This window comes from Sarcophilus harrisii, chromosome 5 (genome assembly GCF_902635505.1).
Source record: "Sarcophilus harrisii chromosome 5, mSarHar1.11, whole genome shotgun sequence".
Classification (NCBI taxonomy): Eukaryota; Metazoa; Chordata; class Mammalia; order Dasyuromorphia; family Dasyuridae; genus Sarcophilus; species Sarcophilus harrisii.
In genome coordinates this window covers 205,828,091-205,900,179 of record NC_045430.1, presented here as the reverse complement: position 1 = coordinate 205,900,179, position 72,089 = coordinate 205,828,091, and the positions used below count along the sequence as shown (strand labels likewise).

Here is a 72,089-nt window from a genome sequence, read left to right as displayed (position 1 = left end):
ATGCTCAAGTACTTAAAAAGCAACCAAATTGTCCAGTGGTGAACACAGAACCAAATTAAAAGTCAGAAATCTTGGTGGTGGTCTTGGCTGTTCCATCAACCCTGAGAAGGTCACTTTCCCTGTTTGGGCTTCCGTCTCCCCATCGATGAAATGAAGGCGTTAAACTAGATGGTCTCTGTGGTTTCTTTTTTAGTCCCAGTATCCATTGATTCCATGAAATTCCTATCCTCACCCTTCAATAAACATTTCTCTCAGTCTTACCTAGGTATCTCATTTTTTTCTCTATTGACTAAATACATGGAAATTTTATTTGTTGAAACCATTATTTATTCTGTTATTTTCTTCAACCTTTTCCAGTCTGATTTCTCTCTTTTTTATTTTATTGAAATTTCCCAGGCTAGCATATATGAAACTAAGAATCTACCAAATACTCTTCCTAAGATAATTTTGATTGATTTTTTCTGATCTGTATCCTTTGAGACTTTTCATCTGTTTGGGACATTACAAATCACTTCTTGTGATCATATTCCTAACTCCAAGGTTTTAAAATTTATATGTGGGTTATATTTTTAAGAGGTGTGAATTGTTGATCCTATTTACTGATGCTTCCTCCCCCACAATTTGGTTTCAACAATTTTGCTAAGGATTCTTTTTCTTGCCTGACATTCTTTGTTGCCCTGTTGTTTATTCCTTTGTTTTTTCTTTTCAATCCATTGTTGTTGCTGCTGCTGTTGCTATTGTTGGGGGCTGTAAGCACCTTGCACAACTTTTCATAAGTCTTCCCCTCTTCCCCAGTATCTCCTTCAGCATCTAGTCCCACCCGTCCTTCCGGTAACCAGTCTTGGATGCCTGAAGCTAGCCATGGCAACAGTCAGATGTGTGGGGGGTGGGGAGTAGGGGGTGATGGGGCTGGCCTCCTAGGGGCAAGTTGGGATTTTGCTACTTGAAGACTTTCCCGTTGAAGTGAATCTATCCCCTCTGCATAGTGAGATACTCTAGACTCCCCAGTTAAAAGATAAGGCATTCCCCAGATGGAGCAGAAACTGTGCCCAGGTCACAGATGCTCCCGAGACATTGGTTCAAGCCCAAGACTTTGAGGGATTTTTCTCAGGCTTGAGACGATGTTAACTTCTTTAATTTCTTCGAAATTCCTTCTTTTCCTGATCTATTTTGTTAAAACTAACACATGGGTCAGAAATAATCCCTCCAGCCTTCAGCATCTGAAAAGCTCCCATGTCATCCGAGCTTAAGGGAATTAGGATCCTTGCTGCTTGTGCTCAACAGTCAAAGCTTTTTCTCTTTCTTCCATCTTGGAAAGATCAGATCTCTGATATCTGGATCCTTTCGTTACTCCACTCAAGGGCTTCCCAGGCACCACCAGTTAACTTATTGTCCTGTCACAATGCCCTGTAAGTGCAAGGCTAGGACACTGCCAGCAATGCTGATTATACAATTTATAAAAGTTATGTTTCTACTTGACAGATTGCACTTTTAAATCATTTCCTAGAAATTTCTTGTCATCTCTTTCTCTGTGTAGTGCTGTGATGTGTGTGTGTGTGTGTGTGTGTGTGTCTACTGTCTCTGTCTCTTCTCTGCTCTCTCTTGTCTGTCCTTCTTTCTCTCTTTACTCTCTCTCTCTCTCTCTCTGTACTTTACTCTGTCCTCACTGCAAGCATTATGCCCTCTCTTTCTGCTAGATCTCTCTGAGTGTCTATCCTGTATCCTCGCACTCATCTCCTGTCTCTGTCTCCTCTCTCTCCTTTTCCTCTCTCTCTGTCTCTCCTCTGTCTCTCCTTCTGTCTCTGTCTCTCTGTCTCTCTTTCTCTCTCCTTTTCCCCTCTCTCTGTCTCTCTCTCCTTTTTCTCTCTTTCTCTTTGTCTCTCCTTTCTGTCTCTCTCTCTTTCTTTTTTTGTCTCTCTTTCTGTCTGTCTCTCTCTACTCTCTGCTCTGTCTCTGCCTCTCTCTCTCCTCGTTCTCTCTCTCTGTCTGTCTCTGTCTGTCTCTTCCTCCCTCCCCCTTCTCTCTCCCTCCCCCTCTCTCTTTTTCTCTCTCTTTCTCTCCCTCCCTCCCCCCTCTCCTTTTTCTCTCCCTGTCTCTCTCTGTCTCTGTATCCTTTTCCTCTCTCTCTCTCTCTCTCTCTCTCTCTCTCTCTCTCTCTCTCTCTCTCTCCTTTTCTCTCTCTTTCTCTCTCTGTCTTTCTGTCTCTCTGTCTCTCCTCTGTCTCTCTCTGTGTATGTCTCTCTCTTTTCTCTCTCTCTCTCTCTCTCTCTTCTCTCTCTCTCTCTCTCTGTTCTCTCTCTCTCCTCTCTCTGTCTCTCTCTCTCTCTCTCTGTCTCTCTCTCTCTCTCTCTTCTCTCTCTCTCTTTCTCTCTCTGTCTCTCTCTCCTTTTTCTCTCTCTTTCTCTCTCTTTCTTTCTCTCTGTCTCCCTCTGTCTCTCTGTGTGTGTGTGTCTCTCTCTCCTTTCTCTCTCTCTCTCTCTCTCTCTCTCTCTCTCTCTCTCTCTCTCTCTCTCTTCTCTCTCTCTCTCTCTCTCTCTCTCTTACTCTGTCTCCAGCTCTTCCCACTTTTAAAGGCACACCACACACAAAAAATGCAGCCATGCATGCAGTGCTCAACAGCGGCCATTCAGCTGCACTTAGCTCATTCCCAAGGCTCTCGGCAGTGGTATGGAAACAGCCTTCCATGAATCCATTCAGGAAACCAAAGTCTCACCCTCTCCCTTCTAATGGTTTCTGAACCATGAAGTCCTTGTCACTGGCACATAAGACAATCCTTGTGTACAAGTGGGGAGCCGAGAAGCCAATGGGGCCCCTGTGGGGTTCCTCTAGTTAATGTCCCCGACGTCCCACCATTCACCAACTTCATCCCCAGCTCTGGCAGCAACTGGTCTAAGAACGAGTCCTTGGGAGCCCAAACCTGGTGGCAGAAATAAGTATCCACAACAAACAAGAAGAAAGTGCTGCTCTTTGTCCATAAAGATGTTCTGATGGCTCACTGCTCTGGACCACCACTTGTTTTTCCACTTGGGGGGATGGGTCTGCCCTTCTCCCTGAGAACCCCTTGTCCCAAGTGACCCATTTCTAGACTAGCTTGCCAGAGGCTGAAGGAATAAATCGGTCATGAAATTGGACAGACTCAGGTGGCCCTTGGAGTAAACACCCTCCTAAGTCTCCCCACTTAAGTACCGGACTCTAAAAGCTAAACCAAACTTCCCATGCAGGGAGGAGGGAGAGGACCAGCTCCGTGTCACTCGGGTTCGGGAGGGAGGGGCACAGATCAGGGCTCAGTCCTTACAGGGGTAGGGAGGACCACTGAAAAATTAATCTGGCCTAAAAGCAGAGGGGAGACCCAATCAGGAACCATTCCCCAAGAAGATGGGGCTCTAACAAATAAAAATAAATCTGGTTTGCTGAGCAACGCATGGGGAGGATAGATGAAGACAAGGAAGGAAGGGATGGATAAGGAAGAAGCACGGGACGAGGAATACTGTGAGGCTGTTTGGACAAGCGAGAGAAACACAGAATGACTCTAGGCCCGAACCTGAAGCTCCCCAGCAGACTTCATTCCATGCTGAGTGTTCTGGAAGGAGCAGAACCCCCCTGCGCACGAATAGCTTTGGGCCATTGTGGCAAATGCACTTTCTGGGTCACTCAGTTCCTCTCCTACTCTTATCTTGTCCCCTGTTCAGACCGGCGTATAACGCCACATTCATCCAGGGCTGTGAGCTGACTACTACCCCACTTACCCCCTTGCTGCCACATTTCTGCCCACCCAGGGCTCCCACTTGCCTGGGGTGCCTGAAGGCCAAGAAATCCATCCAGGTAAGCCAGGCTCTCTTAGCAAAATCCATCCATCTGCAAAGGAGAAGGGCCCCTGGGCCTAGAGGGTAGGTTTCAGTCTAGCTTTGAGACCTAGATTGTGTCGGCCCTCCCCAGAATTTCAGACGTTCCCTCTAGAAAAATGAAAGTGCTGGGTTAGCTCTTCTCTGAAGGGTGGAATGAGACATCAGCAAAACAGCTGCATCTGATAGTACTTCTGTGACTTGGACTACATCCCCTCACAGCTCCCCCCAATTTCTTCATCTTCAAGATGGGGCAGTTGGATTAGATGGACTTTAAGGTCCCTTCCAGCTCTTCATCTGTGATTCTAGATGTGTTCCTTCCAGCTTCAAAGTCAGGAATATTAGTCAACTGACCAGACTTTCTTTGAAACTCTTCTTGGTCCCAAAACCCAAGACTGAAAGTGGTTCAGAAGGATTTGCTATTTTATTTGCTCATCCCCATTTTGGTGATATTTCATTGGTGCAATGAGCTCGTAAAAATTCTAAATTCAGTTCTTTCAAATGCTCAGCCCTGTCCTAGGCTCTGGGTGGAATATCGTGTTTTCATGGATATTGTCTAAGGCATATCAACCCAAGAACGTTATGACTTGGAGTTTTAAATTGTGATGTTGCTATGAGGATTTTGCTTCTGTTTGTCCAAAGCTGGAGAGTCAGCACTGCCTTTTCAGTCAGTTTGTTAATGAATGTTAATTAAGTACCTACTGTGTGCCAGGCTCTGGCTGAATGCTGGGGTTAAAGAAAGGCAAAAGATTAGTATCACCTTTCTGAGAGCACACAGTCTAATTGGGAAGGAGGGAGGCGATTGGGAAGAATTACTTGCAAACAACTTTATACACACAAACTACCAACAGAATAAATTGGAAAGAATCAATAGAGGGAAGGTGCCAGTATTACAGGGATCCGGAAAGACTTCTTGTAAAAGGTAAGATTTTAGCTGTTGGATAAAAACAAGGAAGACAGGAAGCAGAGAAGAGTTTGAAGAAAACTTCACACAGGGGAACCAGTGAAAATGTCTGAGTGTACAATGGCTGAGTTCCTCTCCAATGTATATGTTCAGTCAGAGTGTAGTGACTGGGGGGAGTAAAAAAAAAGTCAAGACCACCACCCCTTGGAAAAATTTTTTCAACAAATTATACAGAACCATGTAGAAGTAATTAAGCCACTCTCATTGTCAATGTGAATTATTTTAATAATTATTTAATAATCTATTAGTATAGATTTAAAGTTATAGGGTACTCCAGAGGTCAGCTAGTCCAGAGATATCAAACTCAAATAGGAATGGATCCCAGCTGGTCAAATATTGATTTAGAAAACCACAAATTTAACATGCTCTATGTAGTATTAAATTTTTATTATTTTTGTTGAACATTTCCCAATTACATTTAAAATTTTTAGCTCAGGTTCTCTTGAATATGATACCTCTTGATTGATATTATACCCAAGTTTTTCAGATTAAGAAATTGAGGCCCCAGAAAAAGAACTCTGGGAGATGACTAAAAACCATTACATTGAATTCCCAATCCCTATATTTATGCCCACCTGCATTTTTTATTTCCTTCACAAGCTAATTGTACAATATTTCAGAGTCTGATTCTTTTTCTACAGCAAAATAACGTTTTGGTCAGGTATACTTATTGTGTATCTAATTTATATTTTAATATATTTAACATCTACTGGTCATTCTGCCATCTAGGGGAGGGGGTGGGGGGGTAAGAGGAAAAATTGGAACAAGAAGTTTGGCAATTGTTAATGCTGTAAAGTTACCCATGTATATATCCTGTAAATAAAAGGCTATTAAATAAAAAAAAAAAAAAAGAAATTGAGGCCCACATTAGTTAAATAGGTTACTCAAGATCCCACCAAAAACAAATAAACAATTATTTTAAAACTTCCTGAAGGAACGTGTGCTATTACTTGAAGGAAAGCAGTGTTTGAAGCCCAGGGCACTTCAGAGAAGGGCAGATGTAGGGAAGGCTGCACAGTGTAGGATTTTAGAGAAAAAGTAACACGAGAATCTTTGGGATCCAGGAATGCAGACTCTAGAAGTTGAAGGCTAAGGGTCTAAAGAGGGAAAGAAGATGACATTCACCTACTTTTCAGCATTGTCCACGGCTCTGGTGTCCTCATATCCCCTCTTTGCCATGGGTACTGATCTAAGATGAGAGAATCCGCATTAGTATAGAAGAATGTGAAATGAGAGACCCGAATTGGAATTCTCTGAGTTTTATTTAAGTGAATTCTTATTGATGTCGTTGATTTTTATGTCACCTGAATTCCTTCCTATTTCTTTGTTCCTCTTTCCCAGAAAATCATCCTATTTAAAAAATAATTTTGGAGCAATCTGTCTTAACACGATGCCGGCTTCCTTTTTAAAGGGATCCAAGGGAAGTTAAGAGCATCATTCCTTAAGTCAGAAAGTCAGGAAGGTCAAGTCCAGCCTTAGGCTAGCTGTTAGACCCTGAAAAAGTCACTTAACCCTGTTGTCTCAGTTTCCTCATTTTTAAAATGAGTAGAAAAACACCAAACCTGAAGTCAGGAGGACCCAAGTTCAAATTCAGCCTTAGACACTTAACACTTCCCAGCTTTATGACCCTGGGCAAGTCACTTAACCCCAAATGCATCACCAAAAAACAAAAACAAAAACAAAAACAAAAACAAACAAAAACAAAAAAACTACAGAGATCCCTTGGGGATCAAAAAACTATCTACGACTACTAGGAGGGCAAGAATAAGAAAATGAATGATGGACAAAAGAGAAAAAAAACACAAAAGCATCTGGTCACAAAGAGCAAGAAGGAAATGTGGGGTAAATACCTCATTTTAAAATCGGTCAGCAAATAGTACCTATATATTTTCTGGGGCAGAAAAAAATAAGGGAAACTCTACAAGTTTTTAGGATAGGGAGGGATGCCAAAAGCCAAAAATAGAAGTTGAGGCAGGGAAGGATGTGAAGCTGAGGGACAGAGTTGTTTGGTGGGAATAAACAGTAAAAAAAGTGAAAACTCTATGTTATGAGCCACATTAACTCCCCATAGTCCTTCTGGATGCAAATGGCTCTCTCCATCACAATTCCATTGGAATTGGTCAGGTATCACTTCTTAATGGAAGCCTCAAAAGCCACAGCCTTTCTAGGTCTCAAGACTTTTTGTAAAATGTAATTTGCTTTGCACACCTTAAAATCCTATGTTAATATTAATTAGAAGAATATATTACTATCACAATAAAATGAGTGTTTGGATAAATGACTTCCAAGTATCCTTCCAGTTTTAGATCTATGGCCCTATACTGTCTAGAATGTGACTGCTGACCTTGGAGAGAGTATTATCTAGCTTCTGCTGGGCAGAAACTAAGATGGTTGACTAGGCTTTAGTCCCAAAGAGTCAGATTTATGGGGTACCTGCAGTCTTATAGATGCTTAGTTAGCAATATAATTAAAAGAGGAAAGGCTGTTAAGAAGAGGACATAGACAATCAAGTGTTGGTACTCTTGTGTAAAATTGTGTGTATATATATATATATATACATATAAATTATGACATCTATTTTTTATTTTCAAAACATATACATGAACAATTTTTCAATACTGACCCTTGCAAAACCTTGTGTTCCAATTTCTCCCTCTTTCCTCTACCCACTCTCCCAGATTATATATTAATCCAATATAATGACATCTGTTTAAAAAAAGAATAACAGTTTTATATGTAGTCCTCTTTTTTGTGAGTTCTTTTGTATATGAAAATGTTTGTGTTTGTCAAATACACAATAATAAAAGAAAAGTTTTCAATTATTTAAAATAGAAAGCTACTCTACAATGGACTGTTGTCACCTATCTTCCCTAGTCTCAGCATGCTATTCTCAACAGTAATATTTAGTGCCTCAGTTCCTCTGTCTCCTTTGCTTCACACTGCTCATCTCCAGCCCAGAATGTAAGACCTAAGGGTTTCAAATTGGGAAGTTCCCTTCTGGCCCTGCTCCTGGTTTGGAGCAGCTTTCTTAATGTGATTATCAGACAGACTTGGGCTGTTCCCAAGAGCATGAGGATGGGGCCCTCAGTGCAGGCAGAAAGCAGGGCTTTCTGCTAACTCCTTCAGAGTTCTCACACAAGGCAAAGCCCGATTTCTGATGAAGAAAAATCATTCTAAACAGCTATCCAAAATACAAACGCCTATTTCTGCACCTCAGATGATGTGACAAAGCTGTGTGTTTGTGTTTGGGGATAACTGAAAAGAGAGCACAGACCTATTATTTCACTAATACAGAAATTTCTGAGTGAAGAACCAATACCAATCTGCACCTGCCCCATAGGCAGCTAGGTGGCCAGGTGGATAGAGAGAGTGCCAGATCCCAAGTCAGAAATGAGTTCAAATCCAGCTTCAGACACTTCATAGACAAGTAACTGTTTGCCTCAGTTTCCTAATCTGTAAAATGAGCTGGAGAAGGAAATGGCAAACCGCTCCAGTGTCTCTGCCAGGAAAACTTCCAATGGGCTCATGAAGAGTCAGACATGGCTGAAAAATGATTGAAACTGCCCTGAATTGTAAAGTCTTAGAGAGTACTTGGGGGAGCTGACTTGGATAGGGTCACATAACTAATAGATGATAGAAACAGAAAACAGGACCTGGATCTCATCAGCTACACCACCCCGTTGGCTCTCATGGAAGTTAAGGCTTTGGGTCTGTGTGTGGAGGGCGCTGGGGCTTCACACGGCTTTTTCACTGTGGAGCCCCTTTTTTCAGGAGCAGCTCATTACAGTAACAAGTAGGGCAGCCAGTGTCCCACCACTTCACTGGCTGAATCCATCCGTTGCCCTAAGTCTTCCTCCTTATTTCACTGTTAGCCTTTGTTCGGGCTGTCAAATAACAGTCAGCTGTGGTCTTAGTTTTCCTGATGTGTGAACACATCCACCGGGAATTCACAAAGACAACCAAGTAATTAATTTCGTATAGGTCACTAAACACCTTTTGCCCGATAACTCTGTCTTTCCTACTTGTGAATGATACTGACCCACCATAAATAAGGGTGGGTGATAAGTTGTTTTCCCAGTGGTGGGGATTGTTTTGTCCTGTTTCATCATATTCCCTCACTCAAATCCTCCACTGATCACAGTATGGACTTATGAGAAAGGCAGTGTGGTCCGGTGGGAAGAGCACTGGGTTTGGAGTCAGAGGAAATAGGTTTGAACCATGGCTCTATATCTCTCTGGGCTTCAACTGCCTTCTGTAACATGAAGGGGACTGATCTTAATGTTCTCTAAGCTCCTTTCTCTCTCTCAAAAAACACTCTCTCTCTCTCTCTCTCTCTCTCTCTCTCTCTCTCTCTCTCATATATATATATATATATATATATATATATATATATATATATACATATATATGTGTGTGTGTGTGTGTGTGTGTGTGTGTGTGTGTATGTATGTATTACTCTTACTATGTGCCAGGTACTGTGCTAAGTATTTTGTAATTATTATCTCACAGATCCAGGACACAACAGTCTCCTGATTCCCAAGGTAGTTCTCCCTCCTTCATTGGGGCAGTCTTTCCCTCTAGGTTGGTGTGGTCAGCAAAATCATTCTTCCTTCCAATCACTAGGAATTGAGGAGTTCTGTTCCTCAGGCTGAAGACAAAGGAATTAAAGTATAATCTCATTGCAAGTGTGCTACTGGTTTGTGCAAATGGTCTCCAATAAGAAACAATAAGCTATGTGGAACTCTGGGCCACCCAGGAAGACTACCTGGTGAATCTGAAGAGCCAGCTGGTAGGAGTTTGGAGTTTCTGGAGAAATTGTGAAGTTAGGAAAAAATAAGGAAATGTTTGGATTGTGTAACTGACACACAGGTGTGGGTTAAGCAAATGGAACAGAAGCTGATCTAGTTAAAGCAAGACTGGGCTCATGGGATTGCTCAGAAGGAAGCCAAATGAATTGAAGGGCAGAGGAGAACATATCCCCTCTCCTCCACCATCCTGGGTTCTGGTGGATGTGACTCTCTTCAACAATGAGGTGATTCAGGCCAGTTCCAATGATCTTGTGATGAAGAGAACTATCTACACCCAGAGAGAGGACTGTGGGAACTGAGTGTGGATCACAAAATGGTATTTTCACCTTTTCTATTGTTGTTTGCTTGCTTTTTATTGTCTTTCTCATTTTTTTTCCTTTTTGATCTGATTTTTCTTGTGCAGCAAGATAATTGTGGAAATATGCATGCCTATATTGAATTTAACATATATTTTTGCCATGTTTACCATATATATATATATATATATATATATATATATATATATATATATATGTATGTATGTATCAGGCAAAGTCTCTCTTGAGCCACGAACACATACTTATCCAAACTCTCAGTGGGGCCCCAACCCAAGCCTAATTTCTCCACTAGCCCTCCTACTTTTCTCAGCCCTGTACTTATCAAAATTTTCCTTTCCTTTTTCTATGTCCCATTATTTGTTACATCTGAACTGATGTGATAAACTAATATAGAGTATAGTATTATTTGGTCCCAGTATTTCCTGGGCACGTCATATGTATGTCAGCAATGTATTTAAAATATGTGCATTTTAACATGAAATAAGAAATATTTGAGAAATTCACAACTTGACCCCTTTTTGACTGGCTAAGAACTTCATCAAAGTGTTCCAAGGATGAATCTGCATTTTGAAGTGCAATACCACATTGACTTAAAATCTGGATAGCAAGGGTCCTTACCCTTTTTTGTGTCATGAACCCCCTTTGCAGGCTGGTGAAGATGATGGAGAGTTGTAAATAATACATAGGATTACCAAAGGATTTCAATTTTATTGAAATATTGTTTTTAAAATACAAGTTCATGAATCCAGATTAAGAACCCTGTTCTATCATGGAGTCAACCTTCTTCCTTGCTGCCCTATTTCAGATAGAACCATCCCCTTTGATACTGCAGGGAAGAGCTACCTAAGTGATATCATTAGACAAGGAATTAATTGCCTTAGATGCTCAAATGTACATCTCTGCCAAAACAACAGTGTACAGAAAAGATGTCTTTTCTCAGTTCAACCTGGGACCTCATTTAGGGGCTGCTCAAGAAGTCAAAAATCAGTGTTATTAGGGCTGCTGTTTTCTTGAACCCAAAAGCAATGGAGATGTTTATACTATTAGAAAATTAGGAAGTACTATCATATTGTAGTACTAGGAAAATGGACAAGGTCATTTAGCATGGCAGGTTAAGTACTGCCATACAGATATGGTCAAACATGTTTCCGCTAATAAAAAGCTGATTGTGGGCCCAAAGATGCCGTTTGCATAAGTGCCTGAGGCAGAATTTATATTATAGATTGACAGCAGTTCCTCAGGATGATCTTGTACTTCAAGGGCACACGCTACACAATGAGTCCTCTTGTCCCCTTTCCCCTCCATTTGTAAAAAGGAGATGCTAGCATAAAAAAAAAAAAAAAAAAAAAAGTGTCTATAAGAAAGAGTAGAATCAAGACATCTTTGGGGAAGTATTTGAATTCATTTACATACTATCATCAGTACTATTGAGTACTAATGCTAATTAGTGTGCTTAATAAATGTTTACTAACTACTATTATTGCAAAAATTGTCAAACTGCCTGATTTCACCATTCTTGTCCTTCAAACAATAACTCTCAGGAGCCAGGAATGGAAGAAATTCTCTTGGTTTCTTATGGGGGGGAAACCTATGGGGAAAACTGAAATTTGCTCCTTTACCCATTCAGAAACACAAGCATCTGTTATGAAACCTGGAGTGTTTTCCAATTTACCATTCTAGTTTTTGAACCATGGATACAGAATTAGATTCAATTATTATCAAGGCAGCTGTGATTTAAAAGAAAGATCATTGACTTTTTAAATTTTTAATTTAATTTTTTCATTAAAATAAAATCCAACTCTTCTCCCACTCATCTTTCACCCCCTTCTTTTCTCCCACCATTGGGGAAAAAAAAAGAAAATAAAACTGTTATAACAATATGCACAGTCAGACTAAACAAATTCCCACTTGGCTATGTCCAAAAAATAAAAAATGTGTCTAATCTGCACATTGATCTAATCATCACGTCTTTATCAGAAGATAGGTAGCATGTTTCATCGGGAGTCCTCTGAAATTGTGGTTGGCCATTGTGTGGATGAAATTTTTAAGTCTTTTTAAATGATTTATCCTTTCAGTGTTGTTACTGTGTAAATTGTTCTTCTGTTTCTGCTCACTTCACTCCTCATCTATTCATATAAGTCTTCCCATATTTCTAGGAAATGTCCCTCTATATCTTTTCTTAGAATAGAATAGTATTCCATCACTTCCATTTATCATAACTTGTTTAGACATTCTCCAATTGAAGAATACTCCCTCAGTTTCCAGTTTTTTGTAATCACAAAAAGAGCTGATGTAAATATTTTTGAACATATAGATTCTTTCTCTCTTTTTTGATGTCTTTAAAGTATAGATTTAATAGTGATGTTGATGAATCAAAGGATATGCAAGGTTTAGTAATTTGGAGGGGACAGTTGCAAGATGCTTTTCAGGATTGTTAGACTAATTAACAGTTCCACCCAAAACACATTAATGTACCTGTTTCCCCACAATACCTTTAGCTAAATATTTTCCATTTTGGTCAATTGTGTCAATCTGATGGATCTCAAAGATGTCTTAATTGGCACTTCTCCAATTATTAGTAATTTGGAGGGTTTTTTAAAAAATAGCCATTGATAATTTGAATTTCTTCCCCAGAAAACAACCTTTTTAATCTTCTTTGATAATTTATCAACTGGGGAATGACTCTCATTCTTTTAAATTTGACCCATCATCCTACTGAAACTGTCTTCTACAAAATTACCTAAGAATCTCCTAATTGCTAAATAGAGTGCTCATTTTTCAGTTCTCATCTCTCTTGAGCTCTCACAATTGACCACACTCTCTTCTTGGATATTCTTTCCTCTGCAGCTCCACACTAACTCTTTCTGGGTTTTCCTCCTACCTGTGTGACCATTCTCATCATTCATATCATTACTCCTAATGATGGGCCCTCACTGAGACTGTCCCAAACCCTCTTCTCTTCTTTTTCTCTCACAATGGCCTCATTAGTTTCCATGGTCTTATTATCATCTCTATGTAAATTACTTACAGATCTATACACCAATTCTTAGTCTGTCTTCTGAGCTCAAGTCCCACATCCCACTGGACATTTTAAACCAGATGTTCTAGAGATATTATCAAACTCATTATGTCCAAAGTAAAAGCCATCATCTTTCTCAAAAAAAACTTTTTTTCCATCCCAAACTATTGTATTTCTATTGAAAGTACCAAATTCTACTCCTTTCTGAGTGTTAACCTTAACTCCTCACTCCCACCTCACAAATTCACTCAATTACCAAATCTTGCTATTTCTATCTCTATAACATAGTTCACATATGACCCCTTCTCTTTATCATATGGCAACCACTGAAGTTTATGCTTTTGTTACCTCTTACCTAGACTATTTTCTCTAGGATAAAATATAAAATTCTTCTATTTGGTCTTTAGAGTCCATCAGCCTGTTCTCAAGCTCTTTCCAGTTTCATTACACATCACTTCCCATTCCTGTTTCATACATATTGGCCTTTTATTTCTGTTCCTCACACACAACACTTTTCTCATGTCTGTGCCTTGGTACTGACTACCCCTATATTGGGAAGACCTCCCCTCCATCTCATGGAATAGCTCTCTTCCTTCAAGATGAGGATCAAGCCCATTACCCATCTTCTTCCCCAAAACATTTCTTCTTCTTTGATTCCTATTAAGAATACCCAAGCACACAGCCTCAAAACCTTGGATCATTTTCTACTCCCAGCTGACTCCAACCCTTGCCCCCTAGACCCAATGAGTCACTTTATAAAATGTTTATGAAGAAAGGAGAGAAAAAGGAAGGAAAGAAGAAGAAAAGGAAGGAAGGAAGGAGGAAGAAAAAGAAAGAAAGAGAGAGAAAGAAGAAGGGAGAGAGAGAGAGAGGGAGGGAGAGAGGACTGGTGGCAAGGAAGGAGAAAACAAGCATTTATCAAATGCCTACAATATGAAAGGCACTGTGCTAAATGCTTTACAATTTTTGTCTCATTTGATCTTTACAACAACCCTGAAAGGGAGGTTTTACTATGATCCCCATTTTACAGCTGAAGAAATGGAGGCAAACACAAATAAGTTGACTTGCCTAGATCTGAGGCCAGACGTTCCTGACTCTGGATCCCTTTACTCATGGTGCCCCTTTCCTTCCCCGTGTCAGCAGCTTCAGTGCCAGACATCCAAAGCCCTATCAAATCTTGCTTTGGAATGCCTCTGGCATCTTTTTGTTTCTTGTTCCTTTTCATTTTCCATGCCCCTACCTACTCTACTTCAAGCCCTGAAAACTTCACCCTTGGGTTATCACAGTTGTCTCCTAAGGATTTCCCGTGGAAAACACACCGAATCAAAGGCAGAAAAACCTGGGCTCAAATCCTTCCTCTACCACTCACTAACAAACACAACTTGGCCAAGTCACTTTTCTTCTCAGGGTCTTAGCTTCCTCATATGTAAAATAAGAGATTAGATTTAATCAGATGATCTTAATCTTCTATCCATGAACTTGTGACTTTAATTTTTTTAAGATTCCATTTTTATTGTTTGTTCATTTTTAACTTTTTTTTTTTAAATTTTGAGTTCCAGATATCTCTCTCCATCCTTTTCGCTATACTTGAAGAGCAAGCAATACCTACTCCTTACACATGTGAAGTGATACAAAACATATTTCTACATTTGCTATATTATTTTTAAAAAGGCAAAAAATTACAGAAATTAGAAAATAATATGTTTGATCTGCATTCAGAATTTATCAGTTCTCTTTCTGGAAGTGAAGAGCAACTTTTGGAATTGTTTTGGATCATTATTTTGATCAGAGTAGCTAAGTCATTCACAGTTGATTATCATACAGTATTACTGTTACTGTATGCAGTGTTCTTCTGGTTTTGCTCAATTCACTTTGCATCAGTTCATCTAAGTCTTCCCAGATTTTTCTGAACCCATCCAACTCATTTCTTATAGCACAATAGTACTCCATCACAAGCCACAACTTGCCCAGCCATTCCACAACTGATAGCATTCCTTCAATTTCCAATTCTCTGCCACTTCAAAAAAGAACTGCTATAAATATTTCTGTACAAATAGATCCTTTTTAATCTCTGGAATATAGACCTAGGAGTGGATCAAAGGATACCTACATATTTTTAGTATTTTGGACATATGTGAACTTGTGGTTGTTTATTATTTTAATGACTGCATTTTCATGTAATTGATTTCCTCTGTAATCCAGTGTGTTTTGTTTTGTGCATTCAAAACCCTTATTCTAAGATGGCTTCAGACTATCAGAGAGGTTCATGAACTAAATTAGATGTTTCTTTTCTCTTTTGGCTCTCCAATCCTGTTGTTCTGTTATCCCTGCTTCCAGTTTCTCCAATCATTATTGAACAAAGATCAATCTTCATATTACTTGGATCATATCCCTCTTCTGTTCTAACACTAACCAGTATTCAAGTCTTTTATGATTTGGATCCAATCTACCTTCCCATTGATCACTTATATAAATCTCCTGCTGTAACCAATCTGTTCTCTTTTTTCTTCCGAACCACTTTGGGTCTTCCTGACTCTGGGTCTTTGCCTGTGCTATCTGTCTCTCTTTCTTAATTACCCTATTTGTACATCAAATTTTACTGTCCTTTAGAGTTCAGCTCAAATGTCACCTGCTCTATGATGCCTTCTCAGATCTCTCAAGTTTGAAATTCAAAGCCCCCCTTAAATAATCCATGCTGAGATACACTACTGATTTGTTTTGTTTTGTTTTGCTACTTTTGTGACACTACTCTGTACTGCAAATATTTATGGGAATCACTTTCTCTGTTACTATGGTTTCTTGAACATAGGACTAATGTTTTATCTAACTACAATGTCCTACATAGTACATTAAATCAAATCTTATTGGTAGAATGATTGAATTAGCGATTCCATTCTATTTGGCAAAAGTTTGATAAGGAAAGGATGAACTGTAGGTGTTCTGACAAGAAGGCCTTCTGAGCTATTTATTATGGCTTAGACTAGAGAGCTGGGTCTTATATTCTAGTACAAAAGAGGTAGATATGAAGGAGGGAAACAGGCAAAGGGAATGGGGGAGGAGGAAATGAACCCAGAAAATCATGTAACAGAAGAATAGGATTTTAGAATTGGAAGGAATTTTACAGGTCAAATAATCCAATATCTCCATTTTATAAACTGAGAGGTAGTCATTAACCCAGGGTCACCCAGATTTTAAGGGATAAAACCAGAAGTAAAACCCAAACTTTCTGGCTCCAATTCCTGTCCTCTTTCTCCCTTCCTTTTACATAGTGAGTGCTGGGTATACTCAGTAGATGTTTGCTAAATAAATGGATAAATGGCCATTATTCCCGCATCTCCTGTAGCTCAAGAGTTTAGGGGTAAGACAAGAACAAGAAATCTTTTGAGCAAGGTAGGAAAAAAATCAAATTCTGTACATTTGATTTGTTCATACCACTCCCTTGCTCCTATCAAGGCAAAACCCCCAAGAGTTGGCAGTATTAGTTTGCAGATTCCTTGGTTGTCTTTAGGGAGGGAATTAAATCAATAGTGGAACATCTTACTTAGATGTATGTGAACTCTTCATTGAGCCGAACCTAATTTTGGTAGTGACACAATACCACGTAAAAATATATTCTATGACTAAAGCCAAAAGATAACAAAACATTTTTTTTAAAAAAAGGATATCAAGCAAAACCTTTGCTCCAAAAACATTTCCCCCCTTCATTGGGAAGGCAAGGGAGACAATGGGTTTGACTTGATTCTCGGAGGTAGAAGAATCCCCAAATGATTAGTTCCAGATGATTTTTTTAAAGATTCTCTCATTTTAAAGGCCTTCTATGTAAAAAATGGAAATGAGAGGAGCAGTTTGTTGCTCTAAGGTGGGGGGAGAGTGGTGACAAAGGATGGAGAGAAAGACTATTAGTTCCTTTCCATGGGAAAACAATTCGGGATGATCTCTCCTATAGAGTGTGATTCAGTATACTTTCAAATAGTGTCCACATGAGCAACCATTTGGGAGAATAAGAAGTAAGCATCCTGCCATGTCATATTTGATGAATGCAGACTTAAAGACGGAAATCAATCTCTCTCTACCTATTCCTTCTTGATCATGTAAATTTCCATTTTCCTTTTGAAATGAAACATAGAGCACAGCATCCACCCTTACTTACACAGCTAAACGTAAATATTCAATGTGTGCACCATCCTTGAAAATGATTTTTTTTATGAATTAAGATGTTATTCATTACAGAGTATTGCTTCCCACCAATAACTCCACCCCACCCCCCTTTTATTCTTTTTTTTTTCTTTTCTTTTCCACTCTTTTGCATTTCCAGCTGTCTGGGCCTGATTCCATCTTGCTCATATAGGCACAATTCCCACTAAGTTCCCAAAGAAGCCAGCATGGGGAAGGATGGACCAGACAGAGCTTGATCACTTACCCTTTTGCCCACTATCCATCAATTAAATAGCCTCCTTTCCTTTTTGTTTCCCTGTGACAATATCTGCCCAGCACAAATGGAAGTGGAGATTTGGCAATTATCTGGTTAATTGGATCAAGGCTATGGCCTGGATTATGGGGTTTGGCTGTACACATTGATCAAATTAACTAGATCACTGCCACATCTCCCTTTTCCTTTGCATTGTGTAGCAGTAGTTTGTCGAGAGATTCTGTATAAATTTTTGGAGAGATCATTAATTCATGTTCATCCACAGATCAGACATCCCTCTTGATAGAAAACTGAAAAACAAAAGATTCTGAAGCCCTTCTGATCTTTGTTCATTTAATGAGTATTTATTACAGTCTTACAATATTCAAAGCACTGTATCCAGAAGTCATCATATTGGTTATTTTATTATTGTTATTATATATAATAATATAGTATTTTTATTATTAACATCTTAGAGGTTTTCTTTGAAAGTAGATATGCCGTCCTAGGCAAAGAAAATCAGAATATTTTGTGCATTTTTTTGTCTTTGCGATTATTTTAATGTAAAGATAGCCATCCCTACTAACCAACAGCTCTATTAAGTATAGAGCCCCTGGTACCCTGGCTTTACAGTTCCATTTTAAGGATAGCACAGTCTGCCTTTAGGAATAGCTATAACTTGCTATTTGGGAGCTCTGATCATCCATCCCATATGCCATTCACATTTCTCTTACCATCCCTCTGATTTCCTCTAGAGCCAAATGAATGAATCATCTATGTAAAGTTCCAGGGAAACTAATTTGGAGTTGTAGGGAAGGGGAGGGAGGGATGTTTTCATACTTTTGACATATTATGGGAACACAACCTGCCATTCATTCTTGACTGTTCCTGGGATAAATCACGAACCTAGCAAGAAATATCTTCAAGTCTATAATAAAATATAAAAACCTATCTTCAAGTCTAAAATAAAAAGAATACATTTTTTTGAAACTCTCAGGTAAAAAACATTCACTCAAAGTAACATCAAATGTCCAACAAACTGAAAAGGAAAAACAATTCTTAATTTCTCTTCTCAGTGCACCCATTGTTGGAAATAGAAGCCACCCTAGGAAACATATGATAAAAGAATCAAGGCAAACTTTAATCTCAAACTCCTTTTGTGCCTCAGAGATGGGCTCAAATTCTAGCTAAGGACCTCGAGAGTACTAAATTCATATCCCATTCTCCAAAGAGTGTCGTTTGTTTTTAAATACTAGAACCACATTTCAGCATTTGGTATGGAGCATAAACTTTTAGGCCCTGCATTTTCTGATACAACAATTATAATTCAGATTTTTAAAAGATGTGAAGAAGACCTTTTATGAGACTCTATGTGAACATATTCAGTTGGACAATTGAGGCAATTATCTGGATGATTTAGGTCAAAATTGTGTTGTGGAAATTAGGTATTTCAGTCACAAAAAAGTGGGATATAAATTAATGCTCTAATTACCTTAATTGCCCTATTGCTTTTAGAAATACTTCTAAAGAAATATTTTCTATTTGCATGAAAAAAGGTTTTTCTCATACTGAAATTAATAACTTCATTCTTAATTTTGTCATTACACTTAATCTAAAAAAGTATCTAAAAACTTTTTTTTAAAAAACCTGGATTATGTGGATTATTATCTCAAGGGTTCTACTTCTTTCAGAAATGATGATAAAATCTGAAATTTCTCCTTTTCTAACACTTTGACAGGCTCTTGAAAATGTTACTATTTATTATTTAAATCTGTAATAAATGAATAAACAAACTAACAAAATAAATTATCTTAGTTCCCCCCCCAACTCTCAGCATTGCATTAAAGAAAAATTAGAAGCTTTTTGTTCCTGTATTTGCAATTATGATTAATGCACTAGTATTTTAGGGCACAAATTAAGAAGGCCAGAAAAAGGAATGGAATCTGAACCCTGAATGCCAAGAAATAAAGGGGCCCCAGGCTTTTCAAACTGAACAAGATTATTTTATAGATGTCTTATATTAGAACTCAAACTTAGATCCTCCCTACCTTGCCTTGTTAAATTTGATTAATGATTTATTGTTTTAATTAACATTTGATTTATGTATTCATTGTTCAAAGTATGAGAGGAGGGGACCAATTTCCTAAGTACTCTGGACCCTCTAGTTGCTTGATTTATTCCTTTATATGTGAAAGACACTGGCATTTTATTAAAATACCTAGACCTGATTTACCTAAAAATATTAATATATTCAATTGTTCTTACTGGGAAAGAGGGTAAATGAGAGAAATCTATTTAAATCTCCTTTTTCTCTGGGTCCCAACCAAGTAAGTCCATGAAAATTCTGTCCATGTATAAATATCAGGTCCTAGATTTAGTCCACAGACTTATGTTGGATAAAATCTGAGTTCCCACATCCCCCATTAGAAACATTTTTGTTAAGCATATTTTAGGAGAGAGGGTTGAATATCAATACCAAAGCTTCAAAAGGTTAAAATCTCAAAATAAAATAAGATGTTGCTTGATTTTCTATTTTGCTTAAGGGTGGGGGAAAAGCAAAGAAACTTTGATTTATGAAAAAAAAAAAAACCAGCAAAGAAACAGAAGAAAGAGTACTGAATTTATAGGTAGAGGACCAGGGCTCAAATTATACAAGTCATTTCATCTCTTTGGGCCTCAGTTACCCTATTTGTAAAATGAGATGGTTGGACTAATTGGCCTTCTAATGTTGTTTCCATTTCTAAATATATTATCCTCCAGCTTTAGAAAAGGCTAAAAATTATTTTACAGTTTTAAAAAAGGATTCATACTTTTCTGTTCAGATGTTAAGGATGCTAGTTCATTATAGACTGAAAACTGGAAGGGACCTCAGAGATCATCAAGCCAATTGCCTCATCATTAGATAAGTAAGAAAATTATGGCCCAAGATCATACAGTTGGTTACTGGTAGAACTGGAAATTGAACACAAATTCCTATACTGATTTGAAATCCAGGATTCATTCTGCTAGATTATTGCACCTTTCTTTTAGTTTTTAATCTGTTATACTTTGCATTGTAAACATGGATCAATTCCATTGAATCTTTCTCGTTGTTGAAGAACTTCAAAAATGCTAATTTTCAGAGTATCCAAGACAAGAAAACAGAAGCCTTTTTTCCCCCAAGGCCAGTGGAACAGATCATAAAAAAGTACCTATACTATAGTGATAGAAATATTTGGGATAGAAGCTTGATTTACAGTCTAACTCCATAGAATCTCAATAGTAGTTTCTATCTTTGGCTCAGAGATGGACAAGAAGTTACAAAATAGGTGAAGGGAGCTACTCTGACATAGGTTGTTTTTCCACTGCACTCTCATATTATTGTCAAAATTATTTCCCAAGTGTTTATATGTCTGCTGGACATTTCTATTCATTGATAGCTCCTAAAATTGGCATAGTAGTGCATACAAATAATACTTTATATCATTCTTAATTTCTGTCAATTACTATGACTTTCTGATACAACAAGATCTTGGAAACCCTAATACCAGGTCAACACAACAAAAAGGGGAGAAGAGATTTGAAATTATCTAATGAATCTGAACAGTATAAACAATCAATTATGATTGTTTTTAAAGCCCCTATTACATAGACACTGTGCTAGTTGAGAGACATGCAAAAATGACACAGGTCCTGCCCTAAGTCCACATTGGTCAAGCTAAAGTGACAAAGATACCTTGGGAGCAGCCCAAAGTCACCAACTAGCTTTCCTTAGTCTCAACTGCAGGCTCCAATTATCCTTGAGTCTCAGGATTGTAGTAACAGTTTCCAAAATGAAATAAAATAACCAGAGAAATCATCCAGTTTCACTGATTTATCTTGCAGATGAGGAAACTGAGGCCCCTGAGATATGAAGTGAATGGTAGATATCATGAAAAGTGGTTTTGGAGTAAAAGGAACTTGAATTTAAATCCTGAACTGCGTGATTTTAGATCACACAGCACCTTCATCTCTAAAATAAGGGGGATCAGTGACCCCTAAATTCTCTTCTAGCTTTCGATCTAAGATCCTAAGGCTATACTGTTGGTAATCAACAAAAATCAAAGACTAGAATTTTGAGTTCCTCATTCCCAGTCCAGTGTTCATTCCAATAAACCAAAATTTCTGCTCCAATTATCTGGGAAAATCAGGCCAAAATCCCCTCCCTGATCCCCTATCAAATGGAGAGTGTTATTTGGAAAGGTTTCCAATTCTGAAATGCAGTAAGCCCCTGAATCTAATATTTGCAATTTATTAGACTAGATCTGGGTCAGAACCCATGATCCTAGAATAACTTAGAAGCTATAAACAAAGGAGAGTTTTTAAAAAGCAGGATATCTAGGCAGGGAATGGTGTGTTAGTGGACGTTACAAGGTCTATTGTAGTGTTCATTGTGCTTTAACAGCCTTAAGAATGATTTAAAAGAGCACATTTACTTTTGATACTCAGCAGATAACAGTAGTAAATAGCACTAATGAATTTTGTGGTGAACTTTACAGGTGACATTGAACAAGTCGGTTTTGTAAACACCACTGAGAGCAGAAAATGTAATTGGAAATACAGAGGTTAGAAGTGTGAGAAATAAACAACCAGCTGGAATTCAGAAAGGCAAAGTTGGTGAAGGATGATCATTTCAAATATTCCAAATCCCACCCCCAGAACACTGAGATGAAAGAATACAGATTACAAAAGAGACTTAGCAGTTACACCGGATAAGTTCACCTCAAGGTTTCAAGGAATCAAAATGGTAATATTGAAATGGGCATTTAGAAATCATATCACCTTTACAGAGTGAAAGTAGGAAGGGGACACTATGGTGTTTGAGAAATGGAAAACAAATTCTTAAACTTCTTCCTAAAAATGCTATCCTAATTGTTCCTTTAAGTAAATATGTCAAAAACAGTTGCTTTTATCCCTTCTTAATTATCTAGTAAATAGCTTCCCAGGAGAGACAATTCTCTGTGAGTTAATGGCTACTTGGGCAACATCTTTGGTGTTATACATATTCTGTTATATCTATTATACAGATATATTTCTTATATCTGTATATATTTGTTATACAGATTCTCCAGTCTGTACAATAATATGGAGGGATTGATGGGAAGGGGAAGTAGGAGAATGGGGACAGGAGTAGACCATAAGGGTGAAACATCAAGGACCAGAAAGATAATCCCCACCCTTGCTGACAAGTGGGCAATTCTAATGTTTCTGTAGGACTGATTGAGAATGACTCAAAGTAAGACATTTCCCACTTACCTATGTCTTTTCCCAAGGGATTCCTGAAATTCCCAATTATTGAGTCCTAGGCTCATAGGTATAGAGATAGAAAAAAAACTTATTAGTCATCTATCCCAGTCTCCATGTTTTTACAGATGAAAATACTGAGGCACAAAAAGGTCAAGTGAGCTGCCCACAGGATCACAGGTATTAAATGACAGAGGTTCGATTCAAACTCAGCACTTTGGATTCCAAACCCAGCACTTTCCTACTACACCACATTCTAAATTCACTACCACTCCTTTCTCTTCTTCTAAAACACAAACACTCCTCAGAGGAGAAACCCATTCAATCATTTCAGTGGAAATGAATTAGTCAGATCACTTTCTTCCATGCTTTAGGGAGACTAGAACAACAACCAAAAACAACCCAAGAGTGGGAGGAGGGAAAGTTGGAAAACCAAGAGCCCAGAGGGAACATAGGACACCAAACCTCAACTTCTCTGACCAGGAATTCCTCTCAGCCTGGAGGAGCTGAAATTGGAACAGGATCCATAATCCTAGAAGTTGGTGGGTCCTGGTCTTTCTTAAGGACAGTCCAAAGCCAGATCCCACAAAGGGAAGGCAAGTCTCCCAGCCTTTAGAATGTAGTAGGTGTTTAATAAATGCATATTGAATGAAACTGACTGTGCCAACTGACTCTTTCATATTGTCCTTGATTTATAAATTCAGAAAACATTTATCAATCCCTTTTGATGCTTAACACATAGAGAATAATTTATGATGACTAAAAAGTAAAAATTAAAACCTGTGTAGACTATGCCAATAAATGTAGTCAATACATCAATGACTATTTCTTGATCAGACAGTATATCTCTAGTATATTGTGTTGCTAACATAGCATAAAGCAATTAGTCTCTTGCAAAAAATACTCGTCGTAGAAATAAGGCTTAAATATCTGCAGCAACTGGACCACAGAGCAAAACCATGTAGAGGACATTTTGTCAATATAACATGGTCGCATGTTTGACCATTCTAAAAAAAAAAAATACAAAAATAAAACCGAGACAAAATCACCACAAAGTAGTTTGGGAGGTTGCCTACAAAGCAGAAGTTGAATTAAGTAATTCCTTCAGTAATTAAATAATCTAATATATAATTGAGCCTATTCTGGTGCCTTATGGTAGAGCCAAGGTGACCTTGAGTTGGTGGAAGCAATACAAACAAAATACAAACTCTGGGAAATGTTACCAAATTGGAATGGTTTTCATTATGGAAGTATATGCATTATAGGGCCAGGCTACCTAGTTTCAAGCAGGCTCCTCACTAGATTGGCTAAAAGCTGATTAATATTTTGATCCCAGCAACTCATGAAAGTAATCTACTAAGCCATAAAAAGATTTAGTCCTATATCCAGAAGAAGGAGAACCCACACTGATGAAACCTCGAATCTTTGAAAAATAAATATCATTGGGAATATCTAACAAACTAAATAATATGGTAACTTAACCCAAACATAAATATCAAATTACTATTTGCCTTTCAAGAGAAATGATTGGTGGAAGCTCTGTAATTAATGTGACTATTATTCCAAAATAAACAAAAGAACTACTTAAATACAACTCTAAACCACTGTTTACAGAAATAAAGACCTAAATAAATGGCGAAACATTAATTGCTCCTAAGTAGGAGCCAATATAATAAAAAATGACACTACTGTCCAAATTAATTTATTTTTTTCAATGCCGTAACAATCAAAGAATTGCTTTATGGAATTAGAAAAGATAATAATGAAATTCATAGAGACCTAAAAGGTCAAGAATCTCAAGGGAAATGAAAAGAAAAAAAAGTGTGAACAAAGGGACCAGAAGTACTAGTTCTCAAACCATACTATAATACAGTAATTCTCAAAACATGATTATTAACTTAATAAAAATTAACCTTTAACTAGCAATTACTATGTGCAAGGCACTGTGCTAAGCATTTCACAGTTATTATCTCATTTCCTGCTCACAGCAACCCTGGGAGGTAGATGCTATTATTATCCCCATTTTACTGATGAAAAGACAAGCAGATGGAATTAGCCAGAGTCACACAACTAACAAATATCTGAGGTTGGATTTGAACTGTGTTCCAAACACCAAGTCAAGCATTCTATATTATGACGCCACCTAGCTCCTTCCAGTGTAAGGCAGCTTTATTAATATAATGTTGAATAACATTTTACATTTTTATAGCAATCAATCAAGCATTTTCTAACCACCTACTATGGACCGGGCACTATTCTAAGTTCCTGGGTCACAAGAACAAAAGCAGAATGGTTGCTCCCCTCAAGGGTCTTCAAGTCTTTTGGAGGGAAGAACACATTTATATGTATATAAGTAATACATCAAATATGTACAACATAAATACAAAGTAATTTGGGGGAGGGAGGAGGGACACTAGTAACTTCATCCAGAAGATAAAGCAGGATGGAATTCTAGATGCTGTAGCCAGAGAGGATGTGCATTCCAGGCATGAAGAAATATAAATATATATAAAAAGGTGGAAGATGTTTTGTATACAGACTAGCAATTGATCCATTTTGGCTAGAAAGTAGAATACATGAAAAAGAAGACTAGGTAATAAGCCTGAAAAAAGTAGCCTATTGCAACAACATGTTGCAACTGATGGGAGCTACGGTCATACCTGTCGTGGTTATGGTTAATAAGGAATATTATTAAATTGCTCACATTTTTGCAATAATAATGAATGCTTTCACAAATGTTTTCCCATTTGATCTTTGCAACAACGCGAGCGAGGTAGGTATTATTGTCTCCATTTTACAGAAGAGGCTGAGCCATTTCTCCATCTTCCAGACTACATTCAAATTCTGACTCTGATCTGGTGCTCTTCCCAGTAGTGATATGGAGTCATTTAAACCTGGAGAACAAAACAGGAAAAGAACCTCCTTCTTCTGACTCCTGCTCACCAAGCTTGACTCCCCTGAAACTTTGAGAGCTTAAATATATTCATTATTTATTTCCACCCATTATCATTATCCCTGAGTGCTCAGGATTGATGAAGTCCCCCTAGAGAAGGAGGGGGAAAGCCATTCCTAACTCCAGAAAGCTGGGGCTTGCCAGACGCCTCCACTGATTTTTAATCCAATTCCTTGAAGCTCATGATGGCAGAGAGCTCTGAAAAGGAGAGGAAAAGACCATTGACTTTACCAGGGAGCCTTGGTGGTCACTTCGGTGGTTTAGTGTTAGTCTCCTAAGAAAGCTCCGCATCGGCCCCCCGCTGAAGCATACGAACCACATGTTTCTACAGGGACCGGGTTCAAGAAGAGCAAAGGATGATCGTTTGAATGAGGGGATGTAATGCATACTTTGGTTGGAGTCAGGTATTATGCCTGAGGCAGTGGGAATTCTAACACGCACAAACAGAAATACAGAAATTGCCTTTTAGATAGCTGCCATCAGCAATATTTAACAGGCAGGCTCTCGGGGTGTAGTTTAACCTTGTGTAACCTTACAGGGAAGCCACGCTACAGAGAAATGTATGTACATAGATAAAATAGGTAGGTGCAAAGGCACGTATTGCTAATTCACATTGTACCTATTACTCATAACATAAATAACGTCTAGCTATGTATCCACACAAAAGTAATTTCACTCATTACAATGTCTTGCTGGACTTATATGTTGGGAGTTATTTTATGAAGGATGTAATTTAGACGGGGAGGTGAAACTTTAAGCAGAAAGAGACTGAGTGCTTCGCGCCCGTCAGAATGAGGCCAAATGCACTGTTGGCGCCCAACAAATAATTAATAGTAATGAAAATTGGCATTGTAAAAATTAAAGTGAGGGCGCTGATAAAAAGGAATTGGCTTGGCTGTCAAACCTTAGGCCTAAAGGGGAACAGATTGCTTTGGAGAATCTTTTAATTAATTTCAGTTTCCCTGCTTCCTTCCCCAAATTGAGAAAAGTTCCTTTGCTGGGCCTTCTTCATTGACTGGGCTGAGGAGGCAACTGCTAGGGGAGGGGGTAGGTTGTGGTAAGGCAAGGGCCTTACCGTCCTGGGAACCTTTGAAATGCCTCCCTTCCTTTCAAAGGGAGTGGAAGGTGGGGGTGATGCAGGCTTGTAGAGGGGTTCATTTTGTAAATTTACTTTTATGAAGTATGAATACGCCAGGAGGTCTGCCTCATTCCTAGCTAAAGTAAAGATGGATCTCTACAGTCTGACAAAGTTCAGCCACTGAGCTGCAGCATTAACTTGTATTCTAACAAGATTAAAATATATTTGTCCTGGGGATTAGCATACTTAAGTCCCCTTTTGCCTTTTTAGCAGTGGTAGGGCACTTTGATCTGTGTTGCATGGCAAGAGCAAGGCTTGGGCCCAGCCATCCGAGTGCCAACTGTGAAATCGGTCTGATGTCATCCCCATTCTTCATCTTTTACATCTTTCACCAGTTTAATTATATTTCCGCCACAAAGCTCGGGAGCTTCATTGCATATTCAAGTTTGACTAGGAAGCATTTAAAAAAAAAAAAAAAAAAAGTATGGATGAAATAGCCCTGTGGGGGGAAGGGACAGAGAGCTGCAAATCTTTGAGAAAAGGCAACAAGGTCTAACATTTGATTTGTCTCTAATAGATTTTCTCACCTGTGCGGAGAGGTTCGCTTAACTTTTCAGTGGATGTGCACTCTGCAATGGCAGGCACAAAGCAAACTGTTATGGGTACACCCTAGGAGTGAGGCCGGGGTGGCTTATGACTCCACTGGGCTTGCATGACACTTTTTTGTTTCTGTAAGGCTGGGGGAGTCTTAGGGTTGGGTACTCTTCCTGCCTCTGTCCTGCACAAAGACATTCTTCCCTCTACCCCCAACCCTACACCCCTTCATTGTGTAATAAGGATTCATCCACTGGCAGAATTGTTAACTTTAAATCAAAATGCAGGGTGTTCATAGAAGTCCTAGGCTTTCACCAGAGCCCAATGGAACACATCCAGTGTTTTCTTGCTTGACTTCCTGAGAATATTTTTAAAAAATTAAACCCTATTATCTATGGCCTCTTTACAAAGGGATCCTTTGGATCCCCCTTAGGAACCGACCAATGGACAGAATGAGCCATGAGACCCATGCAGGATAACAATTCTTTCTTTGACTCTTTCAGGAAAAAAAAAATTCCATCAGAAATTTTTGACGAGAATAAAAAAGAAATGGAAAAAAGAGAAAGGAAAAGAAGCCTTTTTTGTAAGGTCTCACATAAGGCAAATCAACTGGCCGGTTCTTAGTCAAGCTGGAGTGGGTATCACCTCAGAGGTAGAGATATGTTTTGGGGGAGAGGAAATGAACCACCTGCAGTGGTGCTGGGGGCTTTGACCTTCACCCCAGTCTTCTGGATTCAGACTGCATTCATACAAAGTTAGAGTGTCTCTGAGACACAGGCCATTCTCCCTGAGGCTCATCGAGTCAGGGACCGTTGGGCGTTACTTCCACATACAAGCTGGACAGAATAGAAATGCAGATCAGGTTCTTTAGCATTTGAGAGCGGGTCAATGCTGGGAAATGCTCTTCTCAGACAGCTCCTTTTGTCTGTGATTTTCCAGTGTTTTCCACTTTCTAGATATGAGCATAGACAGGTAATGGGAGAATGGATGCAATAAGTTTATGTTCACATGTGATCGTTTAGGGGAAAGAAGAAACAACCTGAGAGGCCTTTTTTTTCACATGTTTTAAATTAATGAGAATTTTACTTTGAATCATCACTCCCATTTAAAATCTGCAGTTAACAATGCATTGCTTTTTAAATTGAATTGATATAATTATAAAATTATCTCCACATAATTAACTCAGGATTATGTTTGATTCTATTTAGCATGTAATCAAAGCCCATTATGTTTTAGCTATAGGAGCTGCATTAATTTAAAAGGGTTGCTTAGACTCATTGCTATTTAGACAAAATAGCTTATCATGCCATTAGTGCACCCATGCATTCCTGGAAGAAAAGATATCCAGTGTCTAACATATATGTATATAAACACTCTTATACATGTGTATGTAAATATGCATTCTTTGGCTTTCTAAGCTTCACTATGTAACTCAGTCTGTTTGTAGTAAGAAGCTCACTGAGAGGACTCTAACTTCAGGTTTGGGTTGAATTTGCATAATGACTCAGCTATAATCTTTCAGTTAGTTTATCTTCACTTAGAGAAGAACACAGCTCTTAGGCTTTTGTCCCGAGGGCATATAGAAGAAAAAAAAAATTTAATCAGAGTTCAGGAGAAGTTTGCAGAAAAAAATCTCTGAATGAAGAGAGAGCAAATGTGTGAATATTAATCACATAAATAAAGAAAAAATAACATTGCAATAAAGTTTTTCCTGGACAAAATTTATTGTTTTTCTTTTTCTTTCATTTCCAATTTAAATGTTTGTAGTCGTATAATTGTTTTCTCTAGTAGACATTACATTCTCTAATGCATTTCTAAAATAAATGCTTTGATGCCACATTGTTTACCAAGAGATCTGGAGAATAAGTGATCGAGTTTTCTTAGCACAGCATGGGATGCACATAGAGAAAACATTCTGAGGAGTTATGTTGGACCTATAGTAAAGGTTCTTAACTTTCGTCATGTTGTGAACCCACTCTGGCAGTGTGGTGTAGTCTATGAATCCCTTCTTGGTATGCTGTTTTTAAACAAATAAAGTAAAATATGGATTTACAAAAGAAGCTAATTTTTGAAAAGGCATCTGGTTGAAAAGAGTAAATTTAAGGCAATCATCAGAATAATCAATATTCAAAAAACTAAACAATTGTATATCTTGATAAGTTTGATCCTAAGTTTCCAAAATGCCCTGATATTTGGCAGCCTACAAATCAATTTTTTGAACAATAAGAGTGAATTTTTTCATTCTTTGGCCAAATATTTTGGCATTAGGAAAAATAGCCTGAATGGTAAGGATGAGAAAGGAAATTATTGATTGGGGAAATTCTGACTATTTTATTATTATTTTCATCATTAACCATAACAATGCTGCAAATTGTTCAATGATTGTCAGGCAGAGGGATCCTTAAATTTTGTTCTCAAGAGCTCTGTCACTTACACCACTGCCTCTGAACTAAATAATGAAATGTTTTCAAAGTCCAAGAGCACATGGACTTTGGGAAGGAAATGGAAAGAGCGAAGCTTTAAAAACTCCCCAAACCCTCTGAATCACAGTTTTAACTTAAATGAAATGACAGATAAAAGGAAAGATCAAAATTAGAATGGATGTCCATTCACCAGAAGAGGAAGGACTAAGATTTGAAGGAGACAGAGAAAATATGAAGTTATCCAGGGCATCAGGAAAGAGCATACTGCCTAATACCATACACACACACACACACACACACACACACACACACACCAATTTCTTGGGAGGATCTTGGCAACTGGATCCAGGGACTATCCATTCAAACTTAAAAAAAAAAAAAAAAAAGCATATAGTGGAAAGGAAGTGGAAGGGCAAAAAAAGATGGAAAAAAGAAAGAGGGCAAATTATCACAATCTATCTTGATAGTCTCTTTTAAGGAAGGAGGAGTAATAGGGAGAAAGTGTAAAAGGAATAGATACATATGGACCATTATGCAGCCCTACAAAGTTATAAGTTACTTGTGGAGAAATTTTTTCTTTATTTAAAGAGGAAGTTCTATCTACTATCCCTTCTTTCTTACCTTCTAAGCATAACTTCTGAATCTGAAATGGTACACACAAATCCTACGATGCAGGGCTGTGGAAAAAAATCAATTAATTTGGAACTGGAAGGTCTGAGTGCAAATCTTAGCATCTGTGTGACCTTGGACAAGCCATTTAAATTCTTTAGTCCTTACTTTCATCTGTTAAATATGGAGATTATAATTCAGTACGTCTAAGGTCCTGTAAGACACTTTCAAAATTAGAGTGAAGTTTCTTCCATCATCCCTTTCCAGAAGTTTACCAAAAAAAAAAAAAGAGGAAGGAGGAGGAGAGGTTGAATTAACCATTTTTCTGGCCTATTGCAAGCCACCACTTTATCCTTAATCTCTCCTTGGTGAGAAGTGTGTAATGGGAGGGGGGTATCCCAGCGGAGATTATGCTGCCTGGGGGTGGCAACAGGGAACTGTGGGAACCACACTCTTTAGAGTTAGGCAAGTCTTTGTTTCTGATCTGGTCTACGGCAAATTTGGGTAGGGGGCAGATCGGAAGGTAAAGGATGGGGATTTATAGAGTTGGAGCCCAAACAAGATTTTCTCCAGCTAAGAAAAATTAGACCTCCTCCGTTCAGGAACCAGAGACAGGAAAAGGTACAAAGGTACTTTCTGGTTGGCGTCTTCTCCTCCACTGAAATGGCCTTTGTCTTGCCGGGGGTGGGGAGGGGGGGGGGGGGGGGGGGGGGGGGGCAAGAAGATGAGGAGAGGAAAAAAATGGAAGCGAGGAAAGACTCTCCTTACCTGTTGACTCGTCTCACTCCAAAGAGAGATGCCCCTCCCTCGTGCTCCCCAAATCTTTCTCTAAGGCTCTACAGCCTAAGCTGGGGGAGACAGGATCCATTGGGCCACGCTGTGGCAGTGATGGGCACCGTCATCCAAATGCATAATTATGAGAATATTAATAACAACAACAATAATAATAACACTATCATTATCAGCTGCACGTGCAAGAGCAGGGAGTGCTGGCGCACCACGCTTGATTAAATCAAGTAATTACGAGGCAGTTTAATGAAATATTATTACATTTGTAGGGGATTTTGAAAGTGGTCTTTTTTTTTTTTTTAAAGGCTGGCAGCGTTGATGTAATGAAGTATTTGAGATTATTAATAAAAAATGATCTACATGAAACCTAACCCACCCAGCACAGGCTAGCATACACGCACACCACGTGTTTTCTTTCCCAGACCCTAAATTAAAACTAATTCCTTCCCTGGGCCACGAGCTCCTTCTGGCATAGACCAAAACTGTCTGAAAACCTCTAGCCTCCTTTTGCGGGGAAAGATTTCCCCAAACCTATGGACATCCGCCTTCCTTTTTTTATTTATTTATTTTTTTTTTTTGGCCATTTCGTGGCCTAAAAATGATTCTCCCTTCCGGCTAAGAGATGGGACAAAGGATGGGAGGGGAAAGTGTCGCCGTGTTTGGGGTGGGAGTTGGGGTGGAGAAAAGAGAAAGGAGGAAGAGGAGGAAAAAGGTGGGTGGTGCTGGTGCGCAAGGATGTTTTCCTCCATAGCCCATCGAAAATCTGCTTTTCAAAATTGAGCTGTGGTCCTTTGTCATCAATTGCTATTAACCTTCTTCCGCTGAGCAGCTCAGACTCACAGGCGCGAGTTGCTGGCGGAGCCCAGACCATCCCAGGGGCGCTTTTGGGAGCTGGTTGGGCGGGGGAGCGAGTGTTGAGGTCGGATATTAAATCAGCGGGAGACAGAATTACTTTTTAGCAGAACCCGAGCGAGCAAAATTCTCCTCCTCAACCCTCACCCCTCCGGCCCCCTCCATCCCCGCCTCCCCCCAACTCAGATATGCATTACACCCTCAATGGCGAGGGCATTTGCATATATAGTGCCTGGATATTTGTTTTGTATGCTGTATGCCTGGGCACACCTGTGATATCCTGCGTGGGAGCTGCGATCGATTTGCACTTTTCAGTCAAGGAAAGAAAAAAAAATACAGCAAGCTTTCGGACTTAGACACAGGCTCATCTAAGCGTCTCTTTATTTCTTTTTCTTTGGAAAAAGAAAGCGCCTCTGTTTTGGACCACGTCGGTAAAGTAGTAAGCTATCTTTATTCGGAGGCCCTGAATATCTCTAGCTTTGTCAAAGCTCTACTTACTGGTCCATCTCCCGTTGAGATGCTGTAGCAGCTAACACGTGGTTAGATGGGACTGAGGGGGTGGGGGTGGCAAGTGTGGGGGGGGGAGAGAGAGAGGAAGGTCGTGCCGAGAGACGGTGAGGGGTGGAAAGTGGGAGTTGGAGAACTAGGATAGGGACCAGGCCATAGCGCCTCTCCGTCTCCACAGAGGAAGAGGCTTCAGTACAGGGACAGAGTCCATGCTCTGTGCACCTCGTCCCGAGTCCTCCCCTATCCCCGCAGTATGGTCTGGCTATGTGATACTACCACGCGGGGCGCACAGAGGGAGGTCCTTGGGGCCTCTGGGCTCCCCTGTAATTCTTCTAAGTCAAGCCTCCCGCGGTTTTTTGTGGAGTTAAAGGACCCGCGCATCACGACGAATATCTGCATTCCCATGTGGCCAATGACACGTTCGGGCAGGCCTGGCGGCCCTAAGGGGTCGGGGGTGGGGGTGGGGGTGGAGGTTAAAGGAGGCCCGCTAGCTTTTACCTTCTATGGAAGGCTGGAGACCCAGCAAAGCGAGTCCTTTAAAGTTCCGGAGGCATTCTGAAAAGAAGCTTTCATTTTGCCCAGACACTCATGGCCTTTGGTAGTGATTTTATAGGTAAACAAAACAAAAAGGACCTATTAGTGAATCCCTCTTCTACTGTATGCAATGTATTACTTAGGTTAAAGGGGTGAAGAATTATTTTTTTTTAATGAAGGCAAAGGAGTAAATTATACTTTAAAAACCTAAAAAAGGAGTTTCAAACAGTTTTAAACAGAGAGGCCAAATCCAGGACATTATTATCACTTTAAGAGAGAACTGGCTTTCCATTTGTTTTTTTGGTGTGGTATTGCTTTCCATTGCTGCTTTAAATGTCAGCATCATAAGGTTGTATTACATGCAGTTATTCTTATTGGCAAGAGTGGTGCTGGTTCTTAAAAAAAAAAAACTCGAAAAGTTCCAATCTGTTGCCTTAAGTTTAAAAAAAAAAAAAAAAAAAAAAAAGCTCCCCAAACCTCCCCCCAACTATCTCACTCAGGGCATTAGTCTGGAGACTGGATAGATTCCTATAGATGACAGGTGTAATCCAAAACTCCCTTATTATCCCTGGCAGTCTAGAGAACCTCACTGTATCCCCGTTTGACCCATACATGTTCCCAAAAGCCCTGAACACAAGACACGTGCAACTCTTTGGAAACCTAATCTCATCCCTCTTTCTTCCCCACACTACCAAGTAGTCATTTTCTCCACGTACACACTTCCCTTCTCTTCCTGCTTCCTACATTTCTAGTCTTTCTTCCCATTTCCTCAGTTTAGCTTTCACTAGGCTTAGGCTTCATTTAAATCATTAAAAAGAGTTCATCTTGCTGGCATGGATATAGTGTTTTAAGATTTGCAAAATGCAGTGCATGCATTTGCTTAATCTATTTACCAAAAGGTTTTTTTTTATTTTATTTTGCCTGCTTTGAGGTTCATTCTAACAACCACCAGCACCCCAAAGTAAAGCTGGCTGCCCTGGGGAATCAGATGCCTAAAGTTCCATCCGACAGTAAAACTAACTAAATAGCCTGGCAGGGAGAGAGCTGAGCCCAAATCACCAAAACTTTGCTTTTGACAGTCTGAGTTGTCTTTCACTGTATTAAATATATGTTTAAAATTTTACAGGAAAATATGTTTAAGAGGGGCAAAGATAACAAGATAACTGGACCTACAAAGTATCTTCCTTTTCTGAGAATGGGGGTGGGGTGGTAAAAATGTGACAATGTATACTTCTCTCTCAGAAGACCAGCCTACTTAGTACAAACAGCAACTGATGTTTTCTCTCTCAAAAACTAAACCAAAAGGAAACAGTACATTTTTCCTGCAATTTTCAGGTCTTTCTGAAGGCATCTGCCTTTTAAAAAATCAAAACAAAACAAACCAACTCAACAATTACGAAATGATTGTCTCTATTTGGGTAGCAGCCTTTTTTAGAAACACAGTAATTGGTTTGCAGGCACCTTTCCTCAAATGTCTTAAAAAAAAAAAAAAAAAAAAGCAAGCAGGATTTCTTTTGAAGCTGAAAAAGGAGACCTGTTGAGCTCTGTGGGATTAAACATCTTTTTTTTTTTTTTTAAACGTAATATTCTATTTTAAGCATTTCCTCCCGGTAAAGGAATGGGGATTTTACAATACTTTGGATGTTCTGTGTTCACATTTGAGGTGTCAAAAGTGTCTTCCTTATTTAAGAAATTGATTAAACGTCTGGCTGCAAAATTATCCACCCCCTACACTTCGCTGACACCAATAGAAATCTATTTGCAACTCCACATTGATCATCCAGTTTCCCCACTTGGCTCACAAAAGTCAGAAATACACTTTAGAAGGACTAAGATCCTTCCACATGCCGCATTGTGTATTTTATAATAAACTGTTTTTATTTAATGTAATCTTCAAGAATTTAAACACACAAAAATGCAGTGAGAATGTTCACAATCTTGATACCACAGTTGTAAATAGAAACATTCATTTTTCATAAGATTATAAATATTTGATACTGCAATTGTAAAATGCACATGTTTTTATAAACTGAGAAAAAAAATCTTTGCTTCCTGCTAAAAAGGCATGTCATTTCATCTTGTCTCCTAAGCAGCAGATGATTATTCACAGAATTTAAAATTACAGCTTCTGTTTTATAGTTTCCTTTTTTTCTTTTAAGGTTTATACTAATATGTACAAAGTATGTCTATTATAGCTGCGAAATAAAGAGGTTTAAGGCAAAGAGATATAAGAGAACCCTCCATCATCAGGGATACAACCCTGAATCATTGAACAACACACACACACATACACACCCTCCCCTGTCTGCGTTCCACAGGTTGACATATGGACACAATTCTTTCCCCTCATACCAAACAGAAGACTGTTAAAATATACATAGAATGTGTGTGTATATATATAATATATTAAAAATTGATGAGCTAGGGGATATATTTGTTTATTACATTATATCACATCTTCAAATCAGAAGAAAATGTATGTTTTAACTAGAAGTGCCCCCCCAAAAAAGTGACAAAGAATGATTATTTACACTGACTTTACTTTCCTATATATCTGTGGAGTACTACAGTTAAGTTCCCCTGAAAATCAAGACAGTTGCACTTTCCAAACTTTGGGCTGACATATCTATTTATATATGTATTTATGGTGGGGAAAATTCACTCCATAGCAAAGGAAGCTACTAGGATTTTTGTTTGATTAAATTAAAATACTAACTACCTATTCTGGAGCCTGCAGGGTGCAATGGGCAGTGTTTGTGTTTGGAGGCCCTAGCCAGTTAAGAGCCTGGCATAGAAAGGCATCAGGGTTGGTGCTTTTGCCCAGGGCGGAATGGCCAGGTCTTGGAAGCTGGAAGAGGCAGGGAATAGATGCGTGTGTAAGTAGGGAGTAAACTAGAAGAAAACTGTCACCCCAGAAGCTCACTAGATCACCAGCTTTGGCTACCCCACAGATCTACTCACGCACAGCCTGGAATCACTAGCCATGAACTTATCATTACTCTCAGATGGGGGACAGAGGAGAGGAGAAAAGCTGATCTTCCAAACTGTGTGGTAGCTGAGCTGAGGAACTAGCAGCTTGTGGGAGTGTGATGGCGAGAGACAGACAGACGGGCCCAGAGACAGAGAGAGAGGAGAGCTTGAGAGATGCAGAAAACACGCAAAGAAGGAGCACGTTCTCAGAAAACGGAGTGTTTGCAGAGGAGAGAAAAAGAGCGAAGAAGACACAGAGAAGGAGGGAAAGGAGAGCCACACTGAACAGAAGGAAGGAAAGAAGGAGGAAGAGGATTTTTTTTCCCCTTCCTCTCCCCCATTCCCCTAACTTCCCACCGCATAGCCCCGGAAGTCGTGGTGTTGACTATTCACACGAGACAAGACATCAGGACCTAGTCCAAACAGTCCTGAGAAAGGAAAATAGGGAAGGAAAGACCCCAAGCGGCTCCTCGGTGCATTCCCATCTTCTCCCTTCTCTACCCAGCACCATCGGACCCCAGAACCCGGGGCGGAGGGGGGGGCGGGGAGCGCGAGCTGGAATAACTCAACCCGGAGCAGTTAAGAACAAAGTTAGCGAAGCTCCCCAAGCCCCAGGAGCTAGGGGTGGGGTGGGGCGGGGGACGCAAACTAGGTCCTAGAGAGTAGCCTTTCCTGCTTTTGTCCCCCACCCCAAAAGCCAACACAAAGAAAGTGTAGAATTCATAGAACAAATAAGAGCTATTTATTCGGTTCACAGTCGTGTGAAATGCAGCAATAAAAATCTTTGGACTTCAGCAAGTTGTTTTAATCTTTTTTTTTCTTCTTTTGAATTAAAAAAAAAATAGTGTCTAATGTCCCTTAATGGCGCTTAGGGAATTAAAAAAAAAAAAAGATGTAATCCTAAGCACCCCAAAAAAGTCATAAAGATAATATCTAAAATCCCATAAACACAAAAAACTCAAAAAATACTTTATAATCAGATATTTCAGATTTTACAACACCTGTAAATTATATACATAGAATATTGCAGAATCATACCGAATACACAATATCTTCACTATTAATGCTGGTATAATCTTTTTACACTGGCCCTTTTTTATTTATTAAATTATTGCATTGTTTAACTTGGACTGAAAAGTGGATTCCCCGGGTCCCTCTCCCTCCCCGCTCTGGAGCCTTCCCCCCTCCCCCGCCACCCCCCTTTCCCCCCCACCCCCCTCTTTCTTCCGCTACTCGCTGTCCGACTTGCCGTCTTTCGCCGTGGTCGAGTGGTTGTACAGTCCCTGCGCCATGAGGTGAACAGCCAGCGTATTCTTGTTGCCCGTGGCCTTCTTGATCTTGGCCCGCTTGTTCTGAAACCAGATCTTGATCTGGGACTCGTTGAGGCTGAGCTCCTGGGCCAGGCTCTGCCTCCGCTGCTCGGTCAAGTACCTGTTTGTCTGAAATTCCGCTTTCAGTCTCTGCAGCTGCTCGGCCGTGAAGGCGGTCCGGGGCCGCTTGTCTTCTTTGTTCGGATTCTTCTTCTTTGGTTTTCGAGACCTGGGACCTGAAGAAGGGGTCCGGGGGGCCGGGATGGGGTGGTGACGGGATGGAGGGGCAGGGGGAAGAGAGAGAGAAGCCGGTGACCAACCAGACCCTACTGCCGAATCACCGAGGGGATGTGCGAGGGAGGAAAGGGAACAAAAGCAAGCCCCGACAACCAACGGTCCAACTGGCCCTTTTGCAAATAAATACATTTGGAGAGTTGAACTCTAGGGGTCCGCCTGGGTTTTCTACGGGGACTGGATGAGAGGAGCGGTGATTGTGTAGAAAGGAGAGTAATGAATGAGGGTGGGGGGGAATGGAGAGAACTAGGGATTAGGGTCAGAGGAGGAGAGGGTACAGAAAGGAAGCAAGTTACATTAATGGGGATTTGTGGAAAGAATCAAAGTCGTACTTTTTCCTAACCTTTTTGGAAGATTAAAAAAAAAAAAAAGGAAAGGAAGAAAGAAGGGAAAGAGGAGTGGGGAGACAGAGAGAGCAAGAGAAACAGAGAGAGGTGGGAGCATGGGGTGGGAGTGGGGTAGCTAGGAGAGAACGGAGGACTTAAGGATAATGGGAGAGTGACTGCCCTGGGATCTCACAGCTTCTCTGCAAAGAGCAAAAAGGAATTGTGGGTCCCCGACGAAGGGAGCCATGGAAAAGAAGAGGACCCAACACATCTCCTACTTCTAACCAAATCCCCTTCCTTCCCCGAGGGAGGCACAATCCGCTCAAGTTCACTGTTTGATTTAATGATCCGAGGAGCAGTGGACTCCGAAGCTTTTCAGGGCCTAGACATCTAACGGTTCCCTGGCAATTCCCTCTCAAGAGTCTTTCCGGGTTTGGGGCACCTGAGACGGGCAGGGACACAACACAGACCAATTCCAGCTCCCAGAACAGCCAAGTGTTTCCTTAGCCCTGTTCCTTTTTCTCAGTGACTCCCTCCCTCTTGTTGAAAAACAAGCTAACCTACAGGTGCTACCTTCCTGACTTCTCCTCTCAGACTAGGATAAACACCTCATGGTGGGGCACTTGACAGTTCTGAAGATGATCTACACATGATCACCACAGCCCAGTCTGCCCCCACCTTCTCTCATTATTCTGGTGCCTTCAAACTTTACAAGATTATTTATAATAGGATGTTTGGGGGGAAGGAGGGGGTCATTTATTCCTGGAAAACTCTTGGTGTAGGGCAACTTAAATGCAACTAAGGAGGTTATAAAGTTCTACACACACATACAAGCAGAAAAAGACATCTAGAGAAAGGGAAAGGAAAAAAAAATGAGAGTGAGAGGAGAGGAGGGAAAAGTAGGGAAGAGGAAAAGGTACTTCCTTTTGGTTGGTGATAAGCAGGTCAAAATACTGACTGGGCCAGATCTAGGATGAAGGAAAATAGATAATGGTAGGGAAGAGCTAGAAAAGGAGCATTTGGAGATCGTGTCCTTATGCCAGATTTTATAGATCTCAAGCATTTTAAAATTAAACTATAATATGACTATTCCCTGAACTTGGTGGAGAAGTTTTATGATGATATTAAGGGAAAAAAAGGGGGGGGGAAGGATCTGACTTCTCGATATCCAAGGCAGGAGCTGCATTCACTAATATTTTTCCTTCCCAATCTCTACCCCTCTACTGCCTCGGGGACCCCATTATAGGGCCTTCAGTGAACTGCCTAGGACACTGTACCTAATAACGTCCTAGTTTTCACAAAGAATAAGGGCAAATTTTGACCTTGGGTGGAGCTCTCTTTTTAAGGAGGGGAAAACTCTGCACCTCATGGAAATGGAAGAACTATATTGGGTTGGGAGGAGGAGGTTAGATAGACACCAGAGGGCTCAGACTGTCATACTTGGGAAATCGTATTTCTAAACAGCAAAATTAAACTGCATTTATCTCTGAATCGAGTTAAAGATGAGAGGGGAAAGTAAGAAGGAGGAAGAGAGGAAGAAAGAGTGATAAAAGCAATTCTACTCTGAGATCCTTGAATTTTCCAAATCAAATGCACAAGAAAGGTGAACTAAGAATTGCTTTTGAGTTTAGCCTTGTTTTACTAATGATCTTCCGTTTCCATTTCCCAGGCTAAGGGGTGGTAGTATGTGCATAGAGATGTGTAAAATAAGAGTAATCATCCCTCCACCACTTCCCCACCAGATTTTGATCTCAGAAAGACCATGTGAATGCAGTTTCTATGATCTGTGGTTGGAGGGCTGTTTTTCTGCCTTTCTTCCCTTCTCATCCTTGTCTCCTCTTACACAAATCTACCCTCAAAAGTTCCCTATATAAGTACAGATATGTCCACTCCCATAGCTAGATACATATTTTTAAAAGAACAACAACAAAAGGAGAAATTCCCCTCACCCCCAACCCCAACATCAGGTCCCATTCTGAAATGTTTCAAGTTCTCTCTACTCAAGAAAAGTAAGGAAGGAGGTAAGAAACAAACATCGTTCCCTTCCTTAAAATGGGGTACCCGAGGGAGGAAGCAGAGATAAAGATAAAAAAGCAAACTCTTCCCTTGTCCATGTTAAATATATATATTAATATATATACGTGTATATGTTAAACGTAATCATTGTTGTTTAGGTTTTAAAATGGAGGACGGCTGTTAATATTGAATTATCCTGATGACAATTTCGTGTGGCTTCACTGCTGAGTTAGAAAAGAAGAATTCTGGTTTTTTACTTCTTTGGTTTCAGCACAAAGCACAGGCGAGGAGGTTTCTCACCCTGGCCTGTGCCATTGTGAGGATATATGTTAATTAAATATTAACAAAGGAAGGGAGTCGAGAACAATGGAGTAAATTTCAGATCTGGCTGGTAATATTATTTCATCCTAATTATTCATTTTTGCAGTGAGGAAAAGGATGTTAAAGAATTCTTTTCAAAAATTGTGAACTAGTTCTTAAATAAACTAAACCAGACCTTTCCCCCAAAAGTCAATAGAGTTGTAGGGTATTGGGGGAGGGGGGTTATCTAACACAACAGGGGATACATTATTATTAATATTATTTTATTATAAATATTATTTACAAAAGGAGGGGTTTTTCCCCCCCTGTGGCTGTTCCCAGACTTGCAACTGTATTTAGGATGCTTAATGATTTCAAAGTTCTATAGATTTTTGAAGAGAGAAAAAAAAAGAGACATGGAACATAACTCTTAGAACTTTCCCACTCTTCTCACTTATACACACTTGTCCCCCTCAATTCTATTTCTCATTAGTGTAAAACAGCAAAGAAACCTTTTTGGATGGAAGCTTTTTTTCTAAAGGATTTTAGAAGCTGGGAAAGAGCCCCAGACAGACAGTCGCCTGTCCCCAGCTAACTCTCCCCTTTTTTAGTCTGAATGGAAGTTCCCCTTCCACTTAACCGAAATCTGACCCTATCCTTATCCTGGAGAGTGAAAATAAAAGAAGATATAAAGCAGGGAAAAGGACATCACTTCTACCCTTACAACCCTGCACCCTTTCCTCTCACACCCCTCACAGCTCCATACTGAGTCTCCACTCTTGTCTAGGCCTAAAGAAAGGGTACCTCTATACATAGAGGGTTTCCGCAGTTTGCGTGTTTTTGCCTCAACCAAACCACCCGATTATTAGATTGGGAAGATAGTTGGAGGGAGGGGAATGCTGATTCTGGAGCTAGTGTGAGCTAACTTGGAAGAAGACAGAAAACGAGAATAAAAGGGGATGGTTGCAAAGGAAAAACTCTTCTCTGGGCCTCCTCCTGGTTTTTCCGTTTTCTCTTTTTCTCTGTTTATAAATGACCAGAAACATAGGTTTACATTTGGAAAACCTCAAACAGATTTTGCCTGCTGGCCCAGGCTTCGGAGTAAATTACTACTTCAAGAACGAGGTTTCGTGGAAGTGATTAGAAAAGGAAGACCCCCTTCCTTCCCCCACTTCTCACCCCCACCCCGTATTTACAGTCTCGTCCTTTCCTTTCTCCTGCCACTCCCCGGAAAAGCCCGCCGGAGGGATAAAACCCTATCCATTTGTGGGTTAAGTTTTCTTCGCCCTCTCTTGTCGCTCTGGACTTCGCTTTTAGTTTTCAATTTAGGTCGACTGTGTGTGTGCTTGCACCATTACTCCCCTTTCCTCACAGGACAGGAATTTACAGCCTTTCCTACAGTTTCCACCCCGACTATCAATCGTTTATCAAAAGAGCAGCTACAAGAGACAGAGTGGTTCAGTCATTTGCCTGAGATTAAAGAGAAAGGAAAAAGGGAAGGGATCCTAATGCAAGGCTGGGGAAGGAAGAAGGGAGCTGGGTGAAGAAAAAAAAGGAGGGGGGAAGGTTGAGAGAGGCAAAGAAGGGGTGACGGATTCCAAGGGTTTCAAATTTGCCAGACTGACCTCTTAGGGCCCAATGGTATTAGTAGGATCGGGAAAGAAACGTCCTTTACCTGAAGAAGGCCTGTCCGAGTATCGGGTGCAGTAAACCCAGGCGGGCCAGAGCATGGGTTGATTGCCGGGGTTGGAGCTGGCTTGGGAGCTGTCCGAGTCCGAGCTCACCGACAGATCGCCGCCGCTCAAGCCCCGAGACTTCAGGGCTCCTTCCAAGGGTCCCCCCGGCTCTCCTCCCTTCTTGCCCCCGCCTCCGTGCAAGGAGAGCGCTTTGGAGCCGCCTTCGCCGTCCCCGGGAGAGCCTCCCCCGCCTCCGGGCAGCTGCCCGCCCGCTCCCGGCGCCGAGCTGGAGCTCCGGTGCTCCCGGTTGGAGAGGAGGAGCCGCTCCGGGCTGCCTCCGCTGCCCCCGCCACTTCCTCCTCCTCCTCCTCCACCGCCGCCGCCGCCTCCTCCTCCTCCTCCTCCTCCCTCTCCTCCTCCTCCTGCACTTCCTCCTCCTCCTTCTTCTCCTCCTCCTCCTCCTCTTCCTCCCCCTCCGCTGCTGCAGCAGGTCCCGGCTTCCTTTCTTCGGCCGAACTCTGGCCGCAAAATGTTGTCAATGAAAAAGTTAGTAATCCGATGCGGATGCTGGTGGTTCCCGGGCGCCTGCAACACCACGGGCAATATCAGAGCCCTCCTCCGGCCAGTGTCTCCGTCGCTAGGGCTGCCGCCGCCGCCGCCGCCCGATTCCTGCTGCTGCTGCTGCTGCTGTTGCTGCTGCTGCCTCTGGTCCTCACTCGCTGCCGCTGCCGCTGCCGCCGCCGCCGCCGCCGCCGCCGCTGCTGCTGCTGCTGCCGCCGCTTCGCTGTGGCTCTGCTCATTCTCCTCCATGCTGTACACAACAAATCCCAAAATGTTTCTCTCCGGGATGAAAAAAAAAAAAGCAACCCCCCCCCCTCCAAAAAATCCCACCCTCTCCCTTTCGTACATACAACCCCCCGCCCGCCCGCCCGCCTTCCTTCTCCCTCCAGTATCTTCAGTGTAGGTTTCTGAAGCCGCCTCTGGCTGCTGTGGCCACTGCGGCGGGTCCTGTTGTGAAAGGAGTGCCTGGCTCCACTCGGAGCGAAAGCCACGTTCACATCCACATCCAGAGAGTTGCTTTGCGGAGGGGGGAAAACACCCACCCTCGGAGACAGCGAGAGATTCGGAAGAATCGGATATTATTTAAAAAAACAAAAAAACAAAAAAAAACAACCACCACAACAACCCAACAGGCACCCACAGCACCGTAACAATAGTCGGAGTCGTGATAACAGAGGCGCCGATAATTCTTCTCTCCTTGCCATCTCTCCCTCCCCCTTTTAAAAAATCCTCCTTTCCTCTCTGTCTCTATCTCTTCCCCTTTCCCCCTCCCGTCCTCGTTCTCCTGCTGCAGCCGTGCTATTACTGCCGGTCAAGGTTTTAATTCTGGACACCAACGCATCCTTTCCTCCCAAAGGCATTCATCATTCCACTTTGCTGCCCACCTCCCGACTCCCACCCACCCCACCCATCCCTACCCCCTCCCCCTTACCCCAGCTCCCGGTGAGAGCGCAGTCTCCTAAAAGGTGAGGATCGGTCAGAGGGAAAGCCACCGCAGCTGCACGCACGCACATGGAGGAGCGCGAGTCAAAATAGCCACAACAAGGTGCAATATTCCTTCTACACGCGGCCCCCCCTGCTCGCGGACAGAGACGAGCGCAAGAAGCATGTGTAGAGTCTGCCGCCGCCTCGCTTTCCCCCCTTTGAGTTCAATATTCCAAGTTGCATGGGCGAGGGAAAGGGGAAAGGGGGGAGGGGGCGGGTGGGTGGGTGTGGGGGGGATGTCTCCCCTGTTCCTCCCTCTCCCTGTTTCTTTCCGTCTCGATCTTTCTCTGGGTGTCCCTTTATCTAGTGTGGGTGTAAATTTGGAAGCCACTTAACTGAACCTGAAATACTTTCACTCTGGATTTTTGTTCTTATTTTTAATAGAACCCCTCAAGTGACGTTGCAAGCCCGGTATCCTAGACACGTGCCTGCGGCCAATGGCAAAGCCGCCGCGTCCACACGTGACGCCGTGGCAGGCTAGTAAGTGACAGGAGAGAACACGGCCGCAGCCTCCCCCTTTCCCTCAATGTCCCCCTCCCACTACCCCCTCTCATTCCCAATCTCCTCCTCCTCTCCCCGCCTTCCCTCCCCCTCCCTTAAAGCTACAGCACCTTCTCCACTCAAGAGTGTATTAAAATGGGGATGGTCGGAAAGCGGTCCCTGAAACCAAGGATGGACCCCAGGACTTCTAGTCTCTCCAGCGGTTTAGCTTATTTTCCCTTAAGCCTTATTCCGCTTATTGATGGGGTGGGGTGGGGGAAGCAAGGTTCCATTAGGCATTTCTGTGCACATATGATATAAGGATCTATTTTAAAATTTCCATATTGTTTACCGTGGGGGGAGAAATCCCACAATTCCTTGCACAAAATGCATAAATAATATTAAATGAGCTGCGGCAATACAAAGGGACTTTGGTACGGCGGTTTTATTTGATGAAACGGAGTGAAATTGTCACTTTTTTTCCCCCTTGCCCTAACCTCGGCTTCTTCCTGCTCTAAAATGCAGGGCAGACTCGAAGAATCTTTCCCCCACCCTACCTCCTCCTCATATACTTATTTTAAGTAAGTACGTACATAGAGACGTTAAAATTCCACCTGGAGTTTTGATTTTCAAGAAACATATATATATATAAATTAGGAGGAGACCGTTGGAGGGGCTGTGGGGCACAATTCGACAAATAAAGAAGTAGTTGTGGATGGAAAGAGGAAGCGCGCTTTTGACCACTCGTCTCCGCCTCCAAATCAGTCTGAAGAGAGAATTCACAGGAAGACAACTGTCTCTAAAAGTTCAAGGTGGGGGGGGTTTCTTTTCTTCTTCATCAAAAATCTACTGAAGATTCATTAACCCCTTAGCTGTCTTTCCTAGTCTGGCCATTCATTTGTTTGAATTTGTCGTAAAATCCTGAGAACTCTTTTGCTCAAGGGCCAGGCCAATTTAGAAAAGGAATTAGACAGTAAATGATACGGAGAAGAGGAAACTCCTATGTAGTTTTATATTGCTTTGCTTCTCCCTCTTTTTTTCTCATCTATCTTTATCCAAACTTTCTTCTCAATTAGTGCTGTCTGTCCCCATTAATAATCTCTTTCCTTTCTCCATCCACTTATTTTCCCGTTTTCTTCCTTTCTCATGCCACCTTTAATGCTCCCCTTTCGCTTTCTCTCCTATTCCTTCTCTATCCTCCCTTCTCTCCACTGTCAGCCAGTCTTTTCTAAGTCCAAATAGTTCGCCCAGGCAACATACCAAAAAGCACATCAGATGTAGTTGTTACTCGAACTAATACTAATTTGAAAAGATTTGGCTATTCTTGAATTCGTGGTAGCGACAGAAAGAGTCAAAATGGGCTCTGGGCTTTTAACAGGAACTACAGATACACTTACTATGTTCTGAGCAAAGACCCGTAAGATTGTGCCAAATCTCTGGTGCTAAATAAATAGATTCCTCTGACACAGGAGTGGACAAGAGCCCGACGAGGCAGGCGGAGAAGCCTCGGAGAAATTAGATGTTGTGAGAGCTGAAAGGAAGGAAGGCCGAAGTGCAAAGATCCCTCTGGGCCTGAGTTAGGACTAGAAGGGCCAGATCGCCCCGAGACTGTAGGGGAAAGAGGTTGGGGGGCGGGAGGAGAGAGAGAAAATGTTAAGACAGCATCACACAGCGAGATTGATTTAGTTCCGCTTTTTACCCTTGGCCAACTGCTTTCGTGTGCAAAGGTGTATATCTCGCCAAACTTTGCCCTTCTTCTCTCTTCTCTTCTAGCCCCCCCACCTCCCGGCCCCTTGCCGGCTCTAGTCCCAGCCCCCCTACCCTCTGAGTTCCGGAAAGCCAAACAGACTCGAGCTGGGGCCGCTTCGGAGTGGACAAGATGCAACAGTTACAAAAGAAAATAAACATGCAGTAGCAAAAGTGCTGAAACAAGGTGGCTGGGGGTGGGGGTGACGTGGGGAAGGAGAGAGGAGGGAGGAAGAAGGGGAAGCAGCTCAGTCCCGGTTCATGAGGCTCACCAACTGCTGGGATTGGGACCGGCTAGTCGGCCCAGTCTGCGGAGCATCGATGCTGTTGTAAGAGGGCAAGAATGGCCTCCCTAGCGAGTATTCAAAGCTTCAGGACCCGGACTGAAAAGTTGGGAGGGGAGAGGGAACAGTCCCTAGAACATCCTGCAAAACCCCTTCCCAAGTATAAGCACATGGTTACCCACAAGCAAGAGCACAAGCGCTTCCTTCTGTTCCAAGGGGCCCAGACCCAATTCCATCCCTAGGCCATAATACTTACTCCTGCTTTTTCCTCACACTACCAGGTGACTCAAGAGATAAAACCTCAACCTGATACTTATTTTCTTTATATATCAACTTTAATAGTTTGTGTGTTGAAAGGGAAAGAATTTGAGAGGCCGGCCTTTCTTTACGGCATTTTTTTTGGGGGGGGAGAGGAGAGAAATCCCTGCACTCCCCAGGTATTACTGATTGTTCATTTGAGTTAGAAAAGATGTAGAAGTAACAATTGTGTACATCTCGGGAAATCAGCTCAGGTATTACCGAGTCAAAGGTAGTTTTGCTGCAGCAAGCTACACAAGGTGCAGAAATTATCTGCAACTGCCCCCAAAAGCGATTAGTGTGTCTCCAAGAAATATTTTCCAATTTCTTGGAAGGCATTTCCCTGAGACTACCCCTACCCCGTAATTAAACGTGTTCAAGGTGTTATAGTTCAAATATTTCCCTTACGGGCGGACCTAAATTATTGGCTGAAGCTTAAACTATCTAGAAAACAGCTAACTCCTTTTAAGCTATACAGTGTCATGTTGATAGTGGCCTGTTAGGGGGAGGGAGAACGTTTCTTTCCTTTTGCTGTGGAAGTAGCTAGTTTTAGTTAAGGAAGAGAGATAGTCAATGCACGAGTTGTCAGGAATGGAAGGAGAAAGAGAGAGAGAGAATGAGAGAGAATGAGAGAGAGAGAGAGAGAGAGAGAGAGAGAGAGAGAGAGAGAGAGAGAGAGAGAAAGAGAGAGAGAGAGAGAGAGAGAGAGAGAGAGAGAGAGAGAGAGAGAGAGAGAGAGAGAGATTCCTTAGGTCAAACAAGTGAATACATAATAACTGACATTGGGTGTCGCTTTCAATAGAGAGTGCACCCTCTTAACTTACCTGACCTGGGCTATAGCTGAAGAAAACAGGATTGTCTGAGGCTGTCGAAAATATTACTTCTTTAAAACGTAGAGCAAGCAAACTATTTTATAAAGCATTTGTGACACAGAAAGATGTCCCATAAACAGTGGATACTTGGGAGACAATTTCCTCACTTACCACTAGATCTAGAGTCTCTGTCCCCCTTTAACCGACTTCTGCTGCATTTTGAGGTTGCTTTGCTCTTTAGAATGAACCAAAATGTCAGCACTGCTAGGCGATGTATGTGGTTTTGGATTTTTCTAGAAGAAGATGAGATTATTTATAGCGCCATCCATTAATTCTGCATTTCTCTGCATGGAATCAGATTACCATTTTTATCATAATTTTCCTCTGAATATAAAATAAGGGACATTCTAATATCAAGAATATGTTTTTACTCATGTCAGGGGGCCAGTAAACTACACGAAAATACACATTGTTGTTTGTTTTACCTCTCCATTTCTATATTGGAAAACTGAAATTTTTTAATGGGGAGAAAAATGAAGCTTTTAAAAATGAAATTTTAATGATTAAAATATTCATATTCACAAAAAGTAAAAACGACACATTGGGGTGAAATCATTGTTCTGCCTTTTACTAACATGCTAGTGGACATGGAAGAATATCTGGCTACAGCAGCAGCTTTTTTTTTTTTTTTTTTTTTTTTTTTTTTTTTTTATAAAAGGAGGAAGAAGCAAGACTATTTGTCTGACCACTCTGCTAACCTCATCTCCCACAGCTTATCTGGGGTGATGGTGAAAGTTGGAAGTAATGAAAGCAATTAGAGAAGCCAGGCTCTTGCTGTGGTTGTCAGTCACCCAGTTGGTCTAGATGCCCTGATAATTTGGAGAGCAAAATTATGACAGAAACAATGGCAGCCAGGCCAAGCTGGGTAGTTCCTAGGTTCCCCTGAGTCTAGGAGCCCAGATCTATGTGTACAGGAACTAGAGCAACGAGGAGAAAAGCAATTGAGCTGAGGCAAAAAGATATATATTCTTTCTCTTTCTCTGTCTGCCTATCTCTCTCTCACCAACCTGAACTTGACATTCCCCTACTCTCCAAAAAATTTTTTGCTTAGGAAGAGGAAGAGGAAAAAATACCAGAGGGCCAGGGAAGAAGCTGGGCAGGCAGGTAAGGATAACTGGCACACAACTCCATGCATAAGATTGAATGATTTTCCCCCAAGATGCTTCTGAAATCCAGTTCTGGAATTCCTGTCTCCCTCCGAACCCAAAACAAAGAAAAGAGCAGTTATAGGATAGTCCAACAGACTCCAGTTTAGAGGAGGGGAATTGTCAAACATCCAAGAAAGGCTTATGAAAGAAACAGTTAAACTCAGCTGAAGCAAGGCTTTAAGGGACTTCAAATGTTTATTTGTACATACAACACACACACCATCTTGTTCTCTCTCTGCTAGCTGGACAGTATCTTTTTTAGGGAATCTCTAAAGTGCCTTCTTTGGATTACTTTTAGCTTTGTTTAGCTTTAAGAAGATGGAGAAGGGAAGGCAGGAGAGAAGGGAGAGAGAGAGAAACAGAGAGAGAGAGAGAGAGAGAGAGAGAGAGAGAGAGAGAGAGAGAGCGCATAGACAGAGAAAGAGGCTGACAGAAACAGAGACAGAGACAAACAGACTCACACGGAGAAACAGAGATACACAGAGAGAAATTTCATATTCCTGTTTTACCTAGAAGTCTAGATGGAGAGTGAGGCACTGAGGAAATACATTAAGCAAATGTTCAGTGCCTGGAGATGTTTTGAAGCATCCTGGGAACTGCCAGCCTGACCTGGCTTAAGGAAAAGAAAAACAACTTGAAATTCCTATTTCCATGTTAACCCTCTAGAATTGTATGTATTAAGGAGGGCACAAGGTTGGAGGTGGAAGAGGAAAAAAAAACTAGATGAAAAAATGCACAAGTTTTATTTCAGGATTTTAAATGAAACAAAACTCTGGAGGAGAATATCACAATATTGGCAGTAGACTTCATATTTCAAGCCTTCCCCCAGGTTCCTGAACATGTATAATTGACTAGAACTCCATTATTTAACTAGACAGTGGGCACCCTCCCCCCACATACTTCTTCCCCTGCTATAAAACACTGGGATTTGCCCACTGACCACGGACAATTCTCCCATGGGGATCTCTTTAGACTATCAAGGAAAGGCAAAGGGACATACTTCAAGTCTCACCATCAGCCAGTCTACACACCTAAACTCTAATACTTCTTCATTATTACTTCATCCCCTTAACCCAACGCATTGCTCTTTTGCACTTTCAACAGGAATTTTGGCACCTCTAAAAAGTGAGCATGAATGTAGCTTGGGTGTCCATAGATTTTTCCCAAGAGCAGAAGAGGGGTATGACAGTGAACTCTAGTCAATGAATAACTTTTCTATATTGTCATGTACATTTAACCTTAAGCTTTCAAAAGACTTGTACTAAATTTCCCATTTCCACTTGTATTCTGTGAACTAGAGAAAATGATACATCAAGGTTACCTGTGAAATACACATTCCAGTTGTCAAACGCAATTCGGGATCTAGGCTTTTATATTCAAGCTGATTCTTTTGCTGTTGTTCCTTTAAAAAGCCTATGCTTATCAATATGTCAAAACAGAAGGAAAAATAAGGAAATAAACAAACAAAAAAAGATAATCTGCCAATAAAAGTTAGCCAGCTCAAACCTTTCCATCTTTTCCAAATGACTGAACCAACAGTAGCATTTTTTTTTTTAAATAAAGGAGCCTTTGATAAATTCTGCTCCATGTTGTGTAGCATGGTATTTATCTTTCCTTTTCACAGTCTTAGAAATAGCCCAAGAGCTACAGGTCAAATTCCCCAAATAGCCTAATGATCACAGGTGGTTAGTAGGATGCCTGTAGCCCAGGTTAAGTTCAAGTGCCTTCTATTCTATAAAAATCCTGAAATCCTCACAAGTTCCCTTTTGGGTGAAAAGAGAATTCTGTTTAGATTCTAGAAACACCATGCACGGGACTTCCAGAAATTAAAACAGCTACAGACTTCAGTCACGTCCAAGAAATAGAGTTTAACACAATCAAGCTAATTTTTAAAACTTATTTATAGTTAATGTAAATCAGAAACTTTTATTTTTAAAGACTCTGAATGATATTTAACTACAAATCAGGGTTCAAATAGGAGTTACCTACATACATAAATAGTTGGTGGCCTATTTTTTGTTACAAACTTATTTATATTAAAAGTCAAGCCAGAATGCTATAAAATTGAAACTACACTAAGTATCTTTTTCAGATAGCAGAAACTAAGTTACCAGTTAAATGCCAATTCTTCACTATAATTTAATTTCTTGTTTGGTTAAATAATCTATCAACATCCTTCAGCCAATGAGTGTATGTCATAAAAAGAACATCTACAAGTAAAATTAATATATTTCTCATGTAAGGATGTATTATATAATATGCCTGGATACATAAAACAAATCTGTAAATGTCTGTGTGGAGTTTGTTTTAGTTTTACAGGTAGTCAGGAAATTAACTTTTTTTTTGGCTCAAAGGCTAGTAAGTTGAAATATGGACATATCTAAGCTGTAGATTTATTTACAGAATTACTGATTTGTAAAAGTCAAATTCTTTTCTTCAAATACCTGCTATTCTTTCTTTCTTACCTCCCTCTTTGTATAAGATATACTTTTAATAACTCTCGAATTCCCTCGAAATCCCTAATCTTTCCAGCAAAAGCTCCATTTTAGGAAAAGTCCAGGCAAGCGCTATTTAGAAGTGGAGTGTTTGTCCAAGATTTCTTTTTCAAAGCATTATCTGCTCAGAGTTCAAATTCAAATATTCCATTTCATCTCACGCAACTATTTAGTATTTTATTTTATAAAGTTTCAAGGTTCTGTTTGTGTGTGACTTGGCTTTGTTAATCCCCTCAGACACAACAGCTTGTGTTGTGACGGTAAAGTTCAGCAACTCTATACCCTTCGAAGTATTAACACGGGCTGGGAGAGGGAAATGGGATACGTGTGAAGATTTCTCACGTATGCAGTTAATTCCCTTAAATTCCTCAGGATTTACACTTCCCTATCTACCCGGAGTGAGAAATAGGAACTCTTCTAATTAACTCAGTGATTTTTTGCTCTAAGTTCCCATTAAGGGGAGTAACTTTTATGGGTCTCCCAAACCTTTACAGATGTTTCGGGGGAATGCAGGAAAAGTGGGTAATTCTGAATGTGCTTGGCACTAGACCGTGAATGTAGATTAGAAGTTGTGTGCTGTTCACATATTTTCAAAAAATTGGGGAACGGAGATGTAAAGGAAAGCTTGAGAAAGTGTTTTTTGCTGCTGCTGGTGGTCCTGTGTGTGTGTGTGTGTGTGTGTGTGTGTGTGTGTGTTTTAGTTCTACTTTATTTTCGAATGCAAACTCACCCTCAAATATTTCGCAAATATCCAACCCCCAAGATTTCAGCATAGAAATAGACTAAATATCAAGGTCTCGTTTAAATTGTAAGTATTTTACAGGGCAAATTTTGCCTTTTTTCGACCAGAATAGAACTCCTGAACAAAAATTCCAAACTCTAAAAGCAATCTTGTTCTAGCCGGATTTGAGTGAGGGAGAAAATTTGGGGGCCATAGTACTGGGGCCCTTACTTTCACTTGATCCACTTAAAAAAAAAAAAAAAAGACACAACAAAAGAAATTTTGCCTCATTCCGGGGCAGCACTATGTTAAGTAAATAGCCAGGGTACAAGAAAAGATCCTTACTTTAGAGACCTGTACTGCAGACTTATAGGTATTGAGAGATCAGCAAGCAAGCTCCCGAATTCGCGCAACTTTCCGGGGAGTGGAGGAAGGGACACTGGAGGGTCTCCTTCGTTACATTCTAGCTTAGTTCCCTGACCTCTCTCAGGTGGTTAGGTTTTGAAAAGGAAGAGAAGAAGGAGAAAAGAAGAGGAAGAAGACAAGAGGGACAAGAAAGGATGGAAGACATGTAGGGGGAAGAATTGAAAAAGAGGAAAAGATGGAAGGTGAGGAAAAGAAAGGAGGAAGACGATTAACCAGCCCAAGACTCACCCCACTTTCTAGTAGTCTCGGGGGTTCCAGAAAGGAGATTAGGGAAGTTTCATTGTAGATTTTCAGGGTATGGGAAGGGAGGAGCGCGGTCTTTGTGGAAAGAGGGAAATGGGAAGCTAGACTAACCTTCCCCTATATGAAAAGGATGCCTGGTTTATATTAAGTTTCGAAGCCATTTAAAAAAAAATGAACTCCACAAGAAGTCTTTTTTAGTTTCATCTCAGACTACAAATGTAGCCGTAATTCCTCTTGCTCTGCGGCTTCTTTCTTTTGGACTGACCAAAGCCTGGGACTGTTCTGGTGCATGGATGGGTTTTGGCTAAGAGTGATCAAGAATCTGTTTCTTTAGGAATTAGCATCTCAGCCAATCGCCCCCCCCCACACACACACACACTCAGCCCCCGCCCCCTCTAAGAAAAGAGTTTCACCAAGCTGAGTTGGTTAAGATTCCACTCTAGAGAAAGTTTACTGTAGCCATAGGAGCAGCCCCAAAATTTTCCTGAGAGTCACCCATGTTCCCAAAGGCCTTTCTTCCCAATATTGCCTTTCATTTCCCTCTTAAGACTATGGTTTTAGAGTCACTTGCCCTCTCTTCCCCTCCAGCCACAGGTCTTCTCAACCCTACCCCTCAGGATCCCCCCAAATACAGTCTGAAAAGACTTGCGGACCTTTACACTTGGCTCCCCAAACAGAAAGCTGCATAATATCCAGGTAACTTGGATAACCAAGTGCACTGATTCGAATCACTTGAATGAAGTTAAAAAAAAAAAAAATTGGGGGGGGGGGGAGACAAGCGGTCGATCATGAAAACTTTTTCATATGATAAAAGTTCCCTCTTCCCTTTCCCAAACCAGGATGGACGCACACGAAAGAGCCTGGGTACAATTTCTTCCTTTAGTAGCGAAGGTGATGGGCCCTGCAAGGTGAGTTACCCAACACTCAGAACTCAAACACCCTCCCTTCTCTGCAGTTGAGTTCGGGCTCGTAGCCACGCTTGCTACCCTCACAAAAGGTTTTGTTTTTAAATTTGTTTTTGTTTGAGTGGGTAAAGGGGATCCCTGCATGTGTAAACCCCAGACCTGTTCCCTGAAATTCAAGACAACCCCCCCCCAAAAAAAAAACAATAAAGGTTCTCGGAATCTCGGCCTTATTTTCTTCCAGCAGCTTCACTGTGCGAGGAATTTTCTCCTTTGAGGGAAAACTTCCTTCTCTCTCGGGGGACCCCCATCCCTACTGCCCCTGGGCGCCGGGGCCTGGGCGCCTGAGAGGGAGAGGAGCAGGGTTTGGTATGTGACAGCATGTAGCGGCATCCTAACCTAATGCAATATTCATGGACCGGCGTCACCGGTGAGCCCTGCCTCCTAGCTCGGCGGCGGCAGCTCCGCGGACGGCCCCGGAGGCGGCGGCGGGAGCCGCGAGCGGCGGTGGCGGCGGCGGCGGCGGCGGCGGCTTCGTCTCGGCACCGCAGCTCCGGCAGGATATGGCCGCGCTCTTTTGCCAGCTCACAGATCAGAGAGCTGAGATCGCTACTACACCGATGTGGTCCAGTGAATCGCGGCAATATCGGTGGGATTACAATGCTGGGGTCACAGTCAGAACCCGCCAGTTCCGCGCACAGGCCTCCAAGAGAAAGCGGGGACCAGACAGAACTTCAAAGTCAGGTTGTCGGATTCTCTGAAAAGATTAGGAGTTCCCAGGGCGTCCCAATGGCTTTTTTTTTCTCCCCCTTTTTTAAAGGCCAACCTCCAACCTCCCTTCCCCGTTTCGGAATCCATCCGCCTGAGTCCCTTCCGCCCACGCCTTCAACATCTGGACATTTCCAGAGGGCGATCGGAACCGGAGACTTAATCCTGCTCCTCTCGGCGCGAGTCCCCAAGGTTCCCTGCCTTCCTCGGGATGGATTTATCTTGCCCTCGCCGGACTCGCTTCACTAAGTATAGCTGGGTTAGTCAAAGGTCTCCCTCACTCCCACCTCCATCACCCCCCACCTCCCCCTCCTCCCCGCTCGCGCTACCTTTTTTTAATTAAAGTCTTTCAACTTCTCCTGCCGGCCCCGGCTTTGTCGGGGCTGGGGGTTGCACCCACTCCTCCGGGGTATTCCCATGGATTCGGTTGAGAAAGCGCCCCATAATGTACTACGCTATAATACACACGCGCACGACTTCTCAAACAGAAGCAGACTTCTAAACCCACAGACTTCTCTCCATTCTGAAGGTTTGGCGATTGTTTGGGGGAAGCACACACACACACACACACACACACACACACACACACACACGTTCTGGCTTCGTGGTTATAGTTGCCAAAGGGGTGGACTGGGGGTGGGAGAAGGAGGGGATGTATTTAATTCCTTGGCCTTTTTTTTTCCTTGGAGAAGAAGGGAGTAGGAAAGATCCTTAAAGGAAGAGAGGTCAGGAGGTGAGGAGGGATTAAGGCCCTGTGATCCCTCCCTTCCTCACAGGTCTGGTGAATGGAGAAGGGGTCAGCTAATTTTTTTTTTTTTTTTTAAGAAAGGACAAACTAGGGAGGGGAAAGAGGAGGGAATCGATCATTTAAAATGCCTCGGAGGAGAATGAGTTTAAAAATAAATTGGGAAAGATGACGAGAGGAAGGATAGTAAATTTTAAAAAAAGGGGGGGGGGGGCGGAAGGGAGTATGACCAAATAGACAGGAGATGGGATTTTCATCCCAGAAGTTTCTGCCTCCAGCTACTTCCCCTAATAATAACCTTTTAGCAGCCACACCCCAGACTGTTTCCCAATATAAACGTGAAAATCTGATTTTCTCCCCATCCCGAATAAAGTAGTAAATATCTCCATCACCTTTCCATATTTTAGTACTGACACGGTCCCTGGGTTTTTGGCCCTTTTAGCCCAGTGAACCAGCAAAAAAACTACACTAACCATTTCCCGCTGAAGTAACCATTTCTCCATGTTCTCAAACCTCTTGGGCTCCAGGCTCAGCTCTTCATTTCTACCTTCCTTAGGTATTGGAGCAGGGTGGGGGGATGCTGCTGAAATAGTTCCCCAAATAAGTCGTGGATCAGAGTTGGAGGAACCTTAGAGGTCCTATATGAAGCATAGATTCTTTGACGAAGATCACAGAGTTGGAATTCAAGCCCAGGATGTGGAATTCCAGAACCAGTATTCCTTCTATACACCATGCTTAAGAACTGGATTCGAAATGAGACAGCTTCCACTATGAGAAAGGCTCAGATATTCAGAGACCGAAGTGAAACTTAAGAGAGTAAAAAGGAAAAATACCTTTCCCTGCAGTTATCCCAAATGTAAAGACGAATGGTCTGAAGATATTTTCAGAAGAATAAGTCATGTGTACAGTTTCTTTTCCTTATTACTAAATATCTTTTCTAGAGCTACTGCTATAATAATTTTTTGTTGTTGATTTTCAGTCCTGTCACTCTGTCACCCTGTGAACCTCTGTTCATTGGGTTTTCTTGGCAAAAATACTGGAGTAGCCTGCCATTTCCTGCTCCAGCGGCAGAGGTCAAACAGCAAGGAAGTTTCACAAGTTGGATTTGAACTCAGGTCTTCTATCCATTTCTCCACAGCAGCCATTTATAAAGTACTTAAAGTTAGCAAAATACTTTACAAATATTATCTTATTTGATCCATGTAACTGTGAAGCAGGTGTTATTATTACTTACATTTTACAGATGGGAAAATTCAGGTAGATAGAAGTGACTTGTCTAGGATGCCACAGCTAATAAATAAACGTATGAGCTGGAAACCTCTAGATAAGTATTCCAAAGAAGAAGATGGTTTAGATTGACTATATATATTCCATGAGAATAAAGACTGAGCTTTTGCTTTGTTTTTATAAAGAGCTGAGGGAACCTGATCAGGAGATTCAGATAATTGAATGGATGATAATGTTAATGGTAGTGGTTTATATCTATACTCACAGAATCAAAGAAAGTTAAAGGTTATGGGGATCTTGGGAATAATTTGGTCCAAACTCCTTATTTTACAAGCAAGGAAACTGAAAAGAAACAATTATTTAATAATAAATTGATACTAGAAAAATAAAGTAGTTAATATATATATATATACATATGTATATATATATAAATATACATACATACATACATAATAGTTAACTGGGGCTAGAATCCAGGCCTCCTGACTCTCAGATCAGTATTCTTTCCATTACACTGCTCAAATTCTATTTGCCCATACTCCTGGAACTTCCTAAAGACTTAAGACACCTTTCTATTCCTTAGTCCTTTGGGGGTCTAGTGAAAAATAATTGTGCTGGTCTGTTTCTTTTTCTGGATTGAATGCATACTTTCAGTCTATTACATATATTATTTTAAGGAGATGGGAATTTTCTCCTCCAGTCACCTACTATTCAACCCCACCTGGCTTTCTCATTGGTATCTCAAACAAACCATGTCCAAACATTCCATTCTCCCATCTAAACCTACCTTTGTACCGAACTCCCCAATTTTTATTGAGGGAACCACAGTGCCCAGACACCCTAAACTACAGTTGCCACGTACTGCTAATCTTACCTCCTCAATATCTCTCCTGGCCTGGCCACTCACAAAGCCAACATCCTACTTCAGGTCCTCGTCCCATTTTGTCTGGACTATTTTAATAGCTTCCTAATTGGCTTCCAAACTACCAATCTCAATTGTCTCCAATCAGTGCATCCCACATCTGCCAATATAATCTGCCTTAGGCACCATCTGACCATGTCACTCCCCAATTCAGAAAACCTTAAATATCTCTCATTGCTCTAGGGTAAAATACCAATTCCTCAGCCAGGCATTTAAGCTCTTTCACTAGAGGTCCACAGCCTACAGGTCCCTCTCTCCAAGTGGTATTTCAGTTTACTCAGAATTATAGCTAAATAATCAGCTGCTCCATTTGTAACTAAAAAGAAAATTCGACAACACATTAGAATTGTAATTTATCCTTTGCTTGGAGACCCCAAATGAAGGCTAACCCCCTAACTTTCCTTTAAAAAATACCTTTAATTGTTAAAAAGTTTGATTTTATTGGTTTGTTTTTTGTTTTGTTTTTATTTTATACATTGAGCCTAAATATGCCTTTCTATGTCTTCCAAGACACTTTATTACACTTTTGGACAACTCTGATCATTAGGAAAATTTTCCTTAGATTGACTTGAAATATGGCGCCCTCTAACATTTACCCATTACTCCTAGTTCTTGCCTTTCAGAGAAACTAGAGAAGGTTCTCTTTCTTTCTGAATCTGTCTCACTCTGTCTCTCTTGTCTCTGCTCTTTTTCTCTTTTCTCTCTTCTCTTTTCCTTTTCTTTTCTGCCCACCTTTTATCCTTTCCTCTCATTTCCTCTTCTCTTTTGCACTTCTCTTCTCTCTCTCTTTCTTCTTCCCCCCCTTATTCCTTCGATCCCTCTTCCCTCTCTTTGAAAGCAACATCCTTATCCTTATATCCCCTTCTGAAAGCTAAAATAGTTAATAATCAAAAATGTTCATCTGTTTGATACCAGTCATGTTAAACAAAACTACTATAAATAAAGAACCACTCACAACAGGGTTCAAATACCATTCAAGGATGAGATCTAGATGCCCAGTATTGGTGATGGAAACAACAAGAAGACAAAACACATTACCCAGCTGATTGAGAATTCTTTTGATACATAAAGTAAAAAGCAGTGGGGGAGAGGGGGACAAAATAAAAAGCTTACCTTGGAGAGATTGTTCACGTTGTTATCTCTAAGAATCATAAAGACATTGTTGAAATGGCAACTTGGGTGGTCATCAAAATCACTAATCCGAATATTAGACTGAGGAAGGAAGACAATAAGTAAACTGCTTCACACATTTAAATTTGTATTAAATAAAACTTTTAATTACAAAAACAAGTCTATAAAGAGCAAAGGCTACTCTCATCACAGGGATGGTAAATGAGCACCATAGGTTACCTTCCTGCTTTCTCGCCTCAAAAACATTATAAGTTGTCATACTATGTAAGAGTATGCTTATGATATAACTCATTCACCCAGCAGCAAAACCGTAAAATTAGTCATTGCTGCAAGTATTTACCATTTAGGTTCATGATGTTTGGATGATAAGATAAGGGCTACCAGGGCCCTAACATATCTAACTAGCATGGGATAATGATCGTTCCACCTGGTCTTCTTGCCTCCAGCCTATACCTATTCAAATTAGTCTTTCCCAACATCATCCTAGTAATCTTTCTAAATCATTGCTCTGATAATCATTCCTCTATTTAAAAACCTTTGCTGGTCCTCTGCAGCAAACTAAATAAAGTACAAAATGTTTTTTCTAGCATTCAAGGCCATCTACAATCTGTCTCAAACCTTGTTTTCCTGCTTTACATCAGATTACTCCCATCTAGAAGCTCTATATTCCATTCAAATCATACTGTATCTCTCTCTTTTCTCTCCTCTTGTCTTCAATGGTTCCGTATTCTTGTCTTGGCTCACTTGGTGAAGATATTCCTTCCATGTATGTAGATTGTAACAAACTGGGAGATGGGCTTTGACCATGACTAAACTGGTCTTTGGATTACCACGGATTCCATCGAGGTAGGACATCAAGACAGAGATTGGTCTTTATTAAAATAGCTTTTGAGAACTGAGAGACATCGCTACTGCCTGATGAGATATCTGAGAAGAACTTAACTCAGCTGCCCCTCTCCCATCTCCCTCCTCCCCAAATTGAAATCTTTCCCTTGACTCGGCTGCCTAGGTCTTTGATTCAAGTGACACATAGAATTTAAGATGCCAATGAAACATCCATTATTGTTGTTCAGTGATTTGGGTCATATCTGACTCTTTGTGACTTCCTTCTCCAGCTCCTATTAGATATGAGGAAACTGAGGAAAATTAGGAGAAGTGACTTTCCCAGGATCACACAGTAAGCATCTGAGGCTGAATTTGAACTCAGATAGATCTTCCTGACTTCAGAACTAGTGCTGTATCCACTGCACCACCTAACAACCCTAATGAGAAACCCAAAACAGTAAATTGGAATTATTGGATTTGAACTCTAGGGCTCAGCTTTGTAAACTGCTATTCGAGACCCATATGGTATCTCATAACTCTATTGGGGGTTGTGAAATTAAGATTTATTGTCTATAAATGTTTGATTTGTAAACCTATTTTGTATACTTATATATCTGAGCTTATATAAAAATTTCTTGGTTGAAAAGAAGAAGAGAAAAAGTTTAAAAAGCCCTGGCCTAGGGAAATTGGGGATGGGGCGGGAGTGGGGAGGGAATAACATAACAGATTTGTAAGGAAGTGCATCAAAAAAAAATAAACATAATCGCAAAGAAAACCTAATTACTTTAAAATGTAGTTATTAAAATAGAAAAAATAAACAAGGTCACTCAAGGACTCGGGGTTAAGAACCCTTGCTGCTAGTGCCACTTAAACTGAGCTCAGAGGGAACCTAGGGATTCTATAAAATGGAATTGAGGAGGGATTGCTTCCTGGGCAAGGGACCTGTCTGTGCAAAGAGTTTGATTTTCAATACAGTCTTCTGTCTAGCAGTGGCAGTTCATGAATTTCTATTTTTTTCCAGTTGTTTTTTTTTTGAAAACCAAAACAAACCAAACAAAAAAAATCTCCCCTTTACTGTCTCTGTGACATTAAAGAAGACATTTTCTGCTGCAAAGGATCCTACGTTGGACGCTTGGATAGATTGCTTTATACTTCAAAGAAAGACATGTGCTGAAGGAGTAAAACAGGTTTAAAACAGCTGCTATTTGCCTCCAGTGGGGCTCGTATCAGAAATTCAGGAGATGCCAGCTTCAGCTACCTTTCTCACTGCCAAGTCATAATCTGTAAGCTCCGTCAGTATATTTGGTTGGGCCATGGAGCAGTCTCCATTACTGAAAGACAAGCTGCACTGCCTCCTGGGATTCCACACTGGGCTGGAGCGAGACCAAGGCCTCATTCTGCCACTTACAGGGAGCCTTGGCCAGATGACAGCGGATGCCGGGATAAACTTTCCCCAAGCTTCCCAACTGCAATATGGGCCCTGCATAGGTTGCTCATTTAACTCCATGAGGCAATGTGGAATAGGAAAAAGCTTGTAGGCTACAGCCTTCTCTCTGCCACTAATTCCCTTAGGTGGCTCCCTTCACTTATTATTTTCCTCATCTGTTAAATAAAGATGACATTACATCCCCTGCCTGCCTCCAATAGTTGTTAAGATCAACTCAGGTAACAGGGATTTTCAAAGGGAGCCCAAAGCATTTAAAGCAGAGTGGATTGAGGAACAGAAATTGGAACCAGAAAGACATGGTCAATCAGTCAGTCAACAAATGTGTAATTAAGTGCTTATTATATGCTGGGCACTGTGCTAATTCCTGGGGATGCCATGAAAGGCATAAACACAGTTACTGCACATTCTAATGGAGGAGATGGTATGCAAAGGACATGGAAGATGGAGGAAGGCAAATGGAGGGTCATGTCAGAGGGAAGGTCCCGGGTGGGAGGAGGAAAAGTCTTATGCAGAAGATGGCATTTGAGCTGAATCCTACAGGAAAACGGGAGGCAAATGCCAGATGAGAGGGAATTCTAGTCTTGGAGGACAAAAAAATTGGAAGTCCTGCCTGAAGTCAAGAGGACCTGAGTTCAAATCTAGTCTCAGACACTTCACACTTCCTACTTGTGTATGACCCTGAGGAAGTCACTTAGCCCAAACTGCCTCAGCCAAAAAAAAAAAAAAAAAAAAAGAATTTTCCTTTACAATAAGATAATACTTGCCTCATTGCAATTCCCACCTACTGCTGCTATATTTTCTTTTTAGGGTCAAAGAGAACAAATTGATTCCCTCTTGCATGCAAATGACAATCCATCAAGTATTTGAAAATATCTATCATGTCCTTCCTAATTCCATTATTCCCAATCAACTGACACTCACAAATTTGATCCCAATGAATTCAAAGCAAAAGCATTTGTCAAAATAGTATAGTGAGAAAAATAGAAATAAAGCATCTCCTTGCCTCAAATCTATGTCAAAAAGGATAAATATATTTATTCTATCAAAGATCTTTCCTCGATAAATACCAACATTAGATCACACCTCCATCTGTTACTTTTCTCCTATACACATACTGTTTTTTTAAAAATTTTTATTTTATTTATTTATTTTTTTAATAGCCTTTTATTTACAGGATATATGCATGGGTAACTTTACAGCATTAACAATTGCCAAACCTCTTGTTCCAATTTTTCACCTCTTACCCGCCCACCCCCTCCCCTAGATGGCAAGATGACCAGTAAATGTTAAATACATTAAAATATAAATTAGATACACAATAAGTATACATGACCAAAACGTTATTTTGCTGTACAAAAAGAATCAGACTCTGAAATATTCTACAATTAGCTTGTGAAGGAAATAAAAAATGCAGGTGGGCATAAATATAGGGATTGGGAATTCAATGTAATGGTTTTTAGTCATCTCCCAGAGTTCTTTCTCTGGGCATAGCTGGTTCAGTTCATTACTGCTCCATTGGAAATGATTTGGTTGATCTCGGTGCTGAGGATGGCCTGGTCCATCAGAACTGGTCATCATACAGTATTGTTGTTGAAGTATATAATGATCTCCTGGTCCTGCTCATTTCACTCAGCATCAGTTCGTGTAAGTCTCTCCAGGTATACACATACTGTTAAAAGTAGCTGGAGAAAATAACAAAACTATGTAGATATGGTCCACTATAAATTTATATTATATAAACTCTAGTAGACCCTCACTTCAGGAAAGCAGTTCTTTTACTTTACTTGCATATAGATAGACAGACAGACAGACACAGACACAGAGCTTTTCCAAACCTTTTCATTCTACCTCAAATGTCCCATAACTCCCTCATTTCCTACCCTCTCATCTAGGAATCTTAATTCATATTTAACTAAAAAAAATTGAGGCTATTTGTAGAAAGCTCCCTCTTCTCTCCTCCTCCTCCTCCTCCTCTCATATCATTGAGATGCTTTCTGCCACTTTCTTCTCTTTTACCCTATCTCACCTGAGAGTCTTCCTCTCCCAAATTTATTAATTTAGTTAGTTTTTTGGACTAAGTGAAAAAGGAACTCTTTTGTCTCAGTTGCTAGCTAGACTTAATCATTGAATGGGTACAGCCTCATCAAATTGAGACATGAGCTAAAGTCTTCAACACACATCACCACACATCACCAGTCATCCTGATCTACACCTGGCTACTTGTCTATGTTCTTTCCTATTGCCCACAAATATACCCATGTCTCCTCCATTTAAAAAAAAAACACACATTGGGGGCAGCTAGGTGGTGCAGTGGATAGAGCACCAGCCCTGAAGTCAGGAGAACCTGAGTTCAAATCTGACCTCAGACACTTAACAGTTCCTGGATGTGTGACCCTGGGCAAGTCACTTGTTTCAGAAAAACACACAACTCATTTGACCTGTTCATCCCCACTACTATTATCCCATTTTTCTTCATATCTCTTCTCTGTTTTGTGGCTGGGTATACCACTGGAATTCCCAACTTTTTATCTCATTCTCTTCTTAACTCTTTGCAGTCTGGTTTCCAAACACAATTTTCATTCAACTACAACTGTTTTCCCCAGAGTTATTAATGATCTCTTAGTTGACAAATCCTATCCTTTTTCATCCCCAACCTCTTTGACCTCTCTGCAAACTTTGCAATTGATAATCAGCCTTTTTTCCTTGTTGGTCTCTTTTGTGTAGGTTTTTATGACAAAGTTCTCTCTTGGTTCTCTGCTTATCTGTGTGAATGCTCTTTCTCGATCTTCTTTGCTAGATCTTTATCAAGCTCATACCCACTAATTGAGGCTGTCCCCCAAGGCTCCTTCTACACCTCTTCTTCTTCATTACTTTTATACTTGGTGATCACATCAACTCCCATAGATTCAATTATGATCTCTGAAAATGATTCTTAGATCTATTCTTCAATCCTAACCTCCAATCTTACATTTCCAATTACCTATTGAACATCTTGAACTAGATGTCTCAGAGACATCTTAAGCTCTATATGTCCAAAACTGAATTTATTATCTTCTTCCCCAAATTCTCCTCTCTTCCTAACTTCCCTATTATTGTTTCCACCATCTTCTCAGTCACCCAGGCTCACAACCTCATAACCTCAATTCCTTATTTCTCACCTGCCACATCCAATCAGTTGTCAAGTCCTGTGTTTCTAACTTTGTGACATCTCTCCTATAAGCCCCCTTCTCTCCTTTGACCCTGGATTGCTACCAATCCAGGAGCAAGATCTTATTTCCTCACATCTAGACCACTGCAGTAGCCTTTTGATTGGCTTCCCTGCTTCAAGTCTTTCCCCATGCTAGTCTGTCCCTCACTGAGCTGTTAAATGGATCTCCCTAAAGTAGATTTGACAATATCACTCCCCACCCCCATTCAATAAATTAAATAAACTCTGGTGACTCCCTATTACTTGTAGGATCAAATATAAAATCCTATTTGGTTCTAGAGGAACCTCTAGAATCTGGCTGCTTCCCAGCTGCCCAGTCTTCTTACATCTTACTCCTCTCCACATACTCTGTGATCAGTAACACTGCCTTCTTTGTTTTTCCTCCCACAAGAGACCTAACCCTTGTTTTCACTTAATGTCTTCATTTGCCTTTTTCATCCATGAATTCTGATTTCCTTGGATTTCTTCAAAACTCAGCTAAAATCTCACCTTCTCCAAGAAGTCTTTCCTGGTCCCCTTTAATGCTAATACCTTTCTGAAGAAAATATCCCCAATCCTCTCTCTCTTTCTCTCCCTTTCCTTCCCTCCCTCCCTCTCACCTTTCTTTTTTCCTCCCCTCCTCCATCTCTCTCTCTCTGTTTGCCTGTCTGTCTATATACATATGAATACATAATCCTGTGTGTATACATATATACACACACACATATATGTAAATATATACATACAAGATGTATGTGTATATATGTGTGTATATATACATATAGAGAGAGAGAGAGAATGAGAGAGAGAGATTTATATAAATATATGTCTCTTCATGAATTGTAAGAAGAAAATGTATTCTCTCTCTCTTTTTTTTTAATTATAGTAACTTTTTATTGACAGAATCCATGCCAGGATAATTTTTTTTACAACATTATCCCTTGCACTCACTTCTGTTCCGATTTTTCCTCCACCCTCCACCCCTCCCTAGATGGCAAGCAGTCCTATATATGTTGAATATGTCCTAGTATATCCTAGATACAATGTATGTGTGCAGATCCAAACAGTTTTCTTGTTGCACAGGGAGAATTGGATTCAGAAGGTAGAAGTAACCCGGAAGAAAAACAAAAATGCAAACAGTTTACATTCATTTCCCAGTGTTTTTTTTCTTTGGGTGTAGCTGCTTCTGTCCATCATTGATCAATTGAAACTGAATTAGGTCTCTTTGTCAAAGAAATCTGCTTCCATCAGATTACATCTTCATACAGTATCTTTGTTGACGTATATAATGATCTCTTGGTTCTGCTCATTTCACTTAGCATCAGTTCATGTAATTCTCTCCAAGCTTCTCTGTATTCATCTTGTTGGTCGTTTCTTACAGAACAATAATATTCCATAACATTCATATACCACAATTTACCCAACCATTCTCCAATTGATGGGCAGCCACTCAGTTTCCAGCTTCTAGCCACTACAAATAGGGCTGCCACAAACATTTTGGCACATACAGGTCCCTTTCCCTTCTTTAGTATCTCCTTGGGGTATAAGCCCAGTAGAAACACTGCTGGATCAAAGGGTATGCACAGTTTGATAACTTTTGGGCATAATTCCAGATTGCTCTCCAGAATGGTTGGATTCGTTCACAGCTCCACCAACAATGTATCAGTGTCCCAGTTTTCCCACAAAAAAAATGTATTCTCTTTTACTTTCTTTTGGAAGCAATAAGTCAGTTGCCCAGAGTCAGGCAGCTGGTAAGTGTCTGGAAGCTAATTTGAACTTAGGTCCTCCTGACTCCAGGGGTGTGTTTTAGCCACTTTGCTATCTACCTAGTCTGAAGGAATGTATTCTCATAAGAAAAGTTCTTGAATTAAGAGCTTCATCTCCATGGAGACCAATTAATCACCTCATGAATTGTGTTTTTATTGTTGCTACTATTAACAAAACTAATGATTTGCTTAACAGCAACTTTATATCTGGATGAGAAGAGCAAGAATATGAAAGTGTTAGTAATGTCTATAGCACTATATTTCATTCAGGAGTGGGAAAATTCAAATATTCTTTTGGCAAATCAAAACCTTATATTTAGTAAAACCTGAAATCAGGGTAGATGCTTTTACTTAAATAAATAACTTTGGGGGGAAATATAAGTTAAAAAGATTTTGCCATTGCTTTTTTGCTCAATCATATGTCTTCTGTTTTTAATATGATTGCTTGCAACTTCTTGAAAATGTGAAGGCAACTCACAATCCAAAAAAGATATTTTTAAAAGTTAGCTGTTGGAGGGCGGGAGGTGGGCAGCATGTGAAATAAAATTTTCATTTTAACCAATCTTTCATTGTAAATAGAAACATTTTATTACATCCTCCACTGTTCCTTCAGATTTGAGAGTAATCCCGAGAAAGTAATACTCAGACAGAAGGCTACTAGTTCAACCAGATAAAGTTGTTTGTGCTGTAGAAAAATATACAATGTCTGGTGCTGCTTGCTTTGTCTAGGCAGCTATTTTATCTGATTTTGTACTTGGAGCCATTCATGTATGAGTTAATAATAGCACATGTTTGATTTGAGCATTTGGGAAATGATCTTTAGATGATGGGCCAGACCGAAGTAGAACCACTATTTTTTTCCCTTAAACTGTTTAACTTTTCACAGGTTTATATTGGCAAAAAAAATGCTTTGCCTTCCCACTACCCCACATCTCCTGCCCTGGGTTTATTTACAGAAACTGATGACTTTTCTGATGTAGACACCAAAAATTCTTGGGTACTTCTTCCTGAGTTCAACATTTGGGTTGATTTGGATCTGGGTTCTTAACCTTTTTTGTGCTGTGGATTCCTTTGGGAGTCTGTTGAAGCCTAGGGACTGCTTCTCAGAATAACATTCTAAATGCATAAAATAAAATATATTGGGTTATATTGGATTTTTAAAGTTCATGATCTCTAGATTTAGAGATTAAATATAGAAATGCATCATTTTTAAAAGTCCTCACCATATAAACTTGTCAAGAATCAGTAGCTATATATGCAAAAGGATTTATTAACAAAAATCCACTTGTCACATTATGTATATGTAAATCCACTTTCACCAGAAACATCTATATTACTGTAGCAGCAACATTTACCCCACAAAGACCAATTTAGTTTTCCCTTAAAAGGTAATAAAGCCATCCTTGAGATATAATTAGTGCGGGGAGACTAAGGCTCAAACCACTGAAACAAGGTTCTTAAGTAGAAAAGTATAGTTCAATCTTGACACTTGACACTTTTCTGACCATGACAGGATCAGCTGTAGGGTAGCTGTGCCCAAGTGAATCAATGCTACAGAGCTGTTGTTTACTTGTTTCAATTGTGTCCAATTCTTCTTCACCCTATTTGGGATTTTCTTGGCAAAGATGCTGGAGTGATTTGTCATTTCCTTCTCTAGCTCATTTTCCAAATGAGGAAGCTAAGGCAAACAGGATAAAGTGACTTGACTGAGTTCACACAGTTTTGAACTCATAAAGATGAATCTGCCTGACTTCAAGCCCAGTGTTCTATCCACTTTGCTACAAGCTTCCCAAATCAACGGTATAATCATACTAAATATATATGGTTGGATGCTAGGTGATCTATGAGTGACTTGTTTACTTCTAATCTTGAATCTGAACCATCTCACTGACCTGATTCAGGCCTGACCCAGAAAACAGATCATTGAAACAGATGGCTGATTTATTTAAGGAGGTAATCAGGATAACACAACTTTTTGAGGTTATAGAGGGGTGAGGTTGTTTGGGATTTTGGTTGTGAATCCCTGTGAGGGTGGTGGATATGTCTAATGACACATCCTTTGAAAAGATTGAAAACAGTTATTCCAGTCTTAAAACTGTATTATAAAACACCAGTCATCAAAACCATTTGGTACTGACTAATAAACAGAGTGGTGGATCAGGAGAATAGGTTGGATATACAAGCTACAATAGTCAATGACCATAGTAATCTATCGTTTGATAAATCCAAAGACTCCATCTTTTAGGATAAGAACTCACTATTTGATAAAAATTGCTGGGAACACTGGAAAATAATATGGCAGAAACTAAGCGTAGATCAATCTCACACCCCATACCAAGATAAGATTGAAATGAGTACATGATTTAGTCATAAAATGTCATACTATAAGCAAATTAGAAAAGGAAGCAATAGTTTACCTGTCAGATTTTAAGAAAAGGAATGAATTTATGACCAAACAAGAAATAGAGAACTTTATGAAATGCAAAATGGAAAATTTTGATTACATTAAATTAAAAAGGTTTTGCACAAACAAAATCAATGCAGCCAAGATTAGAAGGGAAGTAGAAATCTAAGAAAAAAATTTAATAGTCAATGTTTCTGATAAAAACATCACTTCTAAAATAGATACAAAACAGAGTCAAATTTATAAGAATACAAGTCATTCCCCAATTGATAAATGGTCAAAGGATATGAACAGAGAAGTTTCAAATGAAGAAATTAAAGTCATTCCTATTCATATGAAAAAATGCTCTAAATTATTATTGATTAGAGAAATGCAAATTAAAACAACTCTGAGGTTCTGCCACAATCTATTAGATTGGCTAAGATGAAAGGAAAAGATAATGATAAATATTGGGTAGGGGAGACTGGGAAACTAATGCATTGTTGGTGGAGTTGTGAATTGATCCAGAGATTCTGGAGAGCAATTTAGAACTATGCCCAAAGGACTATAAAACTGCATAGTCTTTGATCCAACAGTACCACTACTGAGTTTATATCCCAATGAAATCATAAAAGAGGGAAAAGGACCCATATGTGCAAAAAAGTTTGTAGCAGCTCTTTTTATGGTGTCAAGGAATTAAAAAATAAGTGGATGTCCCTCAATTGAGGAATGACTGAATAAGCTCTGGTATATGATTGTAATGGAATATTATTGTTCTATAAGAAATCATGAACAGAAAACCTGGAAAGATTTACATGAGCTGATGCAGAGCTAGGAAAACATTTTACATAGCAACAAAAAGATTGTATGATGATCACCTATGACAGATTTAGCTCTTTTCAGCAATTCAGCTATCCAAGACAATTCTAATAGACTTGGGATGGAAAATGCCATCCACATCCAGAGAGAGAACTATGGAGACTGAATATGGATTAAAGCATATTATTCTTACCTTTTTTTTCTTTTGTTTTGTTTTTTCTTTCATGTGGTGTTTTCCTTTTGTTTTCCTTTTTCTTTCAACATGTTTCATATGGAAATATGTTAAATATGAATGTACATGTATAACCTAAAAACTGAATTAAATAAATTTTTTTAAAAGGAAAAAATTTAGGACATATTTGGGGCATTGATACTAAATAACACATTTATGTTTCATTATAGATAAATAAGTTTCTGTTCTGATGAATCATTTGGTAGATCCAATTAAAAGGGAGTAGTTCAGGTCTCTAATAGCCAAAACCACTCCAAAACTGAGACTTAATCTTGTATCTTCAGTAAGGAGCAAAAGGATCTTCTCCTGGTCCCTCTCAGTCATTATATAGGTTTTCCCTCCCCAAACAAGAAGAATAGATCTAATCTCTCTTCCATGTTGCAGACTTTCAAATGTTTGAAGTCAGATATGATGTCTTCAATCCTTCATCTCTCTAGTGTTTTATTCTGCATGCTAAGTATTCATAGATTTTTCAAGTGATCCAAATATACTCATGTTAACAAAATACAGATTAGATGAGGCACAACAAAGCAGTAGATACATTTTCAAAGAACTAATATGGTTTTAGTGGGCAAGTGCAATATAAATAAACAGTATGACCTGGAGACTAATATAGCTAATGCAATTTTGGCTTGAATTAAAAGAGGAGGAGTATCCAGAATGAGAGAGGTTATTATTCCTTTGTACTTCCTCTGTTCTTGTTAGATCCAATCTGGAGTATTGTTTCCTAGTTTCCACACATGTTCAAGATAGGACTCAATTGAAGACTCTACAACTTCTCACTGTCCTTTTATAAAGCTTTTTATTTTCAAAACATATGCACAGGTATTTTGGCAACATTGACCCTTGAATAGTCTTATGTTTCAGATTTTCTCCTCCTTCCCTCGCCCTCTTCCCTAGATGGTAATTTAATAAAGGTTAAACATGTTAAAATATATGTTAAATCCATCTACTGGTCATCCTGCCATCTGGGGGACGGGGTGGAGGGTAAGAGGTGAAAAATTGGAACAAGAGGTTTGGCAATTGTTAATGCTGTAAAGTTACTCATACATATAACCTGTAAATAAAAGGCTATTAAATAAATTAATTAAAAAAATAAAATATATGTTAAATCCAATATGTAAGAACATATTTATACTATTCTCTTGCTGTACAAGAGAAATCGGATTAAAAAAGAAAGTAAACAAGTAAGAAAACAAAATGCAAACAAACAACAGAAAAAGTGAGAATGTTATGTTGTGATCCACATTCAGTTTCTACAGTTCTCCCTCTCTCTGGGTATAGTTGGCTCTCTTTATCATGATATCTTTTAAATACCTGAATATGTATATCATGTTCATCATGTTCATTGATCTATCCAAATGAAGGTTGAATGATCCTTGTTTAGCATTCTGTAAAGAATTTTTGTTCAAGTACACGTTAAACTATATGGTCCCCTTTAACTCTGAACTTCTATAATTTTATAATAGAGCTGGAAGAGGCCATAGAGTTTATTTTAGTAGTTTAGACTTTCATTTTCTTCTTTCTATCAGAGGTCCCCATGTGACATAAATAATATGTGTATATTTGGTTTTTTTAAAAAAATACTTTTCTAAACATTTGTTATCTTTTTCTTCCTCCCTTCAGTTTAACAATATAAAAAAACCCTCATAACAAATATCTGTCAAAAACAAATTCCCTTAGTATCCATGTCCAAAAATGCATGTCTCATTTTATGTTTTAAGCCTATCACCTCTCTGGCAGGAAATATATGGCACGTGTCATTTTCAACTACATGGTTTTATGGTTTGATCACAATTAAAGTCTTTCTAATATAATGTTTTCTTTATAATGTTGTCATCATATAAATTTTCCCTATCTAGTTCTATGCCCTTAACTTTGAATCAATTCATAAAAGTTTTTTGTATACTTTAGGGGATTTCTTATGTAATGTGGATAATCAAAGTAATCCAATAATCTTCTGTACTAGGGAAACTTCCATGGAGCTGAACATTCTCTCAGTCCCCCAGCTAGGCTTTGTTGAAATGAGTCAGCAATACTGCTGAGAACAATTGATGAAAGAAATCTTCCCTTTCTCTTACCTTGCTAGAAGTTCAAGAGAGAGGAAATGTTTGGATGAGTCTGCAAGACCCCAAGGAAATCCAAAGCCATATTTTCTTTCTTCTCTTACAGAGAACAGATTAGGGAGCTCTTCTGTCAGATCCGATGACTTTTGATGCCATCCTGTCACTGATGACTAATTAGGAGTTGCTGCCTCTTGGTTCATGCCTTTCATCAAGGATCAATAGCACCTGTCTCAGAGAACGGGACTGTTCCTATATCCACTGAAGGTGCTCCAACTCATCAGCTCAGGAGGTTGATATGACTGCCCCCACCTGTCCTCATTATCTTCACTTTTCTGATTCTTCCTTCCTCTCCCCCCAAAAATCTGACAACTTTACTCTCTGATATGTTTTGTCACTCTTTATACAATTCACATAATTTAAGCAATTCAAATAATTTACAAGTTTATTCACAAGGAAATAGAACTTATATCATAACTCAGACTCTCCCCTAGAAACCTAAAGAGCTTCAATCACTTATAGTTGTACTTTGGTTGGGATTCTAATACTATGGCTTCTGAGTACATGTCCCCATTTGGGCTCTCTAAAGGCCCAGAAAGATTGTCTATGTTCACTAATAATAATAATAATATAATTTTCATTTATATAGCTCTTTAAGGTTTACAAGCATTTTTGAAGTCTCCTTCCTTGAATTGGCCCAAAATCAGAGTTTGGAGCTTAAAAAGAGCTCTCAATCCTTAGACCAAGCATAAACTCAGAGACATGCATCTAGTCAAGAAGCGATGAGTAATAATTCAATTAGAAGGATAGATGGGATAGTTGGGTATTCTTCCCTTTTTGCTTCCTTTTTCCTTCTTTTTTCCTTTTTGCTAGATCATAATCTAGAAGTATTTGATTTCCATATTCTCTTGCATTTTATTTCATAGCTGATGCCTGTAATTCAGCATTTGTATGACTTACTAATTTGTGCATATGCCCACCTAGCTGCCCAAGTAATGGACACAGATCTAATATGGAGCCAGTCACAGGTCTAATATGAGGATATGCAGCTTGAGATGGAAGGTTTTTTGCACATTAACAGTCCCTCCTGCAACAAGTGATTTGGACTAGTTGATGCTGCCTTTGAGGCTATCATAGGGGTGGGTAAATGTCCAAATTTTAGGTTCTCTTTGCCTAGTAAAGCAAAGGTGGCGTACCTCATGCTTCCATCAGTGCATTCCAGAGATCTAAAAATTGAGCAAAGCTTCTGATTTTTGTCATGGAAAATCCCACTATGTTCCCAGTCATCCAAGTTTGCAGAATTAGAATAATTTGTTCATTTCACTTCATTCATTCATTTATTTCATCACTCTCCTATAGCCTACCCTTGCCCCCCAACCCAAAGTTTCCAATTCTTGTTCATCCGACCTAAAAAGTATCTATCCTTTTTGGTCTTCTTTTTACTCACATGACCCCCCTCACCTCTCACCTGAACTATTATCTTTTTTTTTTAATTTAATAGCCTTTTATTTACAGGTTATGTATGGGTAACTTTACAGCATTAACAATTGCCAAACCTCTTGTT

The 72,089-nt window shown here is 40.2% G+C and overlaps 1 protein-coding gene across 1 annotated transcript; it reads right to left on the bottom strand.

Moving 5' to 3' along the window:
* Positions 1–36,652: 36,652 nt before the first annotated feature.
* On the bottom strand, positions 36,653–43,742 carry EN2 (engrailed homeobox 2). Its single transcript, XM_031939515.1, has 3 exons — positions 43,344–43,742; positions 41,851–42,662; positions 36,653–37,475 (listed from the first exon to the last, which is right to left on the bottom strand). The coding sequence occupies exons 2-3, from the start codon at positions 42,659–42,661 to the stop codon at positions 37,159–37,161; spliced, it is 1,128 nt and encodes a 375-aa protein (XP_031795375.1). The 5' UTR covers position 42,662; positions 43,344–43,742; the 3' UTR covers positions 36,653–37,158.
* Between the last annotated feature and the right edge of the window lie 28,347 nt (positions 43,743–72,089).

Coding starts and splice junctions, on each gene's coding strand:
- EN2 (XM_031939515.1), bottom strand. CDS start 42,661: ATGGAGGAGAATGAGCAGAGCCACAGCGAAGCGGCGGCAGCAGCAGCA. Junction 37,476..41,850: donor CTCGGACAGGCCTTCTTCAG/GTAAAGGACGTT, acceptor CCCCTTCTTCAG/GTCCCAGGTCTCGAAAACCA.